Here is a 60,948-nt window from a genome sequence, read left to right on the forward strand (position 1 = left end):
TTATTCTGTGTTCAATTTCCTGTAATTTTAGATTTAAATATTCAGTTCTATGTGTTAGAATTTCAACTTATTTAACAAGTAATTTAGAGAATGAGTAGGAATTCCACATGCATTAAAAGGCTCACTTGAAAATTCTAGTTTACTCTGGGCTAACAGAAATCAGCAGAACATTCATCAGTTTCCTCAACCTGTATCTAAATGATATTTTACTTTTGCCCAAATGCTTATTTTAACTAGTATGATTTATTATATTTAACAAAGTTATTATTTTTATTTTATTTATAATGTTTTTTGATTGTTTGTAACGGGTGAGTTAAACGTTTTCAGTTTTTGTAAAAATAAGAATATATTAATAACATAATAAAACTTATCTTTACTGTTTTCAAATGTTTATTAACATTTTTTGATAAGTATCTCATATTAATAAATTGTACATTTTCCATGAAATTTTATGGCAAGATGGTGCATAAAATATTAGTATACCTCTCATACAACAAAATGTTAACTAATATTAACAAAAAATACCTGGGCTCAGTGCTTGTTGTTTAATGGTTAGGGTTCCAGCCACATACACAGGGGGTGGTGGGTTCAAACCTGACCCGGGCCTGTTAAACAACAATGACAACTAACGCGACAACAACAAAAATAATAGCCCAGCGTTGCGGCAGGAGCCTGTAGTCCCAGTTACTTGGGAGGCTGAGGCAAGAGAATCACTTATGCCCAAGAGTTGGAGATTGCTGTGAGCCATGATGCCACCACACTCTACTGAGGGGGAAAAAAGTGAGACTTGGTTTCAAAAAAAGAAAAGAAAAAATACCCGCTTTGGATCAGTCCATAGTCACAGTGGAACATTGTAGTTATGTAGAAAAGAGAATTTTTGTGTGAGATGAAGATGAAGTCTGTTGCCTGGGCTAGAATGCTATAACCTCATAGCAGCTTAGAATAACTTCCAACACGTGGGTTCAAGCGATCATGCCTCAGCCTTCCAAATAGCAGGAACTAGAAGTGGCCACCACAACTCCTGGCTATACTACCATTCTTTAAGTAGAGATGGGGTCTCCATGTTGCTTAGACTGGTTTTGAACTCCTGTGGTCCAGCTATCCTCCCGCCTCATCCTCCTAAAATGCTGGGATTGGATGTGTGAGTGACTACACCTGGCCACGTTTTGGCTTTTATGAATAATGCTGTGACAAATGTGAGTGAGAATGTGTATCTTCCCTGATCTGCAGTGCATAGTTAGGATATATACCCAATGAGAGACTACTGGAGGAAATAATAACATTTATGTATTTATTTATTTATTTACTTTTTTATTTTTGAGACAGAGTCTCATTATGATCCCCTCGGCAGAGTGCCATGGCATCACATCTCACAGCAACCTCCAACTCTTGGGCTTAAAGGATTCTCTTGCCTCAGCCTCCTAAGTAGCTGGGATTACAGGTGCCTGCCACAGTGGCAGGCTATTTTTTTGTTGTAGTTGTCATTGTTGTTTGGCAGGCCCAGGCGGGTTCGAACCCAACAGCCCCTATATTTGGCTGGCTCCCAAGCCACTGAGCTACAGGCTCAGAGTCAAATAATAACTTTTTTTTTTTTTATTGTTGGGGATTCATTGAGGGTACAATAAGCCAGGTTACACTGATTGCAATTGTTAGGTAAAGTCCCTCTTGCAATCATGTCTTGCCCCCATAAAGTGTGACACACACCAAGGCCCCACCCCCCTCCCTCCAACCCTCTTTCTGCTCCCCCCCCATAACCTTAATTGTCCTCATATCAAAATTGAGTACATAGGATTCATGCTTCTCCATTCTTGTGATGCTTTACTAAGAATAATGTCTTCCACTTCCATCCAGGTTAATATGAAGGATGTAAAGTCTCCATTTTTTTAATAGCTGAATAGTATTCCATGGTATACATATACCACAGCTTGTTAATCCATTCCTGGGTTGGTGGGCATTTAGGCTGTTTCCACATTTTGGCGATTGTAAATTGAGCTGCAATAAACAGTCTAGTACAAGTGTCCTTATGATAAAAGGATTTTTTTCCTTCTGGGTAGATGCCCAGTAATGGGATTGCAGGATCAAATGGGAGGTCTAGCTTGAGTGCTTTGAGGTTTCTCCATACTTCCTTCCAGAAAGGTTGTACTAATAACTTTTAATTTTAGTTTTCTGAGAAACCTTCATACCTTTTATTAGAGTCTGCAACATTTTTCCTCACCAACATTTCTAAAAGTTTCTAATTTCTTTATATCCTTGACATGTTTTTTAGTGTGAGTATTATGTAACATTTCATTGTGATTTTGCTTCACAGTTTCCTAAGAATTAGGACTTAGGCATCTTTTGAAATGCTCATTGGCTATTTGTATTTCTTTGAAAAGTATTAGAGAGCTCCTGCCATCTACCTGGTTTTGTCCCCTAGAATGATAGGGTTACAGACATGAGCCACTGCTCCAGACTTCTTTTTAATTTTTTAATGTAGATCCCTTCACTTCAGTCAATTTTGTTTGTAGTGTTTACCTATATATGGTGTCCCAAAATTTGCCTGACTTACAAGGATAAGGAAAATGGGAATTTGTAGCTAAATGTACCATAATTTACAAAGTATTCGTTACAAGATTTTGCATCATATTTTTCTATGCAAAAATAAAGATATTAGGCTCGGTGCCTGTGGCTCAAGCAGCTAAGGCGCCAGCCACATACATCTGAGCTGACGGGTTCGAATCCAGCCTGGGCTCGCCAAACAACAATGACAACTGCAACCAAAAAATAGCTGGGCATTAGCTGTGGCAGGTGCCTGTAGTCCCAGCTACTTGGGAGGCGAGGCAAGAGAATCGCTTGAGTCCAGGAGTTTGAGGTTGCTGTGAGCTGTGATGCCACCACACTCTACCCAGGGTGACAGCTTGAGGCTCTGTCTCAAAAATAAATAAATAAATAATTAAAGACATTAAAAATATAAAATATAATATTACTTTTTATCTAAATCACTTTGGGACACTTTGTCTATTATAGTTTTGCATGACATTATTTAACTCTATATACTTTAAGACATTGAGAACAAAAGTTAAATATAAATCAACCACATGTCTAGTGGGAATTATTTTTCCTTTCAGTTCGTTTGCCTACATTTTTCTTAAATTGGCTTTAGGAATAGTACATTTTCTCTTGGTTGCTGCCAATGGTTACTTTAGCCTGTAGGTGAATATTTATAAAAACTTCTTTTGGGTGGGGAGGACAGAGTGTCACTTTGTCACCCGCGGTAGAGTAGCATGAAATTATAGCTCACAGCAACCTCAAACTCTTGGGCTCAAATGATTCTCTTCCCTCAGCCTCACCTGTCGCTGGGACTACAGGTATCCACCTCAATGCCCAGTCTTATTTTTTTTTGAAGATGGGGTCTTCCTCTGGCTGAGACTGGTCTTGAACTCCTGAGCTCAATCAATGTACCTTCCTCAGTCTCCTAGAGTGCTAGGATTGTAGGCGTGAACCACTGCCCCCTGCCTACAAAAACTGTGTTAAGTTTTAGTCATATTTACTGGTGAATATATATTATGTTTGTGTGAATTATTTGCATAATTTGAAGATAATTTTTGAAAGGCCATTTCCTTTACCATAAAGTTAACATTTTTCTTTATTAGCAATGTTAGAAGACTTTCTGATTTTTAGAAGCTGAGTAATACTCTGTCATTTTTATATGCTTTTTATGTCCTACATTATATTTCACCCTTTGTTTTTGAGGCTGATGTAGATTTCTTTCACCAAATGGATTATGTGAATAATGCTACAGCAAATATGTGTGCAAATAGCTCTTTATTTGACCTTGTACATGAGGGTTGTGTATCTGGCCTACATTTTTTTTAGTATGTATTTTATATACATTCAAAATAACAACAATGAGTTACAGGTTTCTAACAGAGAAGCCCTTATATTATTATTTTTTATTCTTTACCTTTTGTGGCCATTTTGACTTAAAGCATATTTTATGAAATATGTTTTCCATCAAAATATATTGTCTCTGGCTGGGCACAGGAGCATGTCTATAATGCTGTCAATCTGGGAGGCTGAGAGGAGAGGATGTTGAGCTCAGGAGTTGGAGACCAGCCAGAACAAGAGCAACACCCCGTGTCTACTAGAAATAGAAAATAAAATTACCTGAATATCATTGCAGGCAACTGTAGTGCCAGTTAGTTAGAAGGCTGATTCAGGAGGATTGCTTGACCTAGAAGTTTCAGGCCCTGTGACCTAGGTTGATATCATGGCACTGTAGCCTGGGCAATAGGATGAAACTCTGTTTTAACACGTGGATGTATATATACATACAGATACACACGCACACACATTTATGTACATATCTCCTTATGATAATTTCCTTTGCTCTCATTTGATTAATATTTGAATTAAATATCTTTCTAGTTCTTTTTATTTTTTTGAGACAGAGTCTGAAGCTGTCACTCTGGGGAGAGTGCCATGGCATCATACTTCATACCAGCTTGCAAATTTTGGGTCAAAAGATCCTCTTGCCTCAGTTTTTCTATTCTTAGTAGAGACAGGGTCTTGGTTTTTGCTGAAGATGGTCTCGAACCTATGAGCTCAAGCTATGCACCTGCCTTGGCCTCCCAGAGTACTGGGATTACAGCCATGAGCCACTGCACCCAGCCAAGTATCTTTCTGTCCTGTCATTTTTTATTCCATGTTTGTCATTACATGTAAGATGAGTATCAAATATAGAGTTGAATTTTGATTTTTTATTTTTTAAATCCCTATCTTTACTTACTTTATTTTATTTTATTGAGACAGAGACTCACTTTTATTGCCCCTGGTATAGTGCCATGGCATCATAGCTCAAAGCAACCTCAACTTCCTGGACTGAAGCGACCCTTTTGCCTCCCCCTCTGGAGTTGCTTGTATACAGGCACTAGCCAGAGGACCCAGATATTTTCCTATAGACGTGGTCTTTCTCACTTATTCAGGCCGGTCTTGAACCCAGGAACTCAAGAAATCCACCGACCTTGGACCCCAAGAGTCCTGGGATTGAAGGAGTGAACCCCCCTGCCTGGCCTCCTTATCTTTTTTTAATGTCTGTCATTTCATTGTGAAGTTTAGTCCATAAATTTGCATGCAATATTTTTTTGTTTGTTTTTGAAACTGAGTCTCAAGCTGTAACCCTGAGTAGGATGCATTCGTATCATCATAGGCAACCTTCAACTCTTCGCTTCGTTTCAAGTGATCTTCTTGCCTCAGTTTTTCTACTTTTTGTAGAGACAGGGTCTCAATTTTGCTCAAGCTGATTTGGAACTCAGGGACTCCAGCAATCCACCCGCCTCAGCCTATAAGAGTGCTAGGATTTCACCCATGAGCCACTCCCACCTGGCCTTGTGTACATAATTTTTGAAAGAAAATAAATTACTGTGAATTTTTTAAATAACTTTTGAAAGAGAAGGACTCACTGTTGACAATTTTTTGTTTTTACATCTGTACTGGATTTTGTTACTGATGTCAACAATTACATTTTGTTATGTTGTACATGTAGACCCATTATCAGAGGTTTACTGCCCACTTTCAATGTTTTTTTCTTTTTCTTTTTTGTTTTGAGACAGAGTCTCATTATATCATCCTGTATAGAGTGTTGTGGTGTCATAGCTCACAGCAATTTCAAACTCTTGGGCTCTAGTGATCCTCTTGCCTCAAATTTTCTATTTTTAGTACTGATGGTGTCTTGCTTTTGCTCAGGCTGGTCTCAAACCTGTGATCCCAAGCAGTCCAGCCGCCTTGCCCTCCAGAGTGCTGGGATTGCAGACATGAGCCATCTTGCCCTGCCAGCATCTATATAGCTTGATAAATATTAATTTTTTCTTCATGTAGAAGGGCAGTTTTGGTGAATATCATGTTTTCAAGTTTTTTTTTTTTTTTCTGGCACTTTGACTATATCACCAACTCTTTTTTGATGTAGAAGGTTCGTGTTGATTAATCCACTAGTAATTTGACAAAGCATGCTTAGCAATCACACGTCTATTTTCTCTTGCTGCTTTCAAGATTCTCTTCTTGTGTGTGACTTTCAAATTCTTGATCTTCATCTGTCCTTTTATTGTTTCTTTGTTTCTCCTAGCTGAAGTATGGTGACCTTTCTTTATACTTTATACCTTTTTTCTTACATTGGAGACTGCTAAGTTACTTTCATTGTGTTTGATACCTTCATTTTTCTGATTTTACTTAGTTGTCTGTATCATTTCTATTTGATGCATTTAGCATTATCAGATAAAGTTTCTGGGTAATTTAGACATCTCTATTTTTTATGGTTAATTCCAGAATTTTTTTTTTTTTGCTCTTTGGTTTATATCCCCCTAATATATTGCATATGTTATGAGCTTTCATTGATTTTTGAGGATTAGAAAAGCCACCTTTCACAAACTTTGTGATATGGCTGAATCTTGCAGGACTCTGACACACCTTGTACTAAGAAAGGGAGAACTGTACATTGGGACAATGTTTTTCCAGTGTAAATGTGTGGTTATTTTTCAGTGGAAGCATTTTTTCCACATGTCCTCTTAACAGTTTCTCAACATTTGCTAGAACTTAATTTGTCTGTTACATTGGAGTCTCTCTGCTGCTATAATATTTTACCTTTGAATTCAACACTGCTAGCCTGTCTATAGCACCATTCCTTTCAGCCCTCTCAGGGATGGGAGACAGCAACCTTTCCTTGGAAACACCCTCAAAAACAAGAAGGATTAACACAGGTGTAAGTCTTTTCCTTTTGAGGACAAAGCTGGGATTTGGAAGTTCACGTCCATTTTCTTTTTTTTTTTTTCTTTCTTTCTTTCTTTTTTTTTTTTAGAGACAGAGTCTCACTTTATCACCCTTGGTAGAGTGCCATGGCCTCACAGATTATAGCAACCTCCAGCTCTTGGACTTAAGCGATTCTCTTGCCTCAGTCTCCCAAGTAGCTGGGACTAAAGGCACCTGACACAACATCCAGCTATTTTTCTTTTTGTGGCAGTTTGTCCAGAACCAGGTTTGAACCCGCCACCCTCCGTATATGGAGTCGGTGCCCTACTCGCTAAGCCACAGTCACCATCCAGTTTACTTCCATTTTCACCATTCTCTATTAAGATGGCATAAATCCTGTGGTGGGGATAAATATGACAAACTTTTCTTTTTTCTTTTTTTTTTTGTAGAGACAGAGTCTCACTTTATGGCCTTCGGTAGAGTGCCATGGCATCACACAGCTCACAGCAACCTCCAACTCCTGGGCTGAAGAGATTCTCTTGCCTCAGCCTCCCGAGTACCTGGGACTACAGGTTCCCGCCACAACGCCCAGCTATTTTTTGGTTGCAGTTCAGCCGGGGCTGGGTTTGAACCCGCCACTCTCGGTATATAGGGCCGGCTCCTTACCGACTGAGCCACAGGCGCCGCCCGACAAACTTTTCTTTTTGTTCTATTTTCCTCTTTCATCATTATTATTATTATTGATGATTTTTCCTTTTATTTTATAAATATATATGTATGTATGCAAACACAAATTTATTTATTTATTGACTTATTTATTTCAGGCTGAGCAATTTTCACCCTGGGAAGAGTGCTGTGTTGTCATAGATCCTAAATCTTCTGGGTAGAAGAGATCTTCTTTCTTCAGCCTCATTAGTTGCTAGGACTATGGGTATGTGCCACTGTGCTGGAATAAATTTTTCTTTTCTTTTTTTTATTTTTTTGTGGAGACAGAGTCTCACTTTATGGCCTTCGGTAGAGTGCCATGGCATCACACAGCTCACAGCAACCTCCAACTCCTGGGCTTAAGCAATTCTCTTGACTCAGCCTCCCGAGTAGCTGGGACTACAGACGCCCACCACAACGCCCAGCTATTTTTTGGTTGCAGTTCAGCCGGGGCTGGGTTTGAACCCGCCACCCTCGGTATATGGGGCCGATGCCCGGGAATAAATTTTTCATTTGTGGTAGAGATGGGGTCTTACTCTTGCCCAGGTTGATCTCAAACACCTGTGCTCAAGTGATCCATTCACCTCTGTCTCCCAGAGTTCTAGGATTAAAAACAAGAGCCAAAGCTCACCCTATACTTTACCTCTACAACTTCTGCTTACCTGTTGTGCTGCAAATTCTTATCTGGTTTTGAGAATTCCCCCAAATGCAGTGTATACATGCAACATTTATTTACTTTTTAGATAATTAGCTCCTCTCTACTGTGTTATGGCATGTTCTTAATGTTGTTGATCTAATTTTGAAGATCAAATGTGTAATGTATATTTACTGGATTCTGATAAAAAGCCAGTGGCTAAAATTGTTTTCTTTCAGCTCTATATAATCATTCTACTGAAGACCTTTTGCAAGAGTGAAGCACAAATATTTTATTCCCAGAGATCATCATGATAAGATATCAAAGCTGTGGCTCCAAGAATTTAACAAAAAACTGGGAAAGGGTGTATGAGTGTGAGCAGTAGAAAGTACGTTACAGTGGACCTTTCCATGGTAATAGAACAAGAGTTTGACATCACCATGCTGACACAGGGAACCCTTCAACAGAGGTTAATAATCTAGTATCTGTCAAAATTCAAAATCGCAGCATCTTGGGTGCTTAATACCTCAACAAGGAGAAACTAGTGCTGTTATTGGACAGAAATGTTGTTTTTATGTAAATCAGTCAGGGCAACTACAGCCTGAGCTACATCTCCTAGAAGACAAATTATTATTCATCAGATTAACAAAGAGAAACCATTCTATTAGACTGACCTATTCCCAAGAATGTGATACTGGTGTAATGAGGAGTGAGGAAATGAACTTAGATCTTTTCTTTTCTGCTTATTCATTCCTATGATCTTGTATTTCTGTTCTTGTATCTCTTTTCAAACATCTTATTATTAGATTACAAACCCACGCTCCCTCTCTTCACAATTGCCAATTCAACTCTTAATGTGTGAAACTTCTATGAAAGTTCCAGAAGAGGGGAATGAAGGAGCTAAGCAAATGTCACCTCAAAATATGACTCCTTGGTATAAAGAATATTCTGAATTAAAGGCCATTCATGATCAGGAAGCATTGCAACAGGACTTTCCTCTATCTACATAAAACCCAAGTAACCTGATTGGGAATTAAAAGAGGCTGCTGACTTTCTTTTCTGAATCCTAACAGACCTGGGCCCAAATCATTGAAAATACAATAGCTGGGCCAGGAGTGGTGGCTCATGCCTGTTTTACTAGCATGCTTGGAGGCCAAAGAGGGTGGATTGCTTGAGCTCAGGAGTTTGACACTGAGCAAGGGCGAGACCCCCCCGTCTCTACTAAAAATAGAAAAACTGAGGCAAGAGGTTCACTTGAATCGGAGGTGGAGGTTGCTGTGAATTATGACCCCAGGCACTCTACTCAGAGCAACAACTGAGGACTCTGTCTCAAAAAAAAAAAAAAAATCACAATACCTGCCTCTCAGGTTAATTTACAAATCAGTCTGTTTCCCTCCATCTACACATCCCTCCTAGCAACAGTGTGATACACCTGTATTTTCCACATTCTCCCTCCTCTTCTAAAAGGCATCTGTAAAAGTCTCTGACCATCACTTAGAAATTGGACAATCATTCTTCTGGTTCCTAGGATGCTCATGGGAATAGGGAGAGTTTTGCCATGATCCCTACAATGGGTTAAGGCTTGCCATACTTGTGAAAAAAATGTAGGGGGGAAACCAGTGCCCCTGTAGAGTGTTAATATATACAGGAGGGATTTAGGCTGAAAGGGATCTAAAGCCTTGCACTCCTAAGTTAGGAAAACAAAATCCAACTCCAATTTATTCTTATAAGGTACCTATTGTGATAGGGCTGAACGTAGGACCCAAACAAATAGAACCATTCTATCCAGAAAGGAGTGAGTCCACCCAGGAAGGAATGAGTCTGCCAATCCCCACCCTGCCAACTCCTATATTTCTACACTGCCTTAACCCACCTGCTGACTTCTTTTTCAAACTCAGCCCACTCACACCTGAGTGATCAAAGGCCACATTGCCCACACAAAATCTGAACTCTGCTTCCTTTTATTCATGTGTCAGAATAACCTTTCGTTTTCAGTCACAAACCTCTCAGAGTGTTACGATGGTTGGTCTTATGTGAAATAATACAAAAATTAGAAGGGAGGAGGTAGGGAGATCGGTGTGTTCCCACTTAAAGGATACAATGTAAGGGCATATGGCACATGTATGGGTGAGGGGCACATCTACAACAGGGACTTGACCACAAAACACAATGTCATCTGATCATTTCTACCCTCATATTCATGTGAAATTTACACAAAAAGTGGAGATGCAAACATAAAACAATTGACAAGTATATGCATTGGTTAAATAACTATTTGGGGGATAGCGTCTCACTCTATTGCCCCAGACTATGTCGTATAGGTTACAGCAACTTCCAACTCCTAGGCTCAAGCAGTCCTCCCACCTCAGGCCTCTCAAGTAGCTGGGAAGATTAATGTACTATCTGTGGGAGGAGATTTCTGAAACATTATACCAACTTCCCACTGGGGTAAAGATGTTTAAACATTCTTCTTCCTTAGAGAAGAAAGGCATGGGAATTTAGATCATTTTCTTGGAGAACAAAAAAATGATTAGAGAGAATGAATGGACCAGGGAGAAAAAAAGGATCTTATAAATGATTGTGTTAGGAATCTGTATAAATCTGAGAGGCAAAAATTATGTTGAGGGAAAAACCATCCTCCAATAATGGTTGAATATTTTATGTGTGCAGTTAACAAGGTAACAGGAAAGCAATACAGACCAACTGTTTTTGTTTTCGTAAGAAGATTTGCTTGTTACATAGGACATTTTATTTATTTTATTTATTTTTGAGAGTCTCAAGTTGTTGCCCTGGGTAGAGTGCCATGGAGTCATACCTCACAGTACCCTGAAAATCCTGGGCTTAAGCTATTCTCTTGCCTCAGCCTCCCAAGTAGCTGGGACTACAGGCACCTGACACAATGCCTGGGTATTTTTAGAGATGAATTCTCACTCTGGCTCAGGCTGGTCTTGAACTTGTGAACTCAGGCTATGCACCCGCCTCAGTTTTTCTATTTTTAATAGAGATTGGGTCTGGCCAGGCACGGTGGCTCAGGCCTATAATCCTAGCACTCTGGGAGGCCAAGGCTGGTGGATAGCTTGAGCTCATGAGTTTGAGACCAGCCTGTCCAAAATAGCAAGACCCCATCTCTCCTAAAAAATAGAAAAACTGAGGCAACAGGATCTCTTGAGCCCAAGAATTTGAGGTTGCTGTGAACTATGATGTCATGGCTCTCTACCCAGGGTGATAGCTTGAGACCGTGTCTCAAAAAAAAGAAAATAGAGACTAGGTCTTGCTCTTGCTTATGCTGCTCTCAAACCTATGAGCTCAAGCAATCCACCCACCTTGGCCTCCCAATAGTTAGGATTATAGGCATGATTCACCACGCCTGGCCCTAAGCTACAATTTCTTTAAGAATTACTTTTTTGCTCCCCAGCATCAACTTAGCAGGAACCAATTTGAGTTTAACCAATCTAAACTATTCTCCTCTGAGAATAAACCAATTTGAGTTTAACCAATCTAAACAATTCTCCTCTGACTACATGAGGATTACTTGAGACCAAGAGTTTGAAGGTACTATGAGCTATGATGCTAGGGCACTCTAAGGATGGCAACAAAGTGAGACTATGTCTCAAAACAAACAAACAAACAACTAAAAAAGCCCAGGGTTGGGCAGATATCTGTCATCCCAGCTACTCCCAAGGCTTAGACAACAGAATTGCTGAGCCCATGAGCCTGAAGTTTCTGTGAGCTATGGCACCATACCACTCTGGGTGGGGTTGGAGGGACAAAGTGAGAGTCTATTTCAAAAAACAAAAAAAGAAGTTAAAGTAGAGGAGCCCTGAGATTCACCTGGCTCCCACCCAGGTGCTAACATCCTGCCCACTTCTCTCTCTCTCTTTTTTTTTTTAACATAGTATGTCACCCTGGGTAGAGTGCTATGGCATCACAGCTCATAGCAACTTCCAACTCTTGGGCTTAAGGGATTCTCTTGCCTCAACCTCCCAAGTACGTGGGACTCCAGGTGCCCACCACAACACCTATTTTTTTGTTTCAGTTGTCATTGTTGGAGGCCCAGGCCAGGCTTGAAGCTGCCAGCCTTCGTGTACATGGCTGGCACCCTACCTACTGAGCTACAGGCACCACCAACCTGCCACCTGTCCTGGCTCCGCATCCCTGCTTAGCCAGCTCGGCCCCAAGGTCTCTTCTCCTTGGTGCTGGCCAGAGGCAGAGAAGAAGCTGGTGCTGTGCTCACCTGTGTTCAATTTGGAGACTCAAATTAGTAGGTTGGATTAATTAGTGAGGGTCACCAATCCCTGGAGGTTGTGGAAGTACTTATCACACTTCAGGTACCTCTCAGAAACCTAGATCTCACACCTACCATGCCCTGTCCAGTTACAGTAATCACATTGCTTATGTGGATATCCCATTCTTTTTCTTTGCAGATTTTGGCTAGGGATGAGTTTGAACCCTCCACCTCCTCTGGCATATGGGGCCTGCACCCTACTCCTTTGAGCCACAGGCGTCACCCCATATCCCATTCTTTGCAAAGTTATGTAATCAAGGTATTCAGGTACCTTCTTAAAAGTCCATTAATTTTTGTTCTGTGTATGATTTCTGGAAGATAGATAGCATCTACCAAGCAGTGTGTGAAGTGTGTGTCTACAGGTAGACCCTTTTCTACTGAACAGGCTAACTTAAGGGACTGCTTCCCATTTTTGCCCCCTCAAAAGACCAAGGTTCAGGCTCGGCGCCTGTGGCTCAAGCGGCTAAGGTGCCAGCCACATACACCTGAGCTCGTGGGTTCGAATTTAGCCCTGCCCTGCCAAACAAAATAGCCAGGTGTTATGGTGGGTGCCTGAAGGCAGGAGAATTGCTTGAGCCCAGGAGTTGGAGGTTGCTGTGAGCTATGATGCCACAGCACTCTACCCAGGGCCACGGCTTGAGGTTCTGTCTCAAAAACAAAAAAAAGACCAGAGTTCAGGCAAATTTTTAAAAATCTCAAACTTTAGGCTTGGTGCCTGTGGCTTAAACAGCTAAGGTGCCAGCCACATACACCTGAGCTGGTGGTTTCGAATCCAACCTGGCCTGCCAAACAATAATGACTGCTGCAACCAAAAAATAGCCTGGTGTTGTGGCGGGTGCCTGTAGTCCCAGCTACTTGGGAGGCGGAGGCAGGAGAATCGGTTGAGCCCAGGAGTTGGAGGTCGCTGTAAGCTGTGATGCCACAGCACTCTAACCAGGGCAACAACCGAGGCTCTGTATCAAAAAAAAAAAAAAATCTCAAACTTTAAAATAATTGTTGCTTTTCACAAGATGGTGCCAAAAGCAACGAAGGAAGCTCCCACCCCTCCCAAATCAAAGGCATTGAACACCAACAAAGCACTGCTAAAAAGCAACCACAGCCACACAAAAAAAGGATATTCATACATCACCAACATTTCGGCAGCTGATGGCTCTGTGGCTTCTCTGTGGGCAGTTCACATACCCCAGGAAGGGCTTCCCCAGGAGAAACAAGCTTGGCCACTGTGCATCATCAAGTTCTCCCTGACCATGGAATCTACCATGAAGAAGAGAGAAGACAACACACTGTGTTCATTGTGGATGTCAAAGCAACAAGGGCTAGATCAAACAGGTTGTGAAGAAGCTCTATGATATTGATGCGGCCAAGGTCAACACCCGGATCAGGCCTGATGGAGAAAAGAAAGCATATGTTCCACTGGCTGCTGATTATAATGCTTTGGATGGGTGGCACCTGTGGCTCAGTGAGTAGAGTGCCAGCCCCATATACCTGAGGTGGTGGGTTCAAACCCAGCACGGGCCAAAAACTGCAAAAAAAACAGACTGATAATGCTTTGGATGTCGCCCATCAAATTGGGATCATCTAAACCAAGTCCAATGCTGGGCTCAGTGTCTCACACCTGTAATCCTAGCATTCTGGAGAGCGGAGGTGGGTGGATTGCTTGAACTCATGGGTTGGAGACCAGCCTGAGCCACAGTGAGTCACCATCTCTAAAAAAAATAGCCAGGCATTGTGGCGAGGTGCCTGTAGTCCCAGCTACTTAGGAGATTGAGGCAAGAGGATCTCTTAAGCCTAAGGGGTTTATTTTACTATGAGCTGTGATGCCATGGCCCTCTGCTAAGGGTAACAAAGTGAGAATCTGTCTCAAAAAAGAAAAATAAATAAAAAAATAAAAATACGAAGTTTATCTGGCTAATTCTAAATACAGAGTGGATGTAAAGTTCATGTGCAATATAAATAGTAAAGTATTTTAATTAAAATTGAAATTATGAAGTTTCAAGTTTATTAATTCATTTAATTTTTTTGGAGATAGAGTCTTACTTTGTCACACTCAGTAGTGTGCTGTGGTGTCACAGCTCACAGGAACATCAATCTCTTGGAATCAAGAGATTCTCCTGCCTCAGCCTCCCCAGTAACTGGGACTACAGGTGCCCACCACACCACCAAGCTATTTTGTTGTTTGTTTTGTTTAGCAGGCCCTGGCCTGGTGTATGTGGCAGGCGCCCTAACCACTGATCTAGGGATGCCTAGCCTGCCCTGAAATTTTAAGTTTAAATAGTAAACTATTGTAAATTGCACAAGAACTTTGTGTCCACTCTATATAACTTTTCACCATAAAATATATATAAATAATTGTTAATGTGTTGTTTCCATGAGTGGAAAACATGTATTTACTTTGTGTTTATATAGAAACACATATGTAGAGTTGAAAGTTGCTGTGAGCTGTGTGACACCACGGCACTCTACCGAGGCGATAAAGTGAGACTCTGTCTCTACAAAAAAAAAAAAAAAAAGTGAAAAAGGGCGGTGCCTGTGGCTAAAAGAGTAGGGCACTGGCCCCATATGCCAGAAGTGGTGAGTTCAAACCCAGCCCTGGCCAAAAACTGCAAAAAAAAAAAAAAAAAAAAAGAAAGAAACATATGTGTGTGTGTATGTATATATAACTGAAATTAATAGAAGGATATAATTAATATTCAGCATTAAATACAAATATCCCTCTGGCAGAGCTGCATGCCAGAGAAGGCACAAAGGCCTGTGTAAAAAGAGCTACCGAGTTTGTTAGGAAAAGTCCACGTTGTAGCTCAACCCTTCCCCCAAGAGCTGTACCACATAGTCCTTTGTATTGCCTGTTAGTTGGGAGCTTAAACACCACCTCCTGCATGAAGCCTCCTGCAATGCCAGTGCCCTGGACATGACAGATAATTTCACCCTTCTCTGAATTGCTATAGATAGCCTTTGCTTTAACTCCCAATGGCGTTCATCTGTTTACAAGGTTACTGAGTTCTATATGTGCATTTTTTTACGTAGACATCATGATGTATATTTAAAACACCTTCAAAGCAGAGTCAAACTCCTACTACTTAAGTAATAGGTGCCCAAGCCTCACACAGATTAAACACTCAGTAAATAGAGTTTCATTCCTTTTATCAAAATTTGTTAAACAGTTACTGTATGGCATGCATGGTGGCCCTGGAATATGGAGATGAAGAAAGTCATGATCCCTGCCCTTAATTTATTAATTAATTTATTATTATTTTTGAGACAGAGCCTCAAGCTGTCACCTTAGGTAGAGTGAAGTGGCATCACAGCTCATAGCAACCTCCAACTCCTGGGCTTAAGGTATTCTCTCTTTTTTTTTGTTTTGCTGTTTTTGTCTGGGGCTGGGTTTGAACCCACCATCTCCAGCATAGGGAGCCGGTGCCGAACCCCTTGAGACACAGGCGCCGCTCATTTAAGTTATTCTCTTGCCTCATCCTCCCAAGTAGCTGAGACTACAGCCTGCTCTTAATTAAAAAAAATAAAAATAAAAAAAGTACTGTGTGGAAGAAACTGTTTGCATTCCGGCCTTGCATTCCTGTTGCTCAAGGTCAGAGAGGTGGGCTCTTAGGCCCTATCCAATCAGGGATGGTCCAATATAAACTGTCCAATCAGGTGCACAGCCAGAAAGAAGAAGGCGGCGGGGGATTTTGAGCAGTGTTTGCCTTTTGAGTTGGGCGATGAGCTGGGTCCTCCTCTTCAGCTGTTCCATCCCAAATGTCTGTGCAGCAGGCTCTGTCACCCTGTGACCTGCAGGTACTGGGAGATCTGTAGGGAGGACACCGGGACATCCCCGGAGCTGGGAAATGGTGAGTATAGGAGACTGGGTGTCCTGAGAGGGGGAGGGGCGTGGTTGGAGCCAGCAGTGGCTGTGGCGGGACCTGACAGTTTCACTTCAGTTTTAGAGTTTTCAGAATAAAGTTTTCCACTGGCACCCCTTGGCCCACGAAGCCCACTTGGCAAAAGGTGGAGTGGGGCAGGGAGTTGGGACCCTGTTGCTCCAAGTGTTTCCGAAGCTGTTACTCGCATCACAGCCCAGAGCTCTCTGAGCAGCTGTGTGCCTGCAGCGCCCAGCATCCCTTCCTCGTGGTGACGTTAGAAGGGTCCTCAGGGAAGAATCCCAACTGAGTGTGTGGGGCTTGTCATGGGAGGGGCTGTGGTCTGTGGGGCCCTCAGCCCCTCCATTCTTTTGTTAAATAAACTGCGGTCCCCAGTCGGTGGCTCACTTTGTTGCGGAACCGGAAGTGGCTCGCTTGCCTGTCGTTGTAGTTAAATACGGGGACAGGGAGTTGATGGGTAAAAAGAGTTTATTATGGGCAGGCTAGCAATTCCCAAGAACAGCGAGAGTAATTTTTTAAATGCTGTTTTGTCTATGTAACCAATTTTAATAATTTATATAGGGAATAATTTTATAAGTATACTAGAAACATATGTGATTAGCAACATGAAGGCAAGTTAAATACATTTAGCAATTAAAACACTAATCAAAAATCATCAATAAAACATCATTAAACATCACATGCTATTAACTTGTTCTATAGTGCTTCATTACTTCCTTGGGTTTTTTTTCAAGATTATTATCTTTATTCCCTATTTCTCCTTTGGCCTGTTTGACTTACTCTTCCTATGTTTTAAAGTGAATTCTCACTTCAGAAATAGCTAAGAAACGTTGTAAGGTTGTCTCTGTCTTCCACATTCTCTACTTTTATTTTATTTTCCCATCTATGAAGTTGATTTAAAATGTAAATAATTGTTTTTTTTTTGTTTGTTTGTTTTGAGACAGAGTCTCAAGCAGTGGTCCTTAATAGAGCGTTGGCGTCACAGCTCACAGCAACCTCAAACTCTTGGCTTAAGCGATTCGCTTGCCTCAGCCTCCCAAGTAGCTGGGACTACAGGCGCCTGCCACAACGCCTGGCTGTTTTTTGGTTGTGGCTGCATTGTTGTTCGGCAGGTCCAGGCTGGATTCAAACCTGCTAGCTCCGGTGTATGTGGCTGGCACACCCTAGCTGCTGAGCTAAGTCCCCTAAATAATTTTAAATAATTTTAAATTTGTTATGGTTAGTTAAATTGGCATGCAGGCTGTACTGGTTAATTTTGTTTTTGAAATTTGTGAAACAAGGCTGGGGACGGTGTCACAGACATATAATTCTAGCACTCAGGGAGGCAAGGCAGGTGGATTGCCTGAGCTTATGAGTTTGAAACCAGCCTGAGCCAGAGCAAGACCTGGTCTCTAAAAATAAAAAAAGGAAAAAGAAAAATCTAGGTGTTGTAGCCAGCACCTGTAGTCCCAACTACTTGGGAATCTGAGGCAAGAGAATCGCTTAAGCCAAGCATTTGAGGTTGCTGTGAGCTATGACGCCAGAGTACTCTAAGGACGGTGACAAAGTGAGACTCTGTCTAAAAAAAAAGAAAGAAAAATTTGTGAAACAGCAGGTACATATAAATGGTATACATATTAAGAAGCTTATAATACATACCATAAGAATAAGTATACAGGTATGGAGTTAGGTAATGTTGGGTAATTATGACAATAGTTTAGATAGGAGGTGTTGGATATTCTTTAAAATCTTGCTTGTTGTTTTATTTGGACTATGTCTTTTATACATCTTAACTTGTTTTTTATAAGTTGGGGACTGTTAGATAAATTGACGCAGTACATAGATTTTAAAGTTTTTACATCTATAATTGTGTTTTAATAATCAATAATGGTTGCTTGATTTTTTTAGTATAGCTTCTCATACTTGTTTTAATTCAATGCTCAGAGTGTTTATGGCTTGAGAAATTGTATTAAGGGTCTTGACGATGGCAGAGACCAATGGACTGATTTTCAGATCGAATCCAATAGCTATTGTTGGTATGACAAAAATGGCTAACGTGGTGTATTTAGCAGGGCTAAAAAGGTGTAGCCAACTATTATAGTTTTCAGGGAGGTCAATATTTTAAGTTACTTTAGACCTATTGGACTTAAAGTTTTGTACCCAGGATAGAATAGGGGTGAATCTTAGCAAACAAAGTTTCCCTGTGTTGTAGCAGGGATAGATGAAAAAGCCTGGGTGCAATATAATATGAACTGTCTTCTCTTCAAGGTAGGTTGGTGTGTCTATTGGCATAAGGTAGAAAGGCGGTTAAGTTACATTTAAGTAAGGAATTATTCAGGTTAGTGTATCAGAATGGGCACCTTTTAAGCTTGATATATTTATGACTAATAGTTCCAGTTGTATAGCAAATATATCTTTCTTTCTTGACAGTAGTGGTTGTGTTTCTTTTTAGAGACAGAGTCTAACTTTATCACCCTCAGTGACATCACAGCTCACAGCAACCTCCAACTCCTGGGTTTAGGCGATTCTCTTGCCTCAGCCTCCCGAGTAGCTGGGACTACAGGTGCCTGCCACAATGCCCGGCTATTTTTTTGTTGCAGTTTGTCCAGGGCTGGGTTTGAACCCACCACCCTTGGTACGTGTGGCCGGTGTCCAACTCACTGAGCCACAGGCGCCGCTCAGTAGTGGTTGTTTTTTAACTTATATCTGAGTATGCGATAATGTTTTGGATATATGGGAAAAGTGTGAAATCTCTGATAAGTTTTAGTGGGTGCACATCTTCATTAGCCATGAAGTAAATACCCGTTCTACATAAGTACTTCTAGTAAGACAGAAATCAGACATAGTTATGACATTTTAGGCTAAAGACGTCTATGCATTTTTATTTCATCAAAATGAGGCAAGGCACTGGGGTGAGCACACAGCCGTGGAAGAGGAACATGGCTGGGGATTGTATCTCTTCAATCGAACGTGGTGTTTCCTCCAATCTAATTTTTGTCGGCTGTAGCTGCTTCTGTAGTGAGATACAGCTTGAGTTGGATGTGGTGGGCCCAGGATTCTAGTACTGCAAGTTTCACTGCTGTGGTGTCCTCAGCAGAACATCTTCTGGACTAGTCTACTTTCTTTTCAGCTGTTTCTCTCAGGCCCATCTTTCCAGGTTTTGAGCTGGTCTTAGTTACCAGGATAAAGGGGACATACATTTTCTGCAGGGGTGGACTGGGGTCTGGGAAGAGAAAACCTGAGAATAAGGAATAATACTCACTGCTTTGTCATACATACTTTCCTAGTTTAAGATTATATTCTGCTTGCCCTGACATTTGAATTGAGACTGCCTAGAAGGGTTTCTTATGAACAACTTTGTGAGGATTTAATTTGACCCTGTTTCTAGGGGCTACCTTTATTCACTGTAATTGAAGGGGAATACCTGGTTTTCATGTAAATGGATCTCCTGGCATTGTTTGGGCATATTTATTTAGTGTATGATTTATTTTCTTTTTTCCTTTTCCTGATGATTGAGTTCTCCAGGCTGCATGCAATTTCTAGTGAATTTTCAAAAATTTGCATACCTGCTGTGTAAATTCTGCCATAAAAGATGGACCGTTATTACTTTGATGGCTTCTGGGGGCTCATAATGGAGTGAAGGAGCTAAGGAAATTTCACCCCCAAATATGACTTCTTTGTGTAAAGAATATTTTGAATTAAAGGCCATTCATGATCAGAAAGCATTGAAAGAGGCTTTTCCTCTATCTGCATAAAACCTGAGTCACTTGATTGGGAATCCAAAGGGGTTGCTGACCTTCTTATTACATGCTAATAGATCTGTACCCAAGGTCATTTGAAGTACAATATCTGTCTCTCACATTAATCTAGAAATAATCAATCTGTTTTCACCCTTTTACACATTACTCCTTGGAACCAGTTACTGCACCTGTATTTTCCACTTACTCCTCCCTCCCTTCTAAGGAGCATCTATAAAGATCTCTGACCATCACTGAGACCTTGGGTAATGGTTCTTTTGGTTGCCCCCTCCATGCGCATGGTATTTGGAAATAAAACTTTGTTTCAATAATCTATCCCAATTGTGAGATGATCTTTCAGCGAACCAACCAAAGGGAAAAGGGCAGATTTCACCTTGATCCATACAGTAGTGTAATGTTTTTCAGAGGGACCTTTATTACTTCTGTAGTTTTCTTTGTTTTCGTGGGGCAAGCTTTTACTTATCTGGAAAAAGTATCCCTTAATACTAGTAAATATTTCATACTTTTGGATGCGGGTATTTGAAGTCTATCAGCTAGTTTTCTTTTTATTTCATTTCTTTTTTTTTTTTTGAGAGAGAGCCTCAAGTTTTCACCCTGTGTAGAATGCTCTAACATCATAGCTCACAGCAATCCTCAACTCCTGGGTTTAAGCAATTCTTTTGCCTCATCCCCCCAAGTATCTGGGACTGCAGCCGCCTGCCACAACACCCAGCTATTTTTTGGTTGTAGTTGTCATTGTATTGTTGTTTGCCAGGCCCGGGCTGGATTCGAACCCACCAGTCTCCGTGTATGTAGCTTGGTGCCTTAGCCACTTCAGCTATAGCCGCCGAGCCTATCAGCTAGTTTCAAATAGTATTATCTTCTGGTACGGTTGGAGTGGGTTTTTAGATCTGTTGTCTGTTTGAGGGTTGTTTCTTGTAAAAGCAAACACTGAGTATTTATTTTTTTTTATTATCTGGGTGAGTTCCCTGTTTCTACCTTATGGCAGAGGGAACTCAATTTAGGCTTTTTTGCAGAAATGCGTCGTGTCATAAAGTCATTTACTTACCTGATCTGTTAGACTTCTGGGTAACATGATCTGTCCTTGGCTGTTGATGAGTCAACTATTTTTTTTTCTTTCTTTTTTTTTTTTTTTTTTATTGTTGGGGATTCATTGAGGGTACAATAAGGCAGGTTTCACTGATTACAATTGTTAGGTAAAGTCCCTCTTGCAATCATGTCTTGCCCCCATAAAGTGTGACACACACCAAGGCCCCAGCCCCTTCCACCCTTCCCGTTCCCCCCCCATAACCATAAATGTCATTAATTGTCCTCATATCAAAATTGAGTACATAGGATTCATGCTTCTCCATTCTTGTGATGCTTTACTAAGAATAATGTCTTCCACGTCCATCCAGGTTAATACGAAGGATGTAAAGTCTCCATTTTTTTTAATGGATGAATAGTATTCCATGGTATACATATACCACAGCTTGTTAATCCATTCCTGGGTTGGTGGGCATTTAGGCTGTTTCCACATTTTGGCGATTGTAAATTGAGCTGCAATAAACAGTCTAGTACAAGTGTCCTTATGATAAAAGGATTTTTTTCCTTCTGGGTAGATGCCCAGTAATGGGATTGCAGGATCAAATGGGAGGTCGAGCTTGAGTGCTTTGAAGTTTCTCCATACTTCCTTCCAGAAAGGTTGTACTAGTTTGCAGTCCCACCAGCAGTGTCAAAGTGTTCCCTTCTCTCCACATCCACGCCAGCATCTGCAGTTTTGAGATTTTGTGATGTGGGCCATTCTCACTGGGGTTAGATGATATCTCAGGGTTGTTTTGATATGCATTTCTCTAATATATAGAGATGATGAACATTTTTTCATGTGTTTGTTAGCCATTCATCTGTCATCTTTAGAGAAAGTTCTATTCATGTCTCTTGCCCATTGATATATGGGATTGTTGGCTTTTTTCATGTGGATTAATTTGAGTTCTCTATCGATCCTAGTTATCAAGCTTTTGTCTGATTGAAAATATGCAAATATCCTTTCCCATTGTGTAGGTTGTCTCTTTGCTTTGGTTATTGTCTCCTTAGCTGTACAGAAGCTTTTCAGTTTAATGAAGTCCCATTTGTTTATTTTTGTTGTTGTTGCAATTGCCATGGCAGTCTTCTTCATGAAGTCTTTCCCCAGGCCAATATCTTCCAGTGTTTTTCCTATGCTTTCTTGGAGGATTTTTATTGTTTCATGCCTTAAATTTAAGTCCTTTATCCATCTTGAATCAATTTTTGTGAGTGGGGAAAGGTGTGGGTCCAGTTTCAGTATTTTACATGTAGACATCTAGTTCTCCCAACACCATTTATTGAATAGGGAGTCTTTCCCCCAAGGTATGTTCTTATTTGGTTTATCAAAGATTACGTGCTTGTAACATGTTAGTTTCATTTCTTGGTTTTCAATTCGATTCCAGGTGTCTATGTCTCTGTTTTTCTGCCAGTACCATGCTGTCTTGAGCACTATGGCTTTGTAGTACACACTAAAATCTAGTATGCTGATGACCCCAGCTTTATTTTTGTTACAGAGAACTGCCTTAGCTTTACGGGGTTTTTCCGGTTCCATACAAAATGCAGGATCATTTTTTCCAAATCTTGAAAGTACGATGTTGGTATTTTGATAGGAATGGCATTGAATAGGTAGATTGCTTTCGGAACTATAGACATTTTAACAATGTTGATTCTTCCTATCCATGAGCATGGTATGTTCTTCCATTTGTTAATATCCTCTGCTATTTCCTTTCTGAGGATTTCATAGTTTTCTTTATAGAGGTCCTTCACCTCCTTCGTTAGGTATATTCCTAGGTATTTCATTTTCTTTGACACTATGGTGAAGGGAGCTGTGTCCTTAATTAGCTTCTCATCTTGACTGTTATTGGTGTATACAAAGGCTACTGACTTGTGGACATTGATTTTATATCCTGAAACATTACTGCATTTTTTGATGATTTCTAGGAGTCTTGTGGTTGAGTCTTTGGGGTTCTCTCAGTATAAGATCATGTCGTCAGCAAAGAGGGAGAGTTTGACCTCCTCTGCTCCCATTTGGATTCCCTTTATTTCCTTGTCTTGCCTAATTGTATTGGCTAGAACTTCCAGCACTATGTTGAATAGTAAAGGTGACAGAGGACAACCTTGTCTGGTTCCAGTTCTAAGAGGAAAAGCTCTCAGTTTTCCTCCATTCAGTAAAATATTGGCTGTGGGTTTGTCATAGATAGCTTCAAACAGTTTTAGAAATGTGCCACCTATGCCTATACTCTTCAGTGTTCTAATTAGAAAAGGATGCTGGATTTTATCAAATGCTTTTTCTGCATCTCTTGAGAGGATCATGTGATCTTTATTTTTGCCTCTGTTAATATGGTGGATAACGTTTATGGACTGCGTATGTTAAACCAGCCTTGCATCCCTGGGATGAAGCCTACTTGATCATGATGAATTACTTTTTTGATGATAAGCTGTAATCTATTGGCTAGGATTTTGTTGAGAATTTTTGCATCTATATTCATGAGTGAGATTGGTCTGAAATTCTCCTTTTTGTTTGGGTCTTTTCCTGGTTTTGGTATCAGGGTGATGTTTGCTTCATAGAATGTGTTGGGGAAGATTCCTTCTTCCTCAATTTTTTGGAATAATTTCTGCAGTACAGGAATAAGCTCTTCCTTGAAGGTTTGATAGAATTCTGGTGTGAAGCCACCTGGACCCGGGCATTTTTTGGTTGGAAGATTTTTTATTGTTTCTTTGATCTCAGTGCTTGAAATTGGTCTGTTCAGGAGCTCTATTTCTTCCTGGCTGAGTCTAGGGAGAGGGTGTGATTCCAAGTATTGATCCATTTCTTTCACATTGTCAAATTTCTGGGCATAGAGTTTCTGGTAGTATTCAGAGATGATCTCTTATATCTCTGTGGGATCAGTTGTTATTTCCCCTTTATCATTTCTGATTGAGGTTACTAGAGATTTTACTTTTCTATTCCTCGTTAGTCTGGCCAATGGTTTATCTATTTTATTTATTTTTTCAAAAAACCAACTCCTTGTTTCATTAATTTTCTGAATGATTCTTTTGTTTTCAATTTCATTGATCTCTGATTTGATTTTGGATATTTCTTTTCTTTTACTGAGTTTAGGCTTAGATTGTTCTTCTTTTTCCAATTCCATAAGATCTCTTGTGAGATTGTTGATGTGCTCTCTTTCTGTTTTTCAAATGTAGGCATCTAAAGCGATGAATTTTCCTCTCAAAACTGCTTTTGCCAACTTGGGAGGCTGAGGCAAGAGAATCGCGTAAGCCCAAGAATTAGAGGTTGTTGTGAGCCTTATGATGCCACGGCACTCTACCAAGGGCGGTACAGTGAGACTCTGTCTCTACAAAAAAAAAAAAAAAAACTGCTTTTGCAGTATCCCACAGGTTTTGGTAGCTTGTGTCTTCATTGTTGTTATGCTCAAGGAAGTTAGTGATTGCCTGTTTTATTTCTTCCTGCACCCATCTGTTATTCAACAGAAGATTGTTTAATTATCATGCCTTTGGGTGGGGTCGAGCATTTTTTTAGAGTTGAGTTCCACCTTTAGTGCCTTATGGTCTGAGAAGATACAAGGTAAAATTTCAATTCTTTTGATTCTGTTGATATTTGTTTTGTGTCCCAGGATATGATCCATTTTGGAGAATGTTCCATGGGGTGATGAGAAGAATGTATATTCTTTATCTTTGGGATGGAGTGTTCTATATGCGTCTATCAAGCACAGTTATTCTAGGGTCTCATTTAAATCTCTTTTATCCTTGTTTAATTTCTGTTTAGAGGATCTGTCCAGCTCTGTAAGAGGAGTGTTAAGGTCCCCTGTTATTATGGTATTATCAGATATCATATTGCTCAGACTGAGTAAGGTCTGTTTCAAGAATCTGGGAGCATTTAAATTGTGTGCATAAATATTTAGAATTGAAATGTCTTCTTGTTGTATTTTTCCCTTGACCAATATAAAGTGACCATCTTTGTCTTTTTTGACTTTAGTTGCTTTAAATCCACATGTATCTGAAAACAAGATTGCAACTCCTCTTTTCTTCTGAATTCCATTTGCCTGAAAAATTGTCTTCCAACCCTTGACTCGGAGCTTTAATTTGTCTTTTGAAGCCAGGTGTGTTTCTTGCAGACAGCAAATGGATGGCTTGTGTTTTTTAATCCAGTCAACCAATCTATGTCTCTTCAGTGGGGAATTCAAGCCATTAACATTTATCGAGATAATTGATAAGTGTGGTAGTATTCTATTCGTCTTATTTGGTGAGAGTCCATTGCTTAGTTTTATCTTTTGCATCAGTGTGGAGGTTAGGTTCTGTCCTTTAATTTCTGAGTTCTTACTTCACTGCTGATCCATTGTGGTGGTCAGTGTGCAGAACAGGTTGAAGTACTTCCTGTAGAGCTGGTCTTGTTGTGGCGAATTTCCTCAATGTTTGTATATCCGTAAATGATTTGATTTCTCCATCAATTTTGAAGCTTAGCTTAGCAGGGTACAGAATTCTGGGCTGGAAATTGTTCTGTTTAAGTAGATTAAAGGTAGATGACCATTGTCTTCTTGTTTGGAAAGTTTCATTAGAGAAGTCTGCGGTCACTCTGATGGATTTGCCCCTGTAGGTCAACTGGCGCTTACTCCTGGCAGCTTGCAGAATCTTTTCTTTTGTCTTGACTTTGGACATGTTCATCACAATGTGTCTTGGAGAAGCTCGGTTAGAGTTGAGGCGACCTGGGGTCCGATATCCCTCTGAAAGCAGTGTGTCAGAATCTTTGGTGATATTTGGGAAATTTTCTTTTATAATATTCTCTAGTATGGCTTCCATTCCTCTGGGGCATTCTTCTTCCTCTTCTGGAATTCCTATAACTCGTATGTTGGAACGCTTCATAAAGTCCCATAATTCTGACAGTGAACGTTCTGCTTTCTCTCTCTTCTTTTCTGCCTCTTTTACTATCTGAGTTATCTCAAAAACTTTGTCTTCTACCTCCTAAATTCTTTCTTCTGCATGGTCTAACCTGTTGCTGATACTTTCCATTGCATCTTTAAGTTCCCTAATTTACTGTTTCAGTTCCTTCAGCTCTGCTCTATACTTTTTATATTCTTCATATCGTTCATCTCTTATTTGATTCTGCTTTTGGATTTCCTTTTGGTTATTTTCCACTTTATTAGCAGTTTCCTTCATTGTTTCCATCATTTCTTTCATTGTTTTCAACATGTGTATTCTAAATTCCCTTTCTGTCATTCCTAACATTTCTGTATAGGTGGAATCCTCTGCAGTAGCTACCTCATGGTCCCTTGGCGAGCTTATTCTGGACTGGTTCTTCATGTTCCCTGGAGTTTTCTGATGATTCTTCCTCATGAGTGATTTCTTTTATCTGTTTCCTTGCCCTAATTTTCCTTTCAGTTCGTCTTGCTCTTTAAGTTCTCGTTCCTGTGGAATAAGGGTTACAGTACCAGAAGGGTGAGAAGGTTGAAGAGCAAAAAATGGATGAAAGAAAGAAGGACCGAGTGATAAGAAAAAAAAAAAGAAAAATAGAGAAAGGAGAGGGGTTGGGTAAAAGGAATATTGACAAAAAGAAGAGAGGCACAGAAAGAGGGAGACAGAGCAATAGAGGTGTACAGTAGGGTACTTTGATACAACCTTAAAAAAAAAAAACCACCTTCTGTGGGTGCCCAGTTGGGTGGTTCCCTTGAGGTCAGCAGCTGTTTGCTAACCTGATCAGACACAGTACTCCACCTCCACCAAGTAGAGAGGAAAGACAAAAATGCTATAAATCAAACCAAAACAAGCAAACAGAAAACTTTACGGGATAAAATTGGGTGGAAAACCAAATAATAGTGGTAGAAACACTAACAAAAATGAAGTTCTAATTATTGAAATAGGCAGCAATGGGAAATTATAATTAAACTAGAAAAATTGAGAAAGAAAAAGGATCTGTATGGAAAGGTTGAACTTAAAAAACAAAACAACAATCAACATCATCAAAATAAACAAATAAACAACCAAACCAAAAAAAAAAAAAAAAAACAACCAAAAACAAAGCAGTATGTATATGTCATTGAATATTGTCTGGGCAACACGTGGTCTTCTGGGGTATGAGATGTTAATCACAGTTCTGATATGACTGGAGGCTGCTAGTTTCTCAAACCCCAGCAGATAGACACCCTAAATGTCTCTTCAGCCCACTTAAAAGGCTCTTTGAACTTGTTCACTTGCTGAGCAGAAGCTTTCCCAGGGAAGTGCTTGTCGCTGGAATCACTGCTGAAGTGGCTATCCACTTACCCTGTGTGCCAAAACTCGTCTCCCTCTGCCCCCGAGGGTTAGGGCTGCAAGGCGGCTCAGACCCCACCCTTAGGCTACTTGGTCGCTGGGTTACCAGCTCCCACCTAATTCTAGTTCTGCGACCCTGAGGGCGGAGCTTGCCCGGGCAGATAGCTCACAATGGCTGCCTGTGACCCAGAGCCAAACACTATTAGCTCCGTCTGGCTCAGCGGCTCAGACTGGGGCCCCAGACAAAGGCCAAAGTTCTCCGCACTCCTGCTCAGGCTCTCCCCAAGGCAGTTCAGCTGAGTGCCAAGTCCAAAGACACCAAAACAGTTCACCGGTAAGGTCTTTCTGGTTTGCAGTCTCACTGCTACTGAACTTACAGTTGCCGGCGGGTTTAGATGGATTGAACACACGCAACCACTTGCCGGTTTTCTAGTGTTTTAGTCCTCCTCTTGGGGTCCAGAAGTCTCTCACTGACTCCCTGTATCCTCGCAGGGGTGATGATAGGCAGATCCCACCAGCCAGAGATGCCTGGAGTCCTATCTCCCCAGACTCACGGTGCCCAGATGCAAGGAAGCTGTTACTCGGCTGCCATCTTGCTCCGCCTCCTCTCTGCCTTATTTTCGAGTCAACTATTTTTTTATCAGAGAATTATTCTGTTTTCTTTTTTATTTCTTTTCTTATAGGTGGGATTGAAAGGTTTAGAGGCAGCCTTAAGGGAGCCATTACTCTGGGTCTTGCTGCTTGCTTTGCTGCAGTGTCACCCTCTTGGTTTCTGTTGGCACAGCATTAAGTCTTTTCTGGTGTCCTGGGCAGTGCATGACTGCCACCTTGCGGGAAGACAATATAGCTTCTGATAGTTGTAAAAGAGTTCTGAACTGGTGTTTTGTTTGTTTGTTTGTTTGTTTTGTTTTGTTTTCTTTCAGACAGGGTCTCACTATGTCACCCTTGGTAGGGTGCTATGACATCACAGCTCACAGCTACCTCAAGCTCTTGGGCATAAACGATTCTCTTGCCTCATTGTCTCAAGTAGTTGGAGTGCAGGTGCCCACCATAACTCTTGAGCTTAAGAAATTCTCTTGCTTCAGCCTCCCAAGTATCTGGGTCATCATTGTTTAGCAGGTCTAGGCTGAGTCATGTCCTTTTTTTAAATGCCATTTTTTTTATTTTTTGAGACCTAGTTTGACTTTGTCACTCTCAGTAGAGTGTCATGGCACCATAGCTCATAGGAACCTTAAACTCCTGGGCTTAAGCGATTCTCTTGCCTCTGCTTCCCAAGTAGTTGTCATTACAGATGGTTGCCACAATGCCTGTCTATTTGTATACAGGAGGTCTCATTCTGGCTCAGGCTGGTCTGAAACCTGTGAGCTCAGGCATCCCACCCACTTCAGTCTCCCAAGTGCTGGGATTACAGGTGTCAGCCACCTCGCCCGGCTTTTATATGGCATTTTGAGTGTGAAGAATTAGAAAAGAACATTTGGAGTCCACATAAATGTTTAGTGTTTTTCTTTTTGACAGTTCTAATGTCCTGGTTAGAGCAATTAGTTTAGCTTTTGGTCCGAAGTCCCTGGTGGAAGTGCTTTCATTTCTACCGATCTTTCTGCAGGCACTACTGTGTAACTTGCCCTTCATGTTCCTTTGTCAGTATAACTGCTTCCATCCATACACGGAGTCCAGTCTACATCTTCAGAAGTGTTGTTTGATGGGTCTCCTTGGCTAGAAAAGTCTTGTTTTCTCATCCTACCTGCAGGAACTAGAAGTTTCTTTTTTGCTGAAGTAGGAACAAAATTTGATGAGGGACATGAAACATAGTCACTTGTCCCAAGGTGAATTTTTCAGTTTCTTTTGAAAGATCCTCTGTCACAGGCAGGGTTTGAAGACAGACAGGCCACTCAGTAGCTGTAAAGCTGAATTGTTTAGACCAATATGTGACTGGTCTGGGAATAGTGCCAATGTTTTATATCAGTACTTGAAGGCCAAACCCCAGTTCCCTGTCTTTCATACACATATAGAAAGAAGAATTTCATTAACTTACGCGGACCAAGAGCAGAAGCCTTAGAGAAACTTTAAGTTTTTGCAGGACTTTGTCACACTCCTTAGTTTAATACAAGGGTGTGTTTCCTGTCTTGAAGGCCTAATGCCATATGTAGAAATACCTGAAGCTGTTGCAAGGGTTGGATAATATAATATTAAATTATTTTATAGGCTGGCTTTTCAAGGCTGTAGCTGAGAATCAAGAAATTTCACTTTCTGCCTTCACATTTGAGGTTTTTACTTTGATACCCAATAGCCCCATTCAGCTAACTGGTTCAATGTGAACGTTATGTTGTTTAGGCATTCCTGAAAGTCCTGACCAGTGATTAGCAATCTATTTATATGTTTTCAAGTGCATTCTAAGTTCACAAATAGGTAAAAAAAAGTATGTGGGAGTGTCAGTGTCTATCACAATGCCTGTAATCCTAGCAGTTTGGGAGGCCAGGATAGGTGGGTTACTTAAGCTTAGGAGTTCCAGACCAGCCTGAGAAAGAGGGAAATCCATCTCTAGTTAAAAAACAACAACTTAGTTTGAGGTGATGGTGGGCACCTGTAATCCCATCTACTTGGGAGGCTAAAAGAGAAGAACTGCTTGAACTCAGGAGTTTGAAATTGTTGGGAGCTATTACCCCATGGCATTCTAGCCTGGGGCAACAGAGTGAGACTCTGTAAATAAATAAACAAACAAACAATGTTAGGTACGATTAAAATGCTAAAGAGTTTGATTTACTGGAAATAATTATAAAAATTAATAATTGTAGAAACAAATTGTAGGCTTGGCGACCATAGCTCAATGACTCAGGCACTGACCATATGCACCGAGGCTTGTGGGTTTGAACCAAGACCAGGACAGCTAGACAACAATGACATCTGCAACAAAATATAGCTGGGCATTGTAGCGGGCGCCCGTAGGCTCAGCTATTTGGGAGGCTGAGGCAAGAGAATTGCTTACGCCTAAGATGCCCAAGAGTTTGGGGCGCTGCCTGTGGCTCAAAGGAGTAGGGCGCCAGCCCCATATGCCAAAGGTGTTGGGTTCAAACCCAGCCCCAGCCAAAAAAAAATGTGCAAAAAAAAAGAAAAAGTAACTTTATTTGGGCGGCGCCTGTGGCTCAGTGAGTAGGGCGCCGGCCCCATATACTGAGGGTGGCGGGTTCAAACCCAGCCCCGGCCAAACTGCAACAAAAAAATAGCTGGGCGTTGTGGTGGGTGCCTGTAGTCCCAGCTGCTTGGGAGGCTGAGGCAAGAGAATCGTGTAAGTCCAAGAGTTAGAGGTTGCTGTGAGCTGTGTGATGTCATGGCACCCTATCCGAGGGCGGTACAGTGAGACTCTGTCTCTACAAAAAAAAAAAAAAAAAGATGCCCAAGAGTTTGAAGTTTCTGTGAGTGTGATGCCACAGCACTCTATCGAGGACAACATAGTGAGACTCTGTCTCAAAAGAAACAAACAAGGGGAAAAAAACAAAGTGTAGGTTAGGCATACTGAGTACTTTTGAAAATGGAAAAGTTTTTGGAAATAATAGGGCCAAAGAAACTGCAATTAAACCCGAAAAAAAAAATTTTTTTTTTTTTTGAGACAAGGGTCTCATTATGTCCCTCTTGGTGGAGTGCCTCGGCATCACAGCTCACAGCAACCTCAAACTCTTGGGCTTAAGTGATTTTCTTGCCTCAGCTTTCCAAGTAGCTGGTACTACAGGCACACACTCCTATGTCTGGTTATTTTTTGTTGCAGTTCTCATTGTTGTCTTAGCTGTCCCGGGCTGGGTTTGAACCCACCAGTCTCAGTGCATGTGGATGGCATCATAAGCACTGTGCTATAGGCACCAAGTCCAGAAATCTTTTTACAACTCTCAGAATGTGCTGATGAAAATCATGATTTCTTTTCTCATAGTAGTTCTTCATATATTATGGGAAATGTTGAAGACACAAGTGATTATGATTGAAAATTTTTTTTGTTTTTTTGAGACACTCACTTTGTCACCATCAGTAGAGTACCCTTTTGTCACAGTTCACAGCAACCTCAAACTCTTGAGCTTAAGAGATTCTCTTGCTTCAGCCTCCCAAGTATCTGGGTCTATAGGCGCCTGTCACAGTGCCCAGTTAATTTTTGCTTGCAGTTGTCATTGTTTAGGAGACCCGGCCTGGGCTCGAACCTCCAGCCTTGGTGTATGTGGCGGCACTCTACTCACTGAGCTATGGGCACCCACCCTATGATTGAAATTTCTAATGAAAATGACATATAATAGTGCACAAATTGTTTACTTTTCTTTTCTTCCAAACAAAACCCATCGATTTGTTTTGAAATTGCTATTCAAAGCCCATTAAATTCCAGGTAATAAAGATGAACTGAAGCCTGAATATTAAGTCCTTTATAACCTAGTCTTGGTCCCATCACCACAAGAGTAGGCATGGACTCTCTAAAATGTCCTTATGTAAGAAACAAAGCTTCTCAAAATAAAAACAGTTGCCTTATATTGTTTTCTTGTTACCTCTTTATCTGCTGCAGTTAGGAAATTCAGCTACTCTTGGAGAATGGCTTTTTCCTCTACATCATTTTTGTTTCTCAGGTTTATGCAGATTCCTAAAAGAATTATTTACAACATCATTTTATTTCTCCCTGTTCCATTGATTCTCTCTAATCATCTTTTGTCTTTGAAGAGAATGGTCTACATTTCCATGTCGTTGCTCTTTAGCTTCTTTACCCAAGTGAGAGACTGGGATAATTGTTCTATGATTTCCCCACATATGTAGTACATTAATAAGTTTGTATGCCTTTTCTCTTATGAATTTGTCAGGTGTGAGTTGGTATCCAGGCAACCTTCAAAGAATTAAGGGGAAGGATTTCCCTTGGCCTGTGCATTAGTCAGAATGTTAGTAAAGAGAGAAGATCTGGCTGCCTGTCATTGTCAGCCAGTATGCAGAGACAGAAATAGGATTGTAAAACTTTGTTAGAAGAAGGCCGGCGATACTGGAGAACAGTGAGAGTAGCCTCCCCAAGACTGTTGTGTTGTTCTTCCATTTCTAAAATCACAGTTTTAATACATAATGGCTCACAACAAAGACCACATTAACTTTAAGTAATAAACAAAACAACTCAGTGGCAAACTGTAACATTTCCAATTCAAAAGTTAATTCTCTGGCTCGGCACCTTTGGCTCAAGCGACTAAGGCACGAGCCACATATACCAGAGCTGGTGGGTTCAAATCCAGCCGGGGCCTGCCAAACAACAATGATAACTACAACCAAAAAATAGCTGGGCGATATGTTGGGCAACTGTAGTCCCAGCTACTTGGGAGAGGGAGGCAAGAGAATTGCTTAAGCCCAGAAGTTGGAGGTTGCTGTGAGCTGTGACACGACAGCACTCTACCTATGGCAACAACTTGAGGCTCTGTCTCAAAAAAAAAAAAAAGTTCATTCTCTAAATCAATCCTCCTTAAGCAATGACCACAATAACCCTTATTTTGGTTATTTGCTTTTTAAAACTTTATTTCAACATAACCATGCTTTCAGAAACACAGTCATATTTATTAATAGAATGCAAGTTAATTTTAACTTGTACTACACAATTTGTACCAAAACTTGGTACATGGTTTAAAATCTTTTTACAAGAAGGATTTGTGGTCTGCTTTATTTTCATCTAATACAAATGTATAAAAGATCCATCAAATGCTACTGAAGAAGGCAGCAAGAAACTTGAGAAATTTACCTTTGGTTTGGCTCAGAAAAATAACATGTATTACACTGAATATGTTTATAAATTGGTGCAACAAAACATTGTTGTAATGTTTCAATGACAGTTTGCAAAGTACAGTAACCCATACATAATTAGCATTTTTTCTAATCTTTCATGTTGTACCTACCTCAAAGAGATCACCAGATTAAGAAAACGGTAAAGGAAACATAAAGTGGTTGTATCAACCTAGAATACGGGATGTCAGAATTCAAGATTCCCTACTGGGATTATACTTTATTTTACTGCCGTGAATATCTACTAACTTACTGCAATAAACAACTACTATCAGTAAGAACAATCCTAGATTGGATTCTTTCATACTCTTTGGCAACTGACCTAATAATGTAGAAAAAAAAGTTTTGCAGTACACACTCTTTTTTATACAAAGTGTCCCATAGAGCACCAGAATAGCTAAAATTCATTTGAGGCCTCACCTGTAGAAAAAGGCTGTCACAAGGACTGCCATGACAACCAATAGTTTGTGGAGGTCCATGAGAAAGTATGATTTTAAAAAAAATCTTGACTGTACTTCAGTTTCACTACCTTTTCACTGTACTTACAGGAAGCTGCAGCTGGTCTGCCAGCACTCTTACTACCTATAGGTTTCCTGTGTAATAGTGATGGCTTTGGAATCTCCCCAGGGATACTCTGTAAAAACTTGAAGGAATAATTATGTATCTTGATTCCAGGTTTGCGATTTCCACCACTTAGCAGTTCTTTATTCAGTTTAAGTGGCTGTAATGGACACCAATCATCTATGAGAAAAGGTTTTCTTTCAAGATGTGATTTAAAACTCTACAGTTGGTGTTTGAGATAAAAGTTTGTTCGGTATGGAGCCTTGTGGTTAATTTGCTACAAAATCAGAACTGAGAACTATAAATTTACTACATCCATTTAAAATAAAGAACTTGGCTCAGTGCCTGTGGCTCAAGCGGCTAAGGTGCTAGCCACATACTAAGCTGGCGGGTTTGAATCCAGCCCAGGCCTGCCAAACAATAATAATGGCTGCAACAAAAAATAGCCGGGTGTTGTGGCAGGCACCTATAGTCCCAGCTACTTGGGAGGCGGAGGCAGAAGAATTGCTTAAGCCCAGGAGTTGGAGGTTGCTGTGAGCTGTGATGCCACAGTACTCTACCCAGTGTGACAGCTTGAGACTGTGTTTCAAATAAATAAATAAATAAATAACTTATATGTAATACAGATTCTGGCATAGATACAATATAGGAAAATTAAAATCAAAGTATTGAATCTGCATGTTGCATATTTCATTTGCTCACGAACTTCTACACACTATTATTCTGCAAAAAAGACAAATGCAGCAAAGAAAAAGAAAACTCCCCTTTTGCAAACAAACCTAAAAGCATCCTTCCACAGCGGCCAAAATAAATATGCAGTATGTATAAAATATTACTGTTCAACACAAATGCTATTTCTAGAGAATATTTAACTGCATAGGTTAAAACAAAAAAACAAAAACAAAGCACTGTGCAACATCTTAAGCCATTAAACAACCACACCAAAAAAACTCACACCAAAAGCACTTTTTTATGACAATAAACATACACAAATTAGAAATATTGATCAAAACTCAGTAAGTAAATAACTGTACTCATAGAATGTCCATTGTTCGGAGAATTTCTCTTCAATTAAATGTCGTCTCATCTCTAAAAACAAAAATTTAAAGTGCTAACTTTATATAAAGCAGACAAATTCTTCAAGTAATCGGCTATTAAGTAAGCCAATTTGTATAGAGCTAAACTAGGAACTAAAAGTAAAATTGGAAGATAGACATGGAGAAAAAAGTGACAAGCTGTAGTTGGACAAAACAACAGAATGCTATTAGACCATGTTGGCCATTTCATATCAATTAAACCCATAAGCTAACAAGTTTACACACATCTGCTGGTGTAGTACGCTAACTCCCTTGGATTTGCTTAAATGTATACAACAATCAACACATATATATAAAGTCCTAAGGAAAATAATGCCACTTAAAAATCAACATTGGAGGCTCAGTGCCCATAGCACAGTGGTTACGGTGCCAGCCACATGCACCAAGGCTGGCAGGTTCAAACCCGGCCTGGGCCAGCTAAACAACAATGACAACTTCACCAAACAACAGGTGGGCGTTATGGTGAGCACCTCTAGTCCCAGCTACTTGGTGGGGTGAGACGAGAATCACTTAAGACAAAGAGTTTGAGGTTACTGTGAGCTGTGACTCCATGGCACTCTACTGAGGGTCACATACTGAAACTCTGTCTCAAAGAAAAAAACATCAACATTGGACACTAATTAAAACAATATTAAGGGTAGTGCCTGTGGCTCAGTAGGCAGGGCACTGGGCCCATATACAGAGGGTGGCAGATTTGAACCCAGCCCCGGCCAAACTGCAACAACAAAAAAATAGCTGGACATTGTGGTGGGTGCCTGTGTTCCCAATTACTTGGATTCTCTTGAATCACCTAAGCCCAAGAGTTGGAGGTTACTGTGAGCTGTGACAGTACAGCACTCTACTGGGGGTGATAAAATGAGACTAACTCTAAAAAAATAACAAAAATCTTAAAAGGCTATGTGTTATTACAAATGGATATATAAAATGTAATAGGCCTTACTCCTGTCCTTGAGCTGCTTTTTCCAGATAGTACACATTAACCAAATGGCGATGGAAGTGCTTGCTGAAATCTTTCTCCTGTCTGAAGGAACAATCACAGAAGATACAAACAAAATCTCCTTTGGATGCTTCGAGCGATAAACGTTCCTTTGCATTTTTTCTACTACCTTCTTGGGGAGCTGGCCGAGCCTCATGCAATCCTGAATCATCACTACCCTCTGACCTGTTGTTACTTAGGTCGCTTCCATCATGACTGTGTATGCCTTCATCTTCATCAATTTCCTGAGACTCATTTACTGCTGTGGTAATAGGAGGTGATGTCAGAGTAGTTTGGGACACTGCTTCACTTTCTTCCATTGGTGGGGCAAGGAGCAATGGTGATACTGGATCTTCAACAGCTGAGTGTTTTCTGGGGATATTCTCTGTTGTGTTCTGATCAGTGTCCACGTCCATTTCAGAAGGAATATTGTCAGAGTGATATTTACCATCTAAAGTTTCACCCTCTGTTATATTCAGGTTTTGTCCAGAGGATGAAATAGTGGTGGATTCCTTGGTATAAGCAGCATGACCAGCTGGACTGGCATCTGCCTCTTCTGCTCCTGCTCTCTGAAGAGGGGCTTCTTTATTCCCTTAACCTTCAGAGAGTGATTTTTGGTCTTTTGATGCCACTTCTTTTTTTTTGTTTTTGAGACAGAGTCTCACTACGTTGTCCTGGGTAGAGTACGGTGGCGTCCCAGCTCATTGCAACCTCAAACTCTTGCGCTTCAATGATTCTCCTGCCTCAGCCTCCTGAGCAGCTGGGATTGTAAGCACCCACCACAATGCCCATCTACTTTTCTTTTTGTTGTAATAGTCATTGTGCTTTAGCAGGCCCAGGCAGGGCTCAAACCCACCAGCTTCGGTGTATGTGGCTGATGCCCTACACACTGACCTACCAGTGCCGAGCCAAATTACTTTTTTTTTTTGGAGACAGAATCTCACTATGTCCCCCTGGGTAAAGTGCTGTGGTGTCACAGCTCACAACAACCTCAAACTCTTGGGCTTAAGTGATTCTCTTGCCTCAGCCCCCCAAGTAGCTAGAACTACAGGCACCCGCCACAAAGCCCAGCTACTTTTTTGTTGTAGTGGCCATTGTCGTTTGGCAGACCCAGGCTGGGTTCAAACCCCACAGCCGTGGTGTATGTGGCCATCACCCTAGCCACTGAGTTGCAGGTGCTGAGTCTCCTTTTTTCATGGTTTTGTTTTGTTTTGTTTTTGAGACAGAGTCTCACTATATAGCCCTCGGTAGAGTGCCATGGCGTCACATCTCAAAGCAACCTCCAATTCTTTGGCTTAAGCGATTCTTCTACCTCAGCCTCCCAAGTAGCTAGGACTATAGGTGCCCGCCAGAATGCCCAGCTACTTTTTTTTTTATTATTGCACTTGTCATTGTTGTTTAGCTGGCCCGGACTGGGTTCAAACCCACCAGCTTTGGTGTATGTGGCTGGCAGCATAACTATTGTCCTAGAGGTGCCAAGCCTGATGGCTCTTCTTTTAATATTTCCTTCTGTGGTACTGGTGATGGTGGTAAGATACTCTGTGTCCTTGTCCTTTCCTTTAGAAGTCGGCTGTCTTTCACCGGCACTAAGCCAACTTCAATAAGGACTTGCTCCTTTCGTGCCATTTTACTGTGTATGTTAGACTTTTCCTTTTTATCTTTTTGGAGAGGAGATTTTTTGGGAATTGCTTTCATGTGAAAAGGGGGTTCTGTGGTTGGGGGCAGTTCCATCAGTCCCCTTCTGAACCACTTCAATGGGAGGAGGCCCCAGCTCAGCAGACTCCTTCTGAACAGCCTCCATGGGAGGACACAGCTGCACTTGAGCACAGTTCTCCTCAACAACCTCCAGAGGAGCAGGCGCCATCTGAGAAGACCCCATCTGAGTAGAACTCTTCTGAGCAGACCCCATATGAGCAGACTCCACATGAGCAGAACTCTTCTAACCAGACTCCATCAGAGCAGACTCCATCTTAGCAGGCCTCTTCTGAACAACCTCCATAGGAGCAAGGCCTTTCTAAACAGGCTCCTTCTTAGCAGGCTTGTTGCTTCTTTTACTTGACTTATATTTGAGGGATCTTCTTGTAGTTTTTTTCATGCAGGCATTTTGCATCCTACTCTCCTCCACTTTGTTGTCACCCTTCGGCACTTCCTGACTACTGGATTCTCTTTCTGTTTTCTTTTTCTTCTTTGTCACAGACTCCTCATCATTCACAGGATCACATAAGGATTGGACTTCAGCTTCCATCTTCCTTTTGCTTTTCTTGGATTTAAAGAACTTTTTGGAATTACTTCCTGTAGATTCATCCATCTCTTTACTTTCTATTGCAAAATAGAAAAGTTCTAGTAGTCACGTGGGTCACCGAGATGCTAGTATAAGGTTTTTTTCTATTTTGAAACATCTCTTTTCTCCACTTTTACAGACTTCTCATTTTTCTTTCCAGCCACAGCCCCCTTTATCTTTGTCTGCTCTGTTTCAAGTTTTTCTTTTTTTCTTTTTCTTTTTTTTGCACAGTCTCACTATGTCCCCCAGGGTAGACTGTCGTGGCATCACAATTCACAGCAACCTCAAATTCTTAGGCTTAAGCATTTTAATTGCCTCAGCCTCCCAAGTAGCTGGGACTATGGGCACCTGCCACAAAGCTCTGCATTTTTTTTATTTTTTTGAGACAGATTCTCATCTTTGTCACCCTCCATAGACTGCTGTGGAGTCACAGCTCACAGCAACCTCCAACTCTTGGGCTTAGGCGATTCTCCTTCTTCAGCCTCCGGAGTAGGTGGGACTACAAGTGTCTGCCACAGTGCTGAAGTATTTTTTTTGCAGTTTGCCTGGTGGCTGGGTATGAACACTTCACCCTGGGTTTAAAGGGCTGGCGCTAGCTCAGCACCTGTATCTCAAGTGGCTGGGACACCAGCCACATACACCAGAGCTGGCAGGTTCAAATCCAGCCCAGGCCTGCCAAACAACAATGACAGCTACAACCAAAAAATGGCCGGTCATTGGGCGGGCACCTGTAGTCCCAGCTACTTTGGAGGCTTAGGCAAGAGAATCACTTAAGCCTGGAAGTTGCAGGTTGCTGTGGGCTGTGATGGCACAGCACTCTACCCAGGGCAACAGCTTGAGGCTCTGTCTCAAAAAAAATAAAATAATAAAATAAATAAAAAATAAAGGGCTGGTTGCTACCCATTGAGCCACAGGTGCCATTCCTGGCTGTTTTTTTGTTGAAATTGTCAGAGTTGTTTAGTTGGCCTTGTCCAGGGTTTGACCCTGCCACCCTCCGTGTATGTGGCTGGGGCCGTTACCACTTGCTACAGGGGCCCAAGCCCTGTTTTGGGTTTTTCTTTGGTAGTATTGTTATCAGGCAAGTCAGCCTTTTTTGTTTTCTTTAGTTTCACTTTTGAGACATCCATTGTTTTTTTTTAGGACAAGTAGGATGCTTAGATTTGAAGTGATACTATAGATTACACTTCTTGGAAGCTGTGTAGTCACATACAGGGCAATTGAACTGCTCTGGGCTAACTGCTCTGAGCTCTGTGTGTTTTTTGAAGTTGTTTCTGTCTGCTGTTTTGTAGCCGCAGTGTGGGCAGTTAAGAGGTTTAGGCCCATTGTGAACTTGTCTTGGATGGTGAGTTACTTCATTTTGATTAGAGACAATGTAACTGCACTGGTCACATCTAAATGGCTTCTCATTTGTGTGTTTGGTTTTTTTTTTTAGACAGAGCCTCAAGCTGTCACAGCTCACAGCAACCTCCAACTACTCCTGGGCTCAAGCCATTCTCCTGCCTCTGCCTCTCAAGTAGCTGGGATTACAGGCATCCACCGCAACTCCCAGCAATTTTTTGCGTTTATAGAAGCTGTAAACAAGTCACCCTTTGTCCTGTCTCAGTGGTGTGGATACACAGATTACATCCCTCCTCCTCTTTTCTCAAAGTCCAATTAAGACAAGTCCTGCGAGGAGTTTCCTCAGGCTTCATATGTGTGTCAACTAGCTAGCTCCCAGTATGTGGCTGGACCAAGGCATCTTGACCATCTTAAAAGTTACCTTTGCTTCCCACAGGGCAGTGAAACTCTCTTCAGCCAGCTGTGATGAATCCAGGCAAGGATTCCTTCCACCTTTGCTGCCATGCATGTGGTCAGGGTGATGGTGTCAAGTCCTTTCTACCTTTGTTTGAGAGGGACCAGGTTCTGATCTTTGACCTAGACTTGATCCCTTTAATCCCCCAGAGAGAAAGGATGTACCAACACAAAAGACTAAGCAAAACATGGTTAATACCGAAGTAGAGATCTTTTTTGTTACTCTTCTTAGGGCTTCTGTCTGCTCAATTCAGTCTCTCTCTTAGTAATTTCATATAATGGTTTAGCAGTCTGTATGTTTCACACAGTCTATCACAGACATTCTCAGGGCTTTCGTCTGGCTTCTGCATCACCTCAGCCACCTTGCATACGTCTGTGGCCTTCTGGCTCCCTTACACTGACAGGGACGGAGTCAAGGTTGGGTTCAGTGTAAGAGAATGAAACCATTTAGCAGTTACAAGTTCTGCTACAAACATCTACAAGTTCTGGATTTTGAGGCTAAGGTTTACAAAATGAGGACATTAGTATTCCTACTTACAGACTTAGCACAGTTCTTAAGATAATACCTAATTTTAAGAGTCTATAGAACTGATCCAAAGTTCTGGAAACTTCGAGTGAATGTTTCTGAGCATCATTTGGGTGTGAGGCCACTTATGAGGTTGTGTTACACTCGCACCATATACTGGGAAATTCTCATTCAGGTTCTAATTTTCCTGAGGTACCTGTATAGATACAGCAGATAACGTTTAATACTGCACAGATTTTTCCAGTGTAGCCAACAGGCGACCTTTGTTGAGCCTTAAAGTTTCAGAGCAAATATAACTACTATATATAATTCTATAATCTTTGCCCAATAATTGCTTATTGAACTTAGGCAAATTGCTGTATAGTCAGAAATTAAGAATACTTACAAATGGGGCAGCACCTGTGGCTCAAGGAGTAGGGCGCTGGCCCCATATGCTGGAGGTAGCGGTTCAAACCCAGCCCCAGCCAAAAACTGTAAAAAAAAAAAAGAATACTTACAAATGGCTTTAAAATTCTGGAAAAATCAAGGAGAGAGAAAAAAAATAAATGTTTCAAATTCTGGCTATAAATACATAGCATTTTTGAAAACCACAAATAGCTGAAGAGACAGAAAATGGCTTTTGTGACTTCTGGAAAACAGGATACAGACAGGATCAGCAATATTTCAAACAAAAAGCCTTAACAAATCAGCCCATTCTATGTAACTGATTTCTGTTGTGTTTAAATTTAGGTTAGCAATACTCATGGACATGTTAGCATTCTATTTAAAGTTGTAGCAGTTTGCTTTTAGCCCAAAGCTATTTAATTTCCAAAGACAACAGAAATTTGAATTTGAGATAATTCATCAGCCTCTCCTAATATTTCTTTTGAAGCATTTATAAAAAATACTTTCTGAGTTGAATTAAAATGATTACTGACAATATACCCTAAGTCAGACCGATATAAAATATCGGTCTGACTTAGGGTAAAATACATATGAACATAAGCCACACAAAATTAACCACCATTTCATATTTGACAATGTTTCCTATACATTTTTGACAAACCAATTAAGCCTACTATGTCTTTCTCAGATTTTCAGTGGTCTTGATATATCAAGAAGACCAAATTTAGAGTTTTGATTTTGGAAGGTTTCTCAAAGGCTAGAAAGATTATAAGCCAAGAGATTCTAAAGGAAATACATAATGAACTGGATCACATGTAAATTCCTTCACAAATTCCCTTTTATGAGCTTCATTTAACCTGCACAGACAATCTACAAACATTATAAATCTCCTGGGTTGCCCTGCCTATCACTTTCTTAAATAACCATTTTGTTTCAGGACAAAATTTACCACCCGAGATCCCTTTCTTACACAATACCATTTTCCTTTTTGTCTAATGAAGCAGTTCTCAACTTGTGGATTGCAACCCACAGGAACTGTATTAAAGGGTTGTGGCATCAGGAAGGTTGAGAACCACTGGTCTAATGCCTCTCAATCTCAAAAACCCACTTTTTAGAAATCAGAATAAGAGTTCAAAGTTCTCAAAAACAGAATAATTAGAACAGAGTTACTTTCTGGGATGGTAAAGAAGGCTATTTAAAGACACTATTAGAGATTAGAAGACATGCCAGATTTCTGTAACTGGAACTTTGCCAAAACTGGTTTTCTCTCAACTAGTTTTTGTCAGATTATGATTGACCTTTTTGGCCAGTACTATCACAGCACAGATGTTGGGTTTGTACTTGTGAATCAGCACTTGATAATAATTTATCCTGTTACAGTTGATATTAATTTTATTCACTCAGTTATGGTGTTCTTGTTTTTTTGTGTGTGTGTTCTTTTTTTTTTTTTTTTTTTTTGCTTTTAGACTGAGTCTCAAGCTGTTGCCCTGGGTAGAGTGTCATGGCATCACAGCTCACGGCAACCTCAAACTCTCGGGCTCAAGCGATTCTCTTCCCTCAGCCTCCAAAGTAGCTGGGACTACAGCTGCCCACCACAACACCCAGCTGTTTTTTTCTTGTAGTCATCATTATTCTTTGACAGGCCCTGGGGGGATTCGAACCTGCTAGCTCCGGTGTATGTGGCTGGCACCCCAGCTGTTGAGCTATAGGCACCAAGCCAGTTACAGTGTTCATTGACACATATTCCATTGTAAGGTTCAGTATATCTTCTGTATTGTTAATAAGAACTTGGGGAGATTATCAACTAATGTGAACAAATCAAAACATTTATTGAGGAAGCACCCCTTTCTTCTTAGATTATCTTTCATATACCTATCTTTGGAAAGTAAGGGTTGTCATCTTTGTTTACTGGTTCAGGAATCAACTAGGGTAAGTCCAGTGTCTGCAGTTCACTGCATGTTCTTTTTTTTTTTTTTTTTTTGAGACAGCCTCAAGCTGTCACCCTGGGTAGAGTGCCATGGCATCACAGCTCACAGCAACCTCCAACTCCTGGGCTCAAATGATTCTCTTGCCTCAGCCTCCAAAGTAGCTGGACTACAGGCACCTGCCACAATGCCCAGCCATTTTTTTCTTTGGTTGTAGTTGTCATTGTTGTTTGGCGGGCCTGGGCTGCATTCGAACCTGCCAGCTCTGGTGTAAGTGGCTGGCACCTTAGCCTCTTGAGCTACAGGCAACAAGCTCACTACATGTTTGAATAAACATCATCATGGGACTGAAGCATTGTCATTCCTGTTGAGCTTGTTGGAAATTTAGAAATGGCATCTTCACCCCATATTGTCTGAATAACAATCTGCATTTTTTCAAGATTTCCAGTTCTTTTAACATTGAAACTTGAGTTATCATTTATCTCACCATGACATTGTCATATAAAAAACATACACAGATTGTAACATGTGATGTAAATAAAGCATAAAATTCTACATGCCTGTATTGGTGGCCTTTCATTTCTACTGTATCAACCAAAAATGTCTGATTTGTACATCGGTTTCATGGATGCCAGTCCATCCCTTTATTCAGTGTTAGATAACACATGAGGGAATATATCCCTTCTATACATATTAGGTAATTTCATTTACTCTTATAAGTCAGCAAGAGTTCTCTTCACTCATTTAACTAAAAGTAAAATTCATGGCTTCGTGCCTGTAGCACAGCAGTTAAGGCGCTGGCCACATGCACTCAGGCTGGAGGGTTCGAACCCGGCCTGGGCCAGGTAAACAACAATGCAACAAAAAAATAGCCAAGCACTGTGGCGGGTGCCTGTAGTCCCAGCTAGGAAGTTGAGGCAAGAGAATCGCGTAAGCCCAAGAGTTTGAGGTTGCTGTGAACTGTGACGCCATAACACTTTACCCAGGGTGATGACTTGAGACTGTCAAAAAAAAAAGGTGAAATTCTATATCCCCATGTTTTCTTGGTAAATATGTTTGTTTTTCAGGGAGTGTTGACATTCAAGGATGTGTCTATTGAATTCTCTATGGATGAGTGGGCCTGCCTGGACCCTGCTCAGCAGCATTTGTATTGGGAAGTCATGTTAGAAACCTACAGAAACCTGGTCTTCCTGGGTGAGGACAACTTATATACACAGTTCCAGGGCTATACTAAACAATTCATATTCTCTCTTTGTAGAAGGTTTTTATTCAGTTTATCCATTGACTGAGTATCAGGTTCTTGTTTCTATGGAGAACTTTAGGATATCTTGGTATAGAAAAGAAAAATTGGAGTTGTTTTATTTTGGCATTAATCTTACCTTTTTTTAGCTGAATTATATCCTTCACTAGATTAATGAAAATTTCAGAAATTTCATGACCTAGATTGTTACTCATACCTTTAAGTCTGATTTCTAGCACCAAATTTCATTTCAGTAGTTTTGGTATTGGAGGAGTTAGGAATGTTCCAACTTTAAATACTTTTTAAAGATTCTGAAGTTTCTGCAAGGAAATCTGTTTGGGATTGTTATTTTAGGATCTTCTAAAATGTCCTTTTCCTTCAGCAAGGCATTAGATTGCCAGTTGAAGAATCCCAATTTTTTTTCTAATAAAACAGGTCTTGCTGTCTCTAAGCCAGAGCTCATCACCTGTCTGGAGCAAAGCAAAGAACCCTGGAAGGTGAAGACACAGCTGACACTAGTCAAGCACCCAGGTAGGTTGGTGTGAGTGGAACAGGTGACACTGGTCAGAGGTCCAAGTTCTAAAAGGAAACCACACACTACAGTGTGATTAGGGAAGCTCAGCTTAATCAGAAATAATTTCTGAGAAGCCTGGGTTTCTATCCCTTGTTCTTATATCAGGGCATCTCTCTTGTTTTTACTATTTTTTAATTTTTCTTTTCTTATTGATACAGAGTCTCACTCTCTTGCCTCACACTAGAGTGCCATGACATCGGCCTAGCTCAGAGCAACCTTAAATTACTGGTGTCAAGTGATTTTTCTATCTCAGCTCCCAAATACCTGGGACTACAGGTTTCTCTACATTGCCTGGCTAATGATTTTCTTATTTTTTTAGTACAGAAGAGTTCTCATACTTACTCAGGCTAGTCTCAAACTTGTGAGCTGAAGCAATCCTCCCTCCTTGGCTCCCAGAGTGCTAGGCATATAGTTGTGAACCACTATGCCTGTTCTTGGTTTAAATTCCAGAAGGACCTTACTTTTCACTGATATTCCTTCTAGGTTACAATGAGAATAAAAGAACTTTCTATGGCTTACATGTGAGTGCAGGATGTGACTGCTTTTCCATTGCTTTTAAGGACATGAAATATGTGTGTATTTTTTAGTATACCTGTGAATTTTTTTTTAAATACTCTTTAAACTGGGTGTGGTGGCTCAAACCTCTAATCCTAGCTCTCTGGGACCCAAGGTGGGACTATTGCTTGAGTTCAGGAGTGTGAGACCAGCCTGAACAAGATTGACGCCCTATCTCTACTAAAAAGAGAAAAAAATATCTAGGCATTGTAGTGGTTGCCTATTGTCCCACCTACTGGGGGATGGTGGTGGAGATGAGGCTGGAGAATTGCTTGAACCCAGGAGTTTGAGGTTGTGCGTTAGGCTGATTTTATGACACTGTAGCCTGAACAACAGAATGAGACTGTGTCTGAATAAAAGTTTTCTTTCTTTTCTTTTCTTTTTTTTTTTTTTTGAGACAGACTCTCAAGCTGTCTTCCTGGATAGAGTGCCATGGCATCACAGTTCACAGCAATGTTACACCTTTGGGCTTAAGCGATACTCTTTCCTCAGCCTCCCACGTAGCTGGGACTATAGGTGCCCGTGACAATGCCTGTCTATTTTGTTTGTTGCCGTTGTCATTGTTGTTTTTGGTGGCCCGGGCTGTGTTCAAACCTGCCGAAACTACCTACTGGGCTATGGGCACCGCGAAAGTTCCTATTTTTTAGCATCACATCCAAAATATGTGAGTGAGGTGATGATGTTAGTATTTGTTTCAGAAACCCCAGGAACACCTCAAATAGGTTTTGTTTATGCTATCAAGATTTCACATAAGTTTCTAAAGAAATTATAGTCATTTTAGCAGAACACTAAGAATCTCCCCAAATGTAAGAAAGTCTAATGTTCTTTTTTTTTTTGGAGACACAGCCTCAAGCTGTCCACCTGGACAGAGTACAGTGGCATTATAGCTCACAGCAACCTCGAACTCCTGGGCTTAAGTGATTCTCTTGCCTCAGCCTCCCTAGTAGGAGAGACCACAGTGCCCCTCAAAATATCCAGCTATTTTTTGGTTGTGATTATCATTGTTTGGCGGGTCCCGGCTGGATTCAAACCTTCTAGCTCTGATGTATGTGGCTGGCACCTTAGCCGCTTGAGCCACAGGCGCTGAGCCAAGTCTAAGGTTCTTTAGCTTGAAAATTGTGTTTTTACACTGACTGTGAAAAATAATTTATTTCTATGTGCAGTAATTTGCCAATCCTTTTTTTGGAGACAGAGTCTCAAGCTGTCACACTGGTTATACTGCAGTGGCGTCATAGCTCACAGCAGGCTCCACTTCAGGCTCAAGCGATGCTGTTGCCTCAGTTTTTTTTTTTTTCTTGCCTCAGTTTTTCTACTTTTAGTAAAGACAGGATTTTGCTTTTGCTTAGGCTGGTCTCAAACTTGTGAGTTCAAGCAATCCATTCGCGTCAGCCTCCCACAGCGCTAGGATTATAGGCCTGATCCACAGAGCCCGGCCTTTGCCAACCTTAATATGTTTAAAGGTATTTAGGTATCTTAGGTATCTACTCCCTACAATTCATTTTTGGAGTTTTCTTTTTGAGACAACATAATGTGTCATGGCATATAGCTCACAACCTTAAACACTTCAGGTGAAGGGATCCCCTTGGCTCAGCCTCCTGAGTATCTGGGAACAGGCTCCCTCTACCACATTTGGCTAGTTTTTCAATTTTTAGTAAAGTTGGTGTCTCCCTCTTGCTCAAGGTGGTCCTGAGCTCTTGAGTTCAAGTAGTCTATTTGCTTTGGCCTCCCCAAGGGTTAGGATTAGATGTATGATCCCCCACATCCGAGGGCTACATTTTTTTTTTTTTTGAGACAGAGTCTCAAGCTGTCACCCTGGGTAGAGTGCTGTGGAATCATAGCTCACAGCAACCTCCAACTGCTAGGCTTAAGCAATTCTTTTGCCTCAGCCTCCCAAGTAACTGGGACTACAGGCACCCACCACACTCCCTGCTATTTTTTTGTGTAGTTGTCATTGTTGTTTGGCAGGCCTGGACTGGATTTGAACCCACCAGTTCTGGTGTATGTGGCTGGCACCTTAATTGCTTGAGCCACAGGCACTGAGCCTATATTTCTTAATAATATTATGTCATTCAGGAGTTTAGAGTATTCCTGAGGATACATTAGTGTCTCTGTTGTTACAGTATAATTCTTATTTTATAACTGTCTCTGGCTTAGGATATGCTTATTCATACACACACACACACACAGACATGCAGATGGCAGAACCTCTGCAAGTTGACCACTCAAGGGACTGTAACAAACTTGTCTACATACAGAGGTAATGAGCATAAGGAACCAGGCCTGCTGTACCAATACACACATGTGATGCATGTCTGCTCTATGAAAATCAGGTCAAGTTGAGGAGATGGTCAATGTAGGGAGATGGCTCACTATGGAGGTTCTAATGTGTGTGTATATATATGCATGTATGTATACACACACAAATATCGTGTATGTACAAACACACAAATACATATACACAGAAAAAAGTCCATACATATATATGCATACACAAATAGTATGTATATACACACACACGCACATATATATACACACACACACAAAAAGTATACATATATATACACACACACACAAATAACATAAACACACACACGCAGTGTCAAGGTCTGCAGGCCTGTCTCCATGGTCATGAGTGAACATTTCCCTCCAGGTCTCTGGATGGGTAGCACCACTCCCACATCATGGCTGGGAGAAGTTGGAGAGGCCCACATTGTCACTTCAGAATTCTCAATGGGACAAAGGTGAGCAGGCCATTCTCCTGTCCGTAACCCAGACCAGGGATCCTCTAGTTTGCTAAGTGAATGAGGATCGGCCTTCTCTGAGGGACCCTCTTTAAGGGCATTAGGAGGATTTCACAACCTCCTCCTTGGATTCTAAAGCTCATAACATCACTTATTGTGAGATGGCCACTCACTGTATTGCCTAGGCTGGTGTCAAACTGCTGGACTGAAGTGATCCTCTCACCTCAGCCTCTATGTAGGTGAGATGACAGGTGTGAGTCTGAGTCCGTGTGCTGGGCTGTCACTGAAGCATCTTTTCCTATAGATGGCTCCCTTGGGAGGAATACATGAAGATGGGTCTTGTAGTCTTCTGTCTTGCTAGTTTTACTGTCTCTATCTATGTTTTCACATTCCATTTTATTTTGTGTTCAATTTTTTATAATTTTAGATTTAAATATTCAGAACTATATGTTAGAATTTCAACTTATGTAGCAAGTAATTTAGAGAATGAGTAGGAATTGCAGATTCATTAAAAAGCTCACTTGGCTTGGCACCTGTATCACAGTTGATACAACGCCAGCCAAATGCACCGAGGTTGGTGGGCTGTAGCCCAGCCTGGGCCAGCTAAACAACAGTAACAACTGCAACAGGAAAATGGCCGGGCATCCTGGTGGCACCTTAGACACAGCTACGTTGGAGGGTGAGGCAGGAGAATCGCTTGGTCCCAGGAGTTTGAGGTTGCTTTGAGCTGTGATGCCACGGTACTCTACCAAGGGCAATGTAGAGCAACTCTGTCTCAAAAAAAGTAAAAAAATAAATTTAAAAAAACTTAAGGCTCAGCACCTATAGTTCAAGTGGCTAAGGTACCAGACACATACACCAGACCTGGCGGGTTTGAATCCTGTCCGGGCCTGCCAAACAAAAACGATCAACTGCAACCAAAAAAGGAAAAAAAAAAAATAGCAGGGCATTGTGGCGAGTGCCTGTAGTCCTAGCTACTTGGGAGGCTGAGACAAGAGAATCACTGAAGCCCAGGATTTGGAGGTTGCTGTGAGCTGTCATGCCACAGCACTCTACCCAGGGCAACAGCTTCAGGCTATGTCTCAAAATAATAATAAAAAAATTTCTTGAAAATTTTTTTCAAAGAAAGTTTATTTTTTAAAATTAACTTGAAATTTCTAGCTTAGTTGGGGCATACAGAAATCAGCAGGATTGTTATCACTTTTCTCAATCTATATCTAAATGATATCTTAATTTTGCCCAAATACTTATTTTAAATAGTATGATTAATCATATTTTACAATGTTAATATTTTTATTTTATTTATAAATTTTTTTGATTGTTTCTAAAGGGTAGGTTAAACCTTTTTAGTGTTTGTAAAAATAAGAATATATTAATAACATAATAAAATTATCTTTACTGTTTTCAAATGTTTATTAACATTTTCTGATAAGTATCTCATATTAATAAATCATACATTTTCCATAAAATTTCATTGAAAGATGGTGTATAAGATATTCAGTATACCTGCTCTCATCCAACAAAATGTTAGCTAATATTCACAAAAAATACCTGGGTTCAGTGCCTGTTGTTCAATGGTTAGGGTATCCGGTGGTGGCGGGTTCGAACCCAGCCCCAGTCTGTCAAATAACAATGACAATTACAACAACAACAACAAAAATAATAGCCCAGCATTGTGGCAGGTGCCCGTAGTCCCAGCCACTTGGGAAGCTGAGGCAAGACAATAACTTAAGCCCATGAATTTGAGGTTTCTGTGAGCTGTGACATGGCATTCTACCAAGGGAGACAAAAGTGAAACTTTGTTTCAAAAAAAAAAAAAAAGGAAAAGTACCTGCTTTGTTTCAGTGCACAGTCATAGGGAATACCGTAGTTATCTAAAAAAGAGAACTTTTGTATGAGATGGAGCCGAACTCTGTTGCCAGCAGTAGAATGCTATAGCATCCATCATCCCAGCTTAGAACAACGTCGAACACATGGATTCAAACAATCCCTGCTTCGGCCTTCCAAACTCCTGGCTATACGACCATAGTTTTAGTAGAGATGGGGTTTCACTGTTGCTTAGCCTGGTCTTGAACTCCTGTGGTCCAGCTATCCTCCCACCTCATCCTCCTACAATGCTAGGATGTGTGAGTGACTGCACCTGGCCACGTCTTGGCTTTTATGAATAATGCTGTGATGAAAGTGAGTGAGGACGTGTATCTTCCCGATCTGCAGTGGGTAGTTAGGATATATATCCAGATGAGAGATTGCTGGATGAAATCGTAATATTTACTGATTTATTTATTTATTTATTTATTTACTTATTTATTTTTGAGACAGAGTCTCACTATATCCCCCTCGGTGTCACAGCTCACAGCAACTTCCAACTCTTGGGCTTAAGTAATTCTTTTTTCTCAGCCTCCCGAGTAGCTGGGACTACAGGCCCCCGCCACAATGCCAGGCTGTTTTTTTTGTTGTAGTTGTCATTGTTGTTTGACAAGCCCTGGCCGGGTTTGAACCCGCCAGTCCCGGTACATGTGGCCAGTGCCCCAGCCACTGAGCTAAAGGTGTAGAGCCAAAGAACAGCTTTAAATTTTAGTTTTCTGAGAAACCTTCAAGCATTTTAATAGAGTCTGCAACATTTTTCTTTATCAACTTTGCTAAAAGTTTCTAATTTCTGTGTATCCTTGACATACATTTTTTAGGGTTCACTGTATGATGTAACATGTCATTGTGATTTTGCTTCACATTTTCCTAAGAATTAGGACTTTAGGTATCCTTTGAAATGCTCGTTGGCCATTTATAGTTCTTTGAAAAGCGTTAGTGAGTTCCTGCCCTCTACCTAGTTCTGCCCCCTGAAATGTTAGGGTTACAGACATGAGCCACTGCTCCAGGCCTCTTTTTAATTTTTTTTTTTTTCTTTAGAGACAGAGTCTCACTTTATCGCCCTGGGTAGAGTGCCGTGGTGTCACAGCTTACAGCAACGTCCAACTCCTGGGCTAAACCCATTCTCTTGCCTCAGTCTCCGGAGTAGCTGAGAATACAGGTGCCCGCCACAACACCCGGCTATTTTTTGTTGCAGTTTGGCCGGAGCTGGTTTGATTCCGCCACCCTCAGTATATGGGGCCGATGCCCTACTCACTGAGCCACAGGCGCCGCCCGTCGTTTTAAATTTTTAAAGTACGTCATCTCACCCCAGTCAATTTTGTTTGTACTTTTTATGTATACATGGTGTACCAAAATTTGCCAGACATACATGGATAAGGAAAATGGGAAATTGTAGCTAAGTGTACCATTATTTACAAAATATTTATCACAAGATTTTACATCATATTTTTCTGTGCGAAAATAAAGAGATTCAAAATCTAAAGTATAATATCACTTTTTTATCTCTGAGTCACTTTGTCACACTTTTTTATTATAATTTTGCATGACATTATTCAATTCTGTATACTTTAAGACATTGAGAGCAAAAGTTAAATATAAATCAATCGTGTCTAGTGGGAATTTAATTTTCTTTCTGTTTGTTTTCCTACATGTTTCTTATATTTGGTTTAGGAATTGTATATTTTCTCTTGGTTTCTGGCCAATGGTTATTTTATCCTGTAGATGAATATATATGAAAACTCTTTTTGTGGGTAGGGGGTACAGAGTTTTACTTTGTCACCCTCGGTAGACTGGCATGGTATTATAGCTCACAGCACCTTCAAACACTTGGGTTCAAATGATTCTTTTCCCTGAACCTGCCCTGTCACTGGGACTACAGTCATCTACCACAATGCCCATCTATGATTATTATTATTATTATTATTTTTACTGTGCAATGTTAGTTTTTATTCTGAGGTGAAAAGGCAATAAATTTAATAGGAAGTATCTTTTGAAAGAGTAAAATTAAAAGTGAATTTCACAGTGCTGCAGGCTTAGATGATGGGACCCTTGAAGCTCTCAACATTGCTCATTTTGAGAACATGCGAAGCCCAAAGTCCCAAGAGCACTAATCTTGACCTGTGATAAGAGGGTGGGAAATTGATTATTTTGTGAGCTATTCATCAGTTTCTGCCTTTGGGAGTGTAACACAAGTCAATGGCTGCTACCATCTCTTTTCTGGACATTTTTTGCCACTTCACAGGAACTGTGGTCTCACTGGACAATCAATTAACTGAGGAGCCTTAAATCTTGGATTACTGTTAAACAAAAGCTATCTTCAAAGTGTTTTGGCCATGAGAGGACTTCAAATATCCAAAATACAAGAGTATCTTGATTTAAAATACTTAAAATTAAAATTAAAATTAAAATTTTAAAATTCTGAATAATTCTCAACAAGCTGTAGGCAAATTTGATTTCAGGAAATTACAGGAAAACTTGCCTCAAGTTTCATCTCTCAGAGTTGTTTCTCTAAAGAATTCCAAAATAAATTCAACTTACTAGAAGATTCTTGCATGGCTTTTACTCATTGTTCATCTCAGACATCAACATCACTTCTTTAGTTGGTGAATTTGTAAGTAATTCAAAAGACATTACAATGTCCACATTGCTTACATCATTAGGCAAAGACTTGCTATCACCTGTGACAATTCAAAGTAAGCTTTTTCATGAGCTAAACCTCCAGATTCCTCTAATCACACTGCTTGATCTAGATGCACCTCTGCAAACCTTAAAATTGTTTCTGGAAGAACAATCAAATAAAACTTGGAGAAGGGCAAGAATGGCCATGATCCACCTGAATTTTCTTTTTTTTTTAATCTGTGTAACATACTAAAGCAGAATGAAAAAAGAAGTACAAGATTATAAAAAGTTTGATGCAATCAAACTTGTCTTATACTTAACTAGAATTATTTATTTTTTTCTTGAAAATTTCAGGCAACTTTCATCAATATTAAATTGACATTCTAAACTTTATTTGAATTTACAATGTTAATATTTCCTATATTACCTAATTTTATTATCCAAGGCTATGTCTACAAACTTTAATTTAAAAAGTTTTTACTGATCAAAAAGTAAGGTTTGTTAAATTTAGCACTTTCCCAATAAATTTGGTCATTGTCAATTCGTTATCTGGGGCATCTATACAAAAATTCCACTAAAAATAAATTAGTAGTACCAGTTATTCCTAAAACCTCAAAAATTTTCTGAAGAATTTACTCAATTGATTTTATAAGGAAAGAAAGGGAATTAGTTTAGTTAGCAGAGACTCTCATTCTTATTGTTTTTTGATGTTTTGGGCTAATGTTCTGAGGCAAATATGATTGTAGGTAATTACAATACATGGATTTTTAAGTGACAAAAATAATGGCTCATGTAAAGCCCTTATAAACAGCACTGAATGGTTCTAAAGTTCTTCACTACTACACAGCACCACACCTAATGTCAGTTAAGAGCTTACTCTGTGGAAGGCACTATATTAAATGTTAGCAAACTTCACAAGAGCCCTGTGCAATAATATGGGTCAGTTCTATAAATCTGTGAGCATCTATCTACTAGTCATGAATTTTCTAGGGTACACAAAGGCATTGTGAATCCAGAGGCCTAAGGATATATTAGACTTCACAGCAGAACTTAGGGTAGTCTCTCAGCCACAGGAAACTGTTGTGTGACATGTATTTTGAAATTATTTTGGGGGCCGGGCACGGTGGCTCATGCCTGTAATCCCAGCACTTGAGTGGCTGAAGCGGGTGGATTGCTTGAGCTCGGGAGTTCAAGGCCAGCCTAAGAAAGAGTGAGACCCCATCTCTAGAAAATAGCCAAGCATTGTGGTGGGTGTCTGTAGTCCTAGCTACTTGAGAGGCTACAGAATTGCTTAAGCCCAAGAGATTGAGGTTGCTGTGAGCTGTGACATCAGGGCCTTCTACCTAGGGTGACAAAGTGAAGACTCTTATCTCAAAACCATCTATTATTTTTGAAGATGGGTCTTGCTCTGGCTTAGACTGATCTTCAACTCCTGAGCTCAGGCAATGTACCTGCCTCGGATTGTAGCCATGAACCACTGCCCCTGCCCTACTAAAACTGTCTTCAGTTTAACTCATATTTACTGGTAAATAGATATTATATTTGTGTGGATTATTTGTGTAATTTAAAGATAATTTTTGAAAGGCCATTTCATTTACCATAAAGTTAACATTTATCTTTATTAGAGATGTTAGAAGATTTCCTGATTTTTAGAAGCTGAGTAATACTCTATCATTTTTATATCCTTTTTATAGTCTAAATTATATTTCACCATTTGTTTCTTAAGCCTGATGTGGATTTCTTTCACCAAATGGATTATGTGAATAATGTTGTAATAAATATGTGTGCAAATTGCTCTTTATTAGAGCATGTACGTGACAATTGTATATCTGTCCTACATTTTTTCAGTATATATATATTCAAAATAATATATATATTTTATATATATTCAAAATAATAACAATGAGTTATAGTTTTCTGACAAATAAGCCCTTATATTATTATTTCATAGTCTTTACTTTTTGTGACCATTTTGACTTAAAGCATATTTTACAAAATAAGACATGTTTTGCCTCAAAATGTATTGTCTCTGGCTGGGCACTCCTGCCATATGTCTATAATGCTATCAGTCTGTGAGGCTGAGACGAGAGGATATCTTGAGCTCAGGAGTCAGAGACCAGCCAGAACAAGAGCAACACCCCATGGCTACTAGAAATAGAAGATAAAATTACCTGAATATCATTGCAGGCACCTGTAGTGTCAGCTAGTCAGAAGGCTGATTCAGGAGGATTACTTGAACCTAGAAGTTTCCAGTTGCTGTGAGCTATTCTGATGCTATGGCACTGTAGCCTAGGCCATAGAATGAGACTCTGTTTTAACACATGTGTGGGTATATACATACAGACACACACGTACACACATTTATGTACATATCTCCTTATGATAATCTCCCTTGCTCTCATTTAATTAATATTTGAATTAAATATCTTTCTTCTTGTTGTTGTTGTTGTTTTGTTTTTTTTTTTTTGAGACAGAGTCTGAAGCTGTCACTCTGGGTGGAGTGCCGTGGCATCATGCCTCACAGCAGCTTCCAAATTTGGGCTCAAGGGATCCTCTTGCCTGTTTTTCTATTCTTAGTAGAGACAGGGTCTCGCTTTTTGCTGAAGCTGGTCTCGACCCATGAGCTCAAGCTATCCACCTGCCTTGGCTTCCCAGAGTGCTGGGATTACAGCCGTGAGCCAAGTATCTTTCTGTCCTACCATTTTTTATTCCATGTTTGTCATTACATGTAAGATGAGTATCAAATATAGAGTTGAGTTTTGGTTTTTTAAATCCCTGTCTTTACTCATTTTATTTTATTTTATTTAGACAGAGTCTCACTTATTTTATTGAGACAGAGTCTCACCGGTATAGTGCCAGGGCATCATAGCTCAAAGCAACCTCAACTTCCTGGGCTGAAGTGATCCTTCTGCCTCAGCCTCTGGGGTTGCTTGAACTACAGACGCTAGCCAGAACACTCAGATATTTTCTTATAGACAGGGTCTCTCTCACTTGTTCAGGCTGGTCTTGAACTGGAGCTCAAGAAATCCACCCACCTTGTACCCTAAGAAGGCATGAGCCCCCGTGCCTGGCCCCCCTATCTTTATTTAATGTCTGTCATTTCATTTTGAAGTTTATTCCATAAACTTGTATGTAATATTTTTTTTAAAACTGAGTCTCAAGCTGTCACCCTGAGTAGAATGCCATGGTATCATCATAGCTCATGGCAACCTTCACTTTTAGTTTCAAGTGATCTTCTTGCCTCAGTTTTTCTATTTTTAGTAGAGACAGGGTCTCAATTTTGCTCAGGCTGATTTGGAACTCAGGGGCTCAAGCAATCCACCCACCTCAGCCTGTAAGAGTGCTGGGATTGCATGCATGAGCCACCCCACACACCCCAGTTGTGTACATAGTTTTTGAAAGAGAAGAAATTACTATGAATTATTTGTATAACTTTTGAAAGGGAAGAGCTTCCTGTTGACAATTTTTTTTAACATCTGTACTGGACTTTGTTATTGATGTAAATAATTACATCTTGTTATATTGTAAATATAGACCCATTACCAGAGGGTTACTGCAGACTTTCTCTTTTTTTTTTTTTTTTTGAGACAGAGTCTCCCTATGTCACCTTGTGTAGTGTGGTTTAGTGTCATAGCTCACAGCAACCTCAAACTCTTGGGCTCAAGCTATCCTCTTGCCTCAGATTTTCCATTTTTAGTACTGATGGTATCTTGCTCTTGCTCAGGGTGGTCTCAAACCTGTGCCATCAAGCAATCCATCCCCCTCGGCCTTCCTGAGTGCTAGGATTACAGACGTGAGCCACCTTATTCTGCCAGCATGTATATACCTTGATAAATATTTCTTTTTTCTTCATTTAGAAGAACAGTTTTGGTGAATATCGTGTATGTGCTTTCAAGTTTTTCTTTTTCAGCTCTTTGACTCTATCACCAACTCTTTTTTGATGTGGAAGGTTTGTGTCGATTAATCCACTAGTAATCTGACAAGAGCATCCTTAGTGATAACACATCTATTTTCTCTTGCTGCTTTCAAGATTCTCTTCTTGTGTGTGACTTTTTTTAGAGACAGAGTTTCACTTTATTGCACTCCGTAGAGTGCTGTGGTGTCATAGCTCACAGCAACCTCTCACTCCTGGGCTAAGGCAATTCTCTTGCCTCAGGCTCCCAAGTAGCTGGGGCTACAAACGCCTGCAACAATGCCCAGCTATTTTTTGTTGCAGTTTGGCCAGGGCCGGGTTGAAACTCGCCACCCTCAATATGTGGGACCTGTACCCTAACCACGGAGCCACAGGCACCGACCTTGTTTGTGACTTTCAAATCCTTGATCTTCATCTGTCTTTTTGTGGGACTCTTTGTTTCTCTTAGCTGAAGTATGGTGAGGTTTCTTCATACTTTATACCTTTTTTCTTACATTTGAGACTGCTCAGTCATTTTCATTGTGTTTGGTACCTTCCTTTTTCTGATTTTACTTGTCTGTATCATTCCTATTCGATGCACTTAGCACTATTCAGATAAAGTTTTAGGGTAATTTAGCCATCTCTATATTTTATGGTTAATTCCAGATTTTGTTTTCTTCTTTTGGTTCTTTGGGTTATGTCCCCCTGACATTTTGTATATGTTATAAGCTTTCAATGATTTGCGAGGACTAGAAAAGCCACCTTTCACAAACTTTGTGATATGGCTGTATCCTTCACGACTCTGACACACACTGTACTAAGAAATGGACAACTGTACATTCAGACTGTGTTTTGACTGTGGAAATGCGTGGCTATTTTTTAATTGAAGCATTTTTCCACATGTCCTCTTAAGGGTTTCTCATCACTTGCTAGACTTGAATCTCTCTGTTACATTGGAGTCTCTCTGCTGCTATAATAATATTTTACCTTTGAATTCAGCATCCCCAGTCTGTCTTACAAACTATAGCACCATTTCTTTAAGCACTCTCACTGATGGGAGACAACAACCTTTCTTTGGAAACACCCTCAAAAGCAAGAAGGATTAACACACGTTTTACTCTTTTCCTTTTGAGGACAAAGCTGGGATTTAGAAGATTACTTCCATTTTCACTATTCTCTATGAAGATTTCATAAATTCTGTGGTGGGGGTAAATATGAGAAACTTTTCTTATTGTTCTCCTTGGCTCTTTCATTATCATTATTAATGATGATTATTCCTTTTATTTTAGAAATATAATTGTGTATATGCCCATACACACTATATGAATATATGTGTGTATGTATCTATTTATTTATTCATTTATTTTCACCTAAGTAATTGTCACCCTGGGAAGATTGCTGTGTTGTTATAGCTCACAGCATCCTCAATCTTCTGGGCACAAGAGATCTTGCCTCAGCCTCATGAGTTGCTGGGACTAGAAGCATTTGCCACCGTGCCGGACTAATTTTTCTATTTGTGGTAGAGTTATGGGGGGTCTCACTATATATACATATATATTGAGACCGAGTCTCAAGCTTTTGCCCTGGGTAGAGTGCCTAGGCATCACACGTTACAGCAACCTCCAACTTTTGGGCTTAAGCAATTCTCTTGCCACAGCCAGGAGTAGCTGGGATTATATTCACCCACCCCAATGCCAGCTAGTTTTTGTTTTTCATTGTTGTTTGTCAGGCTGGGGCTGTATTTGAACCTTACATCTCCAGTTTATGTGTCTGGCGCCTTAGTCGCTTGAGCTACAGGTGCTGATCCAGATGGGGTCTCACTTTTGCTCGGGTTGATTTCAAACACCTGTGCTCAAGTGATCCATTCACCTCAGTGCCCCTGAGTTCTAGGATTGAATACATGATCCAATGCCCTGCCTCTACATTATCTCTACAACTTTTGCTTACCTGTTCTGCTGAATATTCTTACCTGGTTTTCATAATTCCCCAAAATGCAGTGTATACAACAACATTTATTTATCTTTAAGATAATTGGTGCCTCTCTACTGTATTATGGCATGTTCCTAATGTTCTTAACATGATTTTGCAGATAAGATGATGAATGCATATTTACTGGATTCTGATAAAATACGAGTGGTTAAAATTATTATTGTTTAAATTTCTTTCAGCTCTATCTAATCATTCCACCCAAGACCATTGGCAAGAGCTGAGCACAAATATTTTATTTCCAGAGATGATCCTAAGCAGATATCAAAGCTGTGGCCCTGAGCATTTAAACTTCACAAAAGACTGGAAAGGTGTGTATGAGTGTGATCAGCAGAAAGTATATTACAGTGGATATGACCAATGTTTAGCAGCTACCCATGGCAAAGTCTTCCAATGTAGTAAATGTTTGAATGTCTTCAGACAGTTGTCAAATCTAAATAGACATAAGATGATATGTACCTTAGAGAAAACTTTTAAATGTAAAAAGTATGGGAAAGCCTCTAAGCTCTACTCACACATCACAGAACATAAGATAACAAATACTGAAGAAAACCAATCCAAATGCAAAGAAGGTAGCCAAGTCTTCAAATCTTGCTTAAGACTCCATACTGGAGAGAAACTCAATATGTATGAAAATGATGGCAAAAGTCTTAGTCATAGGTCAAAGTATTGTAGCTATAAGATTGTGAATACTGGAGAAAAACCCTACAAGAACAAGGAATGTGACAAACTTACCAAGCAGTACTCACACATTTATGGCCATAAAACAATTCATTCCAGAGAGAAACGCTACAAATGTCAAGACTGTGGCAAAGCCTTTAAATATTACTCAAACCTTTCTGTACATAAAGTACTTCATTCTGGAGGGAAATCATACAAATGTGAAGAATGTGGCAAAGCCTTTATCAGGCACTCACTTCTCTCTAGACATCAAAGAATTCATTCTGGAGAAAAGCCCTACAAATGTCAAGAATGTGGCAAAACCTTTAACAACTGCTCAAGTCTTTTAGTACATCAAAGAATTCATTCTGGAGAAAAACCCTACAAATGTCAAGAATGTGGCAAAGCCTTTAACCAGTACTCAAATCTTTCCATACACCAAAGAATTCATTCTGTAGAGAAACCCTACAAATGTCAAGAATGTGGCAAAGCCTTTAACCAGTATTCACACCTTTCTAGACATCAAAGAATTCATTCTGGAGAGAAACCCTACAAATGTCAAGAATGTGGCAAATCCTTTAACCAGTCCTCAAATCTTTCTGTACATCAAAGAATTCATTCTGGAGAAAAGCCATACAAATGTCAAGAATGTGGCAAAACCTTTAACCAGTGCTCAAATGTTTCTGTACATCAAAGAATTCATTCTGGAGAAAAACCCTACAAATGTCAGGAATGTGGCAAAGCCTTTAACCTTTGCTCAAGTCTTACTGTACATCAAAGAATTCATTCTGGAGAGAAACCCTACAAATGTCAAGAATGTGGCAAAGCCTTTAACCAGCACTCACACCTTTCTAGACACCAAAGAATTCATTCTGGAGAGAAACCCTACAAATGTCAAGAATGTGGCAAAGCCTTTAACCAGCACTCAAACCTTTCTGAACATATAAGAATTCACTCAGGAGAGAAAACATACCAATGTCAAGAATGTGGCAAAGCCTTTCTTGTCATTTCATCTCTTACTAGACATAAAAGAATTCACTCTACAGAGAAACCCTACAAATGTCAAGAATGTGGCAAAGCCTTTAACCGGCACTCACACCTTTCTAGACACCAAAGAATTCATTCTGGAGAGAAACCCTACAAATGTCAAGAGTGTGGCAAAACCTTTAACCAGTACTCAAGTCTTTCTGTACATCAAAGAATTCATTCTGGAGAGAAACCCTACAAATGTCAAGAATGTGGCAAAGCCTTTAACCAGTACTCACACCTTTCTAGACATCAAAGAATTCATTCTGGGGAGAAACCCTACAAATGTCAAGAATGTGGCAAAGCCTTTAACCAGTACTCACACCTTTCTAGACATCAAATAATTCATTCTGGGGAGAAAACCTACAAATGTCAAGAATGTGGCAAAGCCTTTAACCGGCATTCACACCTTTCTAGACATCAAAGAATTCATTCTGGAAAGAAACCCTACAAATGTCAAGAGTGTGGCAAAACTTTTAACCAGTACTCAAGTCTTTCTGTACATCAAAGAATTCATTCTGGAGAAAACCCTACAAACATTAAGAATCTGGCAAAGCCTTTCTGAACATATAAGAATTCACTCAGGGCGGTGCCTGTGGCTCAGTCAGTAAGGCGCTGGCCCCATATACCGAGGGTGGTGGGTTCAAACCCCACCCCGGCCAAACTGCAACCAAAAAAAAAAAAAAAGAATTCACTCAGGAAAGAAACCCTACAAATGTCAAGAATGGAAAAGCTTTTAACTGGCACTCAGACCTTTCTACACATCAAAGAATTCACTCTGGGGAGAAACCCTACAAATGTCAAGAATGTGGCAAAGCCTTTACCCAGCATTCATACCTTTCTGAATATGAAAGAATTCACTCTGGGGAGAAAGCCTACAAATGTCAAGAGTGTGGTAAAGCCTTAAGGTTAGTTTAGCCCTTACTACACATAAAACAATTCAGTCTAGAGCACTGGTTTTCAACCTTCCTAATGCTGCAGTCCTTTAATATAGTTCCTGTGGGTTGCCACCCACAGTTTGAGAACCTCTGCTCTAGAGAGAAACCCTACGAATGTGAAGAATGTCCAAAGCCTTTAACAGCACTCACACCTTTCTGAACATCAAGGAATTCACTCTGGAAAGAAATCCTACAAATGTCAAGAATATGGAAAAGCCTTTAAGCACTACTCAAGCCTTTCTGTACATCAAAAAATTCATTCTAGACAGAAACCCTACAAATGTCAAGAATGTGGGAA

General features: G+C 40.3%; 1 protein-coding gene across 2 annotated transcripts; it reads left to right on the plus strand.

Moving 5' to 3' along the window:
- The first annotated feature begins 16,031 nt into the window (after positions 1-16,031).
- LOC128572924 (zinc finger protein 678-like) lies at positions 16,032-60,325 on the plus strand. 2 transcript variants are annotated; one of them, XM_053573081.1, is made up of 4 exons: positions 16,032-16,186; positions 43,621-43,747; positions 44,229-44,324; positions 58,209-60,325. In XM_053573081.1, the coding sequence occupies exons 1-4, from the start codon at positions 16,184-16,186 to the stop codon at positions 60,275-60,277; spliced, it is 2,295 nt and encodes a 764-aa protein (XP_053429056.1). In that variant the 5' UTR covers positions 16,032-16,183; the 3' UTR covers positions 60,278-60,325. The 2 variants fall into 2 exon arrangements, with proteins under 2 accessions (XP_053429056.1, XP_053429057.1); XM_053573082.1 differs by lacking the exons at positions 16,032-16,186; positions 43,621-43,747; positions 44,229-44,324 and adding an exon at positions 50,739-50,822.
- The last annotated feature ends 623 nt before the right edge of the window (positions 60,326-60,948 follow it).

Source organism: Nycticebus coucang, chromosome 20 (genome assembly GCF_027406575.1).
Source record: "Nycticebus coucang isolate mNycCou1 chromosome 20, mNycCou1.pri, whole genome shotgun sequence".
NCBI classification, from domain to species: Eukaryota; Metazoa; Chordata; class Mammalia; order Primates; family Lorisidae; genus Nycticebus; species Nycticebus coucang.

Excerpts from the sequence above, each read along its gene's own strand:
- LOC128572924 (XM_053573081.1), top strand. Across the intron at positions 43,748-44,228 it reads CAGAAACCTGGTCTTCCTGG|GTCTTGCTGTCTCTAAGCCA; the intron begins GTGAGGACAACT and ends CTAATAAAACAG. Across the intron at positions 44,325-58,208 it reads GACACTAGTCAAGCACCCAG|CTCTATCTAATCATTCCACC; the intron begins GTAGGTTGGTGT and ends AATTTCTTTCAG.